The sequence below is a fragment of the Haliotis rubra genome, unplaced genomic scaffold, assembly GCF_003918875.1.
Source record: "Haliotis rubra isolate DU_JTF1 unplaced genomic scaffold, ASM391887v1 Scf612, whole genome shotgun sequence".
Classification (NCBI taxonomy): domain Eukaryota; kingdom Metazoa; phylum Mollusca; class Gastropoda; order Lepetellida; family Haliotidae; genus Haliotis; species Haliotis rubra.
This window is the reverse complement of record NW_025767316.1, coordinates 1,252-73,340: the sequence shown is the minus strand read 5'-3', so window position 1 is coordinate 73,340 and position 72,089 is coordinate 1,252. Positions and strand designations below refer to the sequence as shown.

Sequence of the window (72,089 nt, the reverse complement as noted above, 5' to 3'; positions counted from 1 at the left end):
ACCTTCTCTTGTTCCGCCTCTTGGGCACCGAATTAAGCCATTCCTGTTTGCTGCCGGCATTAAGCTGGAAAATATAGCTCCTTCCCGTCTTCTTTCTTCTCCTCCTTGGCAACTGGTTAGGCCTGAAGTTGACCTAACTCTGACAAAGTTTAAAAAATCGGAAACTAATGAATTACAATATAAACAAGAATATAATCAACTAAAAACTAAATATAATACACACAAATCCTTATTTACAGATGGGTCCAAGGACGGTGGCGCGGTGTCATGTGCCACTGTCATTGGATCCAGAACAATATCTTCTAGAATACCAGATAACAGCTCCATTTTTACAGCAGAAGCAAACGCCATATTAACGGCTCTTAAATATGTTCAACGACATCCTAAACATAAACAGTACATAATCTTTTCCGATTCTCTTTCGTGTCTTCAGGCTATTAAAAGTATTTCTTGTAAACATCCACTTTGAGTAGAAATTATTGAATTGTATAATGAGCTTGCTACTGGCCAATGCGACATCGTCTTTTGTTGGTTACCCAGCCACGTTGGCATTTCTGGGAACACAATGGCCGATCTTGCTGCCAAGGCAGCCCTTAACAAATCTGTGACAGCAATTCTTATCCCATACTCTGATTATAAAGCAAGCATTAGAACATACATCCGCGATCTAATGCAGAAGAAGTGGGACACCAAGTAGGTATTAATAAATTACATGAAATAAAACCCTACATTGGTTACACCTACTTGGGTTGTCAGTCCAGATATGAAGAGGTCATTATGCGACGATGTCGCATTCGCCACACTAGATATACTCACGAATATTTACTGAAAGGCGAAGATCCTCCGTTTTGCATCCCTTGTGAAGAACGAATCACAGTCAAGCATGTCCTGCTTGACTGTGTTGAATATTCCATCACAAGGGATAAGTTTTTTAATGTCAAAACATTGAAGGATCTTTTTTATAATGTTAGTTATCATTTGATAGTTGACTTTTTAAAAGAATTAGACTTGTTGACTGATTTGTAAATAGCTAAATATTTTTTGATTGGAAGTTTGAATTAGTAACTGAGATTGTTAGTGGCTGTATCCTCGAGGGGAGTTGAAGTACTGTAACATTATTGTCCTCCTGAGAGGGTACGTAAGTCCCAAAACATTCAAGGTAAATTTCAACTTTCCGTTTTTTAATCGTAGAATATGTGTAATTTTAATGTATGGCTAGGAATATCTCAATTGCTAACGGCTGAGGGGATGATGTAAATCCAGCTGGGGTCTATGCAGGAAGCAAATGTACTGTAAGTCCCCATGGTCCTTAGTATGGTGATCTACCTTCAGTTGTTAGCGATCTATAGCCCATTTTTATATTGTGTTGTCCCCTATAGTTGAAATGTTTTAGATTCAGTTACTAGTTTTACATATATATCGGTGATATTCTGGTTGTTTTGCTGTCCTTCGTCGGCAGTGTTTTTTATAATATACATGTATTTCATTTCAATATCAAATGTTCTCGTCACGATATGTCTGAAATATTGCTGATGTGACGTTAAATATTAACTCACTCACTCACTCACTCACTGTAAGGTATACAGTGGAAGCTGACACCTTAATTGTTATGGGTAGACCAAAGAAATCATTTATTTAGTTTCACCGCTCAAAATACAACAACGAAATCAACGGGTGGCATTAACCTCAAAGAGTGAGTGAGTGAGTTAAGATTTTAAGTCACATCGGCAATATTTCAGCCATATCGTGACTAAAGCAAGTTACAAATATATCAACAAGTTAAGTGAAATTATAAAATTCTGCCAACGAAGGACAGTAAAATAACTAGATTATCACAGATATAGATATAAAACTAGTAACAAAATCTAAAACATTTTAACTATACAAGACGATACAATATAAAAAACAGGCTATTAATCCCCATCAACTGAAGGTAGATCACCATACTAGGGACCATGGGGACTTACAGTACTTTTGCTTCCTGCATGGACCCGAGCTGGATTTTTACCATCCCTTCAGCCATTGGCGTTTATACCGAGAATTAGCCATACATTAAAATGACAAAAATACTACGATTAAAACACCTGGTATACTTAAATGTACTTGAAATGTTTTGGGACTTACGTACCCTCTCGGGAGGACAATAATTTTACAATACTTCAACCCCCTTTGAGGGTACAGCCACTAACAATCTCAGTGACTAATTTAAATTCTACCATGGCTACGTGAAATGCTCGATTTTGATTGGTCAATCAATAAAATTAGACGCTATCAATTTTGGATTGAAAATTCGTCTGATTTCATGACCGCTTCACTGCGCACGTATACAACACTGCCGTATACAACACTGCCGCATCGGCTTGACCACCAACATGGCTAATATCTACACAACAGACGTGATGGAAATGTTGATAAAACATTTATTAAAACTCGAAAAATACAATTATTATATGATTTTTCCTCCACAATTCTTAGGGAACCTCACTATCATATAACCTTCTATAATAAAAACATTCAAACTCAATTACAATACACAGTCCCAAACATAAACAAACAATATCTAACATATAAATCAGAAAGCCTTGTAAATTTCATCCCTATCTATACAAAATGTGCAGCAAATCCTTACTAAACATTTACCTACCTGGTAAATGGAATATTTGTTTCCGTTTAGAATCATAAGAATGGGAAATTCGCAAGATAACGGTCAGGCGAAACACAAAATCTATGCCACTCACACTCCTTCATGTCCAGTTGCATCGTTCAAAAAATACATTTAAAAAATTGAACCACCAGAAGTCTGCTCTGCCAGCTTCGCCACAAGGCTGTCACTGCTGGTGATCTATGTTCGTACACTTTGAAAACAGTTTGGCCACAATCCAGTCCCAAATGATGAAAACAATGTTCCAAGGAATCCCAAGTTAGTCGCATGTACGCAAAGCAGGACTGTCACTTTTTTCGTCGCATGCCGGGGTGGAGGCACCTACAGCCTATGTAAGTAAAATCATGATCCACACTCGCTGGTCATACAAATCTTTGAATAGTTACAGGTCGTAGGTCGATCAGAAAAGGATCTATTCTTCGATTTTGCAAGGGTTCAGATTCGACAGTCAGTCAAGTATTTTCCACTGTCACTCAAAATGTAAACACTGGCTGGCCGCCATTTCAAACTGTTGCGTAACTGTCAACAACTCTACTGACTGCACTTCCAAGAAAAATAAGTAGGTCAGACGATTCTATTCTAGTGTGGCCAGGGGGTTAGAGTAACACAGCACGCAAAACAATAGGCTGCTTTCGGTCGTGTGGAGTTGGGATTATATAAACCAAGCTCTTAGGTATTACATTCTCGCATTGAATAAACAGCAGTTAGTTTTCTTTGGACAGAATATTATATATGTTGCAATGTTTAAAAAAATACGAACGGCACCTTCCACTCCCTTCACAGACGAGTTCAATTCGCCTCTCGCACCATGCCGGATTTCGCATGGTCTTCCGCGGAAGGAAGGAGTTCGATTTGAAATCGGTTATGGTAGAATGGAGATAAACGTATTGTGTTGGAAAATTAGATGAATGTTAGGCAGAATTGATAGTCTCTAAATTAATCTAGAGACTATCAATTCTGCCTAACATTCATCTAATTTCCCAACACAGTACGTTTATCTCCTAATTACCAATAATAAAATATTTATCTATGTACAAATCAGTTAACAAATCTAATTCTTTTAAAAATTCAACTATTAAATGATAATTAACATTATAAAAGAGATCCTTCAATGTTTTGACATTAAAATACTTATCCCTTGTGATGGAATATTCAACACAGTCAAGCAGGACATGCTTGACCGTGATTCTTTCATCACAAGGGATACAAAACGGAGGATCCTCACATTTCAATAGGTATTCATGAGTGTATCTTGTGTGGCCAATACGACATCGTCGTATGATGACCTCTTCAAATCTGGACTGACAACCCAAGTAAGTGTAACCGATAGTTCGTTTGATTGCATGTAATTTATTAATACCTACTTGGGCATCCCACTTCTTTTGCATCAGATCGCAGATGTATGTTCTAATGCTGGCTTTATAATCAGAGTATGGAATTAAAAGTGGTGTCACAGATTTGTTGAGTGCTGCCTTGGCAGCAAAATCGGCCATTGTATTCCCAGAAATGCCAACGTGGCTGGGAAATCAACAGAGGACGATGTCGTATTGGCCAGTTGCAAGATCAGTATATAATTCTATAATTTCTATTAAAAGTGGATGTTTACAAGAAATATTTTTAATCGCCTGAAGGCAAGAAAGAGAGTCAGAAAATATGATATATTGTTTATATTTAGGGTGTCTATGGATATATTTAAGAGCTGTTAGGATTGCGTTTGCTTCTGCTGTGAAAATTGAACTGTCATTGGGTAATCTGGAAGAGATTGTTCTGGACCCAATGACAGTGGCACAAGCAACCGCGCCACCATCTTTGGACCCATCTGTAAATAAGGATTTATATGTATTATATGTACTTTTTAATTGATTATATTCTTGTTTATATAATAAGTCATTAGTTTCTGATTTTTTAAATTTAGTGAGTGTTAGGTCGACTTGTGGCTTAACCAATTGCCAAGGAGGAGAAGAAAGAAGACGGGAAGAAGCTATATTTTCCAGCTCAATGCCGGCAGCAGCAATAAATGGCTTAATTCTGAGCCCAAGAGGCGGAACAAGAGAAGATTTTTTGTTATACAAATCCTCATAGAGAGGATTAGACTCATTAGAATATAATTTTGTAATATATTGTAATGATAATTTTATACGGCGTTGGGTAAGAGAAGGTTCGTCTGCCTCGACATAAAGACTGTCAACAGGAGAAGTTCTGAAGGACCAAAGACAAAGTCTCAGACCTTGATGGTGGACTGAATCTAAGAGTTTCAGGTTGCTTTTACAGGCTCCACCATATACTATGGAGCCATAATCAAGCTTCGAGCGGACAAGTGATCTGTATAGGTGCAGGAGCGTAGCTTGATCCCCTCTCCACCTTGAATTAGACACGACTTTCAATAAATCGAGTGCCTTCAGGCATTTAGTTTTTAGGGATTTGATATGTGGAAGGAAAGTCAAATGGGAGTCGAAAATTAGACCCAAGAACTTGGCCTCCTTGACAACTTTAATGGGAATACCATTTAAAAATAGTTATGGGTCCTTATGAGGCTTATATTTCCTACAAAAGTGTATACAATTAGTTTTTGACTTAGAAAATTTAAAGGCATTTTCAAGACATCATTAATTTATTTTATTTAAACACAACTGCAGTTGTCGTTCAATAGTGTGCATATTTTTACCGCGACAAGAGATATTAAAATCATCCACAAATAATGATCCATCAATTGAATCATTTAAAACTTTTGATAAACTATTTATCTTTATACTAAACAATGTGACAGACAAAATACTGCCTTACGGCACACCCTGATCCTGATTATAATGGCCAGACAGGGTTGAACCCACTCGGACTTGAAATTGCTTGTCTTTTAAAAACTGTGATATAAAAAGAGCCAAACGGCCTCTTAAACCAAAATCATGTAAATCCCTCAAAATGCCATGCTTCCAGGTTGTATCATAAGCTTTCTCAAGATCAAAGAAAATTGATACAGCATGTTGTTTATTTACTATAGCAGTTTTGACAAAGGATTCTAAACGTACCAAATGATCAATGGTACTACGATTTTTTCTGAAACCACATTGGATATTTGATATCAGGTTATTGGTTTCAAGATACCAAGTTAATCTATTATTCACCATTCTTTCCATGGTTTTACAGACGCAACTCGTTAAAGAGATTGGTCTATAATTAAACGGATCAGTATGATCCTTGCCAGGTTTGGGAATAGGGACTACAATGGCATCACGCCAGGAAGTTGGGAAATTCCCTGAAGTCCATATTGTGTCAAAAGTATTTAAAAGTGTTTCCAAACATGATTCCGGTAAATGCTTCAAGAGCTGATAGTGTATGTTATCAGCTCCTGTTGCTGTATCATGAGCTTGCGCAAGGGCAGTGTGTAGCTCATGTAATGGAAATAATTCATTATAGTCTTCGCCATTGTCTGAGTTAAAATTTATTCTTTTCTTCTCCTGTTGTTTCTGATAGTGTTGAAATTCAGGGACGTAATTCGACGAAGAAGAGTGTTTGGCGAGAGTGTCACCAAGCTTATTGGCAATGTCAGACTTAGCAGTTAATATATTGTCACCATCCTTGAGATGATGAACAGTAGATTTGGAACCTTTGCCCTTAATTCTTTGGATCATGTTCCACACCTTTGATATTGGTGTGCGTGAATTAATTTTAGATACATAATGTCTCCAGGACTGACGTTTACTCTGTTTAAATGTACGTCTAGCCTTTGCGTTGTTTATTTTTACAGTATTAAAATTATGAACTGTAGGGTGTCACCGGAAATACTTTTCTGCCTTTTTCCTACATTTTCTAGCTCGTTTGCAATCATCTGTAAACCATGGTTTACGTATGTGTGGGGTTCATAGAGGACTTAGGAATAGTTTCATCAGCTATACTTTTCAATTTCTCTGAGAATAACTGAATTGGGTCTGAAATATTTCTGAAAGTTTCAGGCTGCAGTGTTCTGGAGCAAAGAGTTTGAAATAATGGCCAGTTTGCTTTGGCAAAATTCCATCTGGTCACAGGTGGTTCATCAGTAGGGTTTATAGCTTTAAGTAGTGTAGGGAAATGATCACTTCCACATCGGTCATCATGGACAGACCAGTCAAAGTCATTTAGTAAATTGGCATCTGTCAGAGTCAAATCCAATGCAGAAAAAGTTCTATTGAGTGGAATTGGTGACTGGTTTTCAACAAATGTTTTTGCTTCATAAAACGAGATGTTTTTTTTCATGTTTGACCTTAAGTATTTTATACTGGTTTTGCCACACAGGACATAACCGTGATGAAGCAAGATGTTGTCCTTTGCAATTTGCACATTTGATCTCTGCTGAGCAATCTGCGTTCTCATGTCCCTCTCCACAGCATTGACAAACAGCAGATCGATTGCATGATTTGGAGCCATGTCCAAATTTTTGGCACTTGAAACATCGGAGTGGATTGGGGACATACACCTCCACTCCGATGTTGACATAACCAGCTTTTATTGATTTGGGTAAGGCAGACAATGAAAAGGTAAACAGATAAGTATTTGAGGGAATGATATCACCGTCCCGGGTCTTCACTGTAAAACGTTTGACTGTTGTCACTCCTTGATTTTGTAATTCGTTTGAAATATCTTCTTTAGACATGTCGGACAGGCAACGTGCTCTGTCACGAACAATGCTGCGACAAGTATTTAACGTTTTGTGAGCAAACGCAACAACCTCAGTGTTTACAAATGTTTTCAATGATAACAGGTTAAGAGATTGTTGCTTCCGCAAACACTCAATAAGCAACGATCCACTACGAAGACGTGTCACGTTCTTTACTTCTCCGCAAATTCCTGAAATGGCTTTAGAAATTGCAAACGGGTTGAGCTTAAGTGGCTGCTTGTCTGCTGCTTCAATGATAATAAATCGAGGCCATGAATCAAGTACAGAAGATACATTGTGATCAGTTTCATCTGAATCAACATGTCGGCGTTTAGATCTGTTTGAACCAGGGTTTTGTTGAGCCATAGTGGAAATAATGGGATTCAGCATCCCTGCTCCCCACCCACCATGGAGTGCAAAAAAGAGCGGTGTTTAATTGCATCGGATCTCCATCATGCAAACACCAGGGATACAGGGATGGTATACTTCAGCAAATATGACGCGAAAAGCTGCGTAAGTTTACCAAATTAGATGTCTGGCTGGTTCGCCCATAACAAGAAACAGGAAACATACAGATTTCGGAGGTCAACATCACCGAAGTGGCCCATGAGCCACCGCCTTCTGGCATGAGACTCTAGGCAGATTTAATTTTGATAACGTAAAACGTTAGCCAAGACCAATCAAAACATAATATATATTCAAAAAAATGTATATGCACATAAATCAAGCGCAGGGCTTGGCATGACCAGCCGATTGGTTGAACCGGGCCCATTCAACCACCCGTCTAGGTGAAGTAAGGGCCGAAGTGGTGTGTTGGGCAATAGGAACACGGTTCCAGGCCCCTACTGCCCTCAACCACCAGGCTACCGTCCTCCACCGACACAGGGGCGCAACCCACGGCCAACAGGTTGGTGGACCAAATATTCCCCCGGGTCCACAACGGGGGGTTGAAGGGCGCGCTTAGCGTTACCCAGCACCCACCACGAGGAGGTGGCCCTTCATGGGTGCCTAACCTCAAAGAATGATAATAACAATGCTTATAACATACGAGGGCAAATTTATCGGGGTTAATTTGTTTTTCATGCGATATGCACCGGGTAAAATATCACTTTGTCATGCTGACATGACATCATGAACAATATTATGACGTCACGTTGTTCTAAGAAGCCGCCTTCTAAATACAACGATGACGGGGAGCCTGCCTTTGTTGGAAAGTAGATTATCGCGTAATTTCCGCAATTAAAGACCTTGTCATAAATAGAAAATTATATTCGTGACCATAATATGCTAGGTTAACGAGCTAAATATCGGCATATCCCTTCTCTGATTTCGAAAATACCAAGATTTAGGCAGTTGTGTTGTAAACTGATATTTATCTTCTATAAAGTCGGCTATATTTAAACCATGAGAAATGTCGTCAAATAATGTCTGATGACAGTTACCAACGTCGCAATAGTGTCCATATATTTTAGAAATCTATAACAATAAAGCACAACCTCACTACTTTTTTTTAATATATGACAAAGGATTAATCATCCATATTAAAAGGTTTCCAGGGTTGAAGGACGAAGTTCATCAAAATCTATTGCCAGCTCCCTTTTAGAGACTGATAAAAGGTTCGAAAATGTGGATCATAAATGCATGAAAGTTTTTATTGTTGTTCATACCCGTTAGGCCTACCGCCTCTACATGTATTTGAGATATAACCGTTAGAACCACCACCACCCCCTCTATGTCTTAAAGTATGCTAGATATACCGTTAGAACACACCACACCACTTTCCTGCCCATTTATTCAATTGGGCTAATAGTTGAGAGTTGCTTCTATGGATTTTACGTATTTTCCCGCAACACCGATTGATGCGTCATCGGCCAACAGTATTGTGATATTTTGTCAATTTCCAGGTAAATCATTGATATATACAAGGAACACAAATTAACCAAGGGCAGATCCTTGAGGAACCCCTGCAGTAACATTTAGTTTTTCATAATGTTCCATTAACAGAGACACACTGTCGTCTATCAGGGCCCGGTTGTTCAAAACTCGGTTATCTTTTAACCAGCGGTTAAGTACATTTAACCGACTGTTACCTAATAACAGAGGGTTATCTTGTTGTTCAAAACTCTGTTAACTTTAAACAGGCTGTTAACGTGACGTTAAGTTAACACACTTAAGGACCGCCGCTAACTTTTTAACAGTGTGGTTAACTCGCAAATGGCGTTCATTGCTAACACTGCTTTCATGATGCCAGTTCAGCAAAGAAAGGATAGGGTGTATCGTGGACTGGACTTCGATATTGGAAATTATTCTGACGAAGAGTTACATACGAAACTGTATCTATGCACATCATAGGAACTAAAATACATGTTGTACAAGTACATGATGCCTACGTTTCATCTTTTAACACTTGTGGAAAGGTTTATATATGCTTTACTACACTAAATGTGTGAATTTCTTCTGTAAATATTATTCAAACAAACACTTTCAAAGAATATAACACGTACACCCTATACCCACGTATGATATGATATTGAACAAGGCTACATGTAGATAATTAAATTAGTTTCATGAAAAAATATCCGAACGATTACATTATGATACTGAAAGTGTAATCGGCGGGATATGGTGATTGTATATACTCTTGTTCTACCGACCTTCACCTCAGAGAAATTGCCAAATACACTCCATTTTAAGATAGAGAAGAAGCCAGAAATGCCGATTATTACCGTTGTCGTTCTGCGTGATTTTGCGTCAGTCATGGCGTCACGCAGCACAGAAACTTAACAGTTTCGTGTAAACACATCACGTTCCTGTATTTTATCTATTTTTAATTTCCTATTTCTTGCTACTATTCTCTTTCCTTGCAAATGGGTGTCTGAAAATTTGAGAAAATGCTACATAGTGTAAAGTCTGAAATTTTCTTTGTTTACATTTCAACCAGGTGTTGTCTTTCGAGCACAGCAGTTGTTTCAACCCCCAATATCTTTCGTTTCACTTTATCTAGACACTTGGTCTTGGTGCCAAAAAGACCAGTTGTAATTAGATTCTAAATGTATGAGGAATTCAGTAGGGCTGGGACGAGTAGGAAACCAAGGAATCGAGTACCCGCATGTACGTACCCGAATCGGAATCGAGTACCCGGAAATGTAAGAAATACATTCGGGTCAACTTTCTGAATATTCAATCACGATTTGACAGAGATTATTGTAGAAAACTTGAACAATTGGCAATAAGACATTAAAACTGGCCCCAAGCTATTTAATTTACGTCTGTTTAACCAGGGATACTCTACTCTTATAAAGTCTCCCTGGTTTAACCAATATAGAGAGTAACACCATTACTTACACTCCTCGTTATAACAACGAACGTTTTGTTCCTGCTGCTACAGTAACTTAACTACTCACTGGTCATGCACAGATAAATTACAGTCATTAAAACTATGCTCCATTAATTGGACAATACCAATGATGTACAAACCCGTGAATTTCCAGGTTAGAATATGGATCGTCAGTAACCAATGCTTGTCGTATGAGGGGACTAAAGGGATCGGGCGGTCAGGCTCGCTGACTTGGTTGACATATGTCATCGGTTCCCAATTGCGCACATCGATGCTCATGTTGTTGATCACTGGATTGTCTGGTCCAGACTCGATTATTTACAGACCGCCGCCATATAGCTGGAATATTGCTGAGTGCGGCGTAAAACTAAACTCACTCACTCACTCAAAGATGTAAATGTGTGTTACGTCAAAAATGAAAAAGACAAGCTATTGTCTGCCCTTGTCATTACAGAGCTCTCTCCCTTTCCGGATACTCGATTCCTAGAAATAGGACTCGATTCCAGCTGTACCCGACCCGGATTCGAGTACCCGAGTACCCGTCCCAGCCTTAGAATGCAGTGATTCGTGAATATGAAATACAAGTGATGAAATTGGCGTTTCAATACCGGCCTTCGCGAAACGTGATTTTGTAAACACTATCCAATAGGGCGCAAAGTGCACGTGGGCGTTCGTGTGAGTGTATTTATGAAAACATCTGAACACGATTCCAGGCTTATCGGCAACGTTTCAGAATTATTAGTGATTTTATTAAAAACTGATATCATTGTTAATTAATATGCTATTTTTGAAAGTCTATACTCCAAGTAATTAACCGATTTTGTTTTAGTATGTCCGTCTGGCATCCCTTCCCATAAATGAATTTTAATTATTTTTTTACTAATCATTTCAGCAAAAGGCCTAATTTCTTTTTCATTCTTCGAATGTTTTAATTGAAGCAAATTATCTTTTAAAAATGCTGTATTAATTGATGAAAACTTAGTTAGCATAAACATTGCTCTCGCAACTGATGTGTAGGAAAATAAACATAACATTATTATGTATCTATTTCTGTTGTGAGAGATATGCAGGCCTACTTCGTAGTCACTTTGATAAAATGTTATATTTGAATATCGAAACCTTTTTGTCACAGCGAACACAACACTATCTCTTGTCATATTACAGGATAACATTTGGAATTTTTAACTTATTTTCGAACAATATCTGAATGCTAATGTTATACACTGATAGGTTCATATAAGGAATACTATGGCACAATAGTATTTCTGTGCCGAATCGTTGCAGCGTTCTATAATACACTTATGAAAAATAATATATGTTTTCCGACCGTGAAGTCATTAACAAGAATTATACATTTTCTGCAGTCACTTGTGAATTGAACTAAATGAAGGTTCATCTGATTAATGAGTATCGAGGAAATTATGTTCATCTATAAATTAGACGCAGCTTCATGTTTTTCAAGACATCTTTCCGGAATATGCGTCTGTGAAGGCGTTCAGATAATGACGATTTTGCACAGTATTATTCATGAGATTCTTGTCGAAAGTAAGGTCGGATAACAGATCGATTTTATTCAGCAGTGTTGGCCCTGGGGCCTATAGTACGATTACAGTTTGATTAATTGTACGTGGTGCTAGTAACATATTATGTTTCTATTGGTATTGAATGCATATTTCAGATAAAAGCCATGGTATTAATTACACAACATGTATATTGTTTGATGTTACAAGATTCTGCAATGTGCGTTCATACCTTACAATTTTTTGACAGACTTGGCAAATAATTAATAAATTATATTGATAGCATCTTCACGACTTGGCCATACAGTCATGACAATTTAAGGAGTGAAAAGTGAGCGATAGGTCTTGTAGGAATTCAAAGATTCATTAAGATTGTAGCCGTCTAAGCGTAACTCTGTGTGTAATATTTATACATTTTCTATCCACTGACAACATGGATTTAACCGGCCGTTAGGAGTTAACCGCGGTTAAGATAACCGAGTATTGAACAACCGGGACCAGATAGATAGTTAGTGTAACCAACTAAGTACGTTTCCACGAACACCATCATTTTCTAATTTGTGCAATAAACCTTTATGCCATGCCCTGTAAAAAGCTTTTGAAATATCACAAAACAGCATACAGTAAAGGTGGTGATTATCTAGGACTGAACATATATTATGATAAATGTCTATGTTGAGATGTAGTAGAATGACTAGCAGTAAAACCTGACTGGAATTTACTTAAAATGTTATGATCATGGAAATGGTCGTGCACATGCTTTACCATTATTCTTTCAAGGATTTTCCAAAGGATAGGTAATATTAAACTAATAGGTCTGTAATTAGTTGGGAGGGATGCATTTCCTTCTTTCAAAATAGGAGTAACATTACCCGTTTTTTACAATGTAGGAAATACAGTCACTCAGTGATATATTATACAACAAACAAAGAGGTTCAGCTATAGATGTACAAATTCGTTTTAACACTCTCATGTTAATGCCATCAGGTCCACTAGATTTGTTTGCTGGTAAGGTCGTATCAGATACCTCCTTTTTGGTTACAATGACATTTGTTATACATTATATATACAAAACATTCATTGAATGTTTGAGCTTTATCCAAATATGTAAAACCTGAAGGTATCCCAGAATCATCAGTGACAAGAAGGGGAATGGGTCCCGATGAAGTAGTAACAACCTGATTGAGTTAACTGAAGTGATAAATAGTTATCAAAATAGATTAAAAGTTTCCCTTGGCTATTCTTTTCAGATTATTTACTTTATTCGTTTGCTTTTTGTATTTAAATAGCTCAGAAGTATTCAGAGATCGAAATGCTTTTTTCCTTAGACGTTCTCATTTCTTTTAAGTATGTTACGAGGGGCGTTGAAAGAGTAGTCAAACTAATTATATTCTCGATGTCCAATATTTGAAAAACAGCTTCCATTTTATTTTGGAGGAATCATTAGCAAAGTCATATCCAAAATTTCATGTGGGTAATGTGGTTAACGAGATATTAGTCATCACAACATTGGCGTATTATGTTTCTTGCAAATTTGCAGAAAATGGAAAACGATCTCCCATTTGGTATCTAGTAATAGTAATAGTCCGCTTGTATGGCGCTCACATCCAGGCACATTGCCTGCTCACAGCGCTACGTACATTACTATCCCTGATCATAGGACATTATCGTAGTTTCCGATACTTTTTCAACTCCCTGGGGACTGTACAGCCATGCTGCCCGTTAGGCCCAATGAACTAAACACTCACATTGCCAGCACATACTCACGGGTACCCATTTTACAGCTGGGTGAACTGAGTTAGTGTAGATCTAAGTATCTTTGTCCAAGGATACTACGCAAATGTGCCCCATCTCGGGACCAAAACCTAGGTTTCCCCTGAAACAGGCCCTTCAGCGTGATAGGCAGACGCCTTACAACTGCACTATTGCGCTATCTCTTGGATAATGGTATACCCTCAGATAGTATCATATAAAATATGTTCAGCATAATATTGGATGACTTCCTGTCATCATCAACATTCAAAGATTTGGATTGCTTGATTTACATTTAGACGGGGACTGAGGACACCCTCATTCTAAATTTTCAAAAACATTGTGTCCAGATATACAACATATTGAGAGCTGACACTTGTGTGACCATTCAGTATTTAGTTTGAACCCTAGACACCATGTATGAATAAGTGAAAACTTTAGGATGAGTTAAATCCTTATGATGACGTCAACTGAAAGGGGGTGGGTAGTGTCTCCAAAACAAGCCCTTTCAGTAAACATGAAGGGGGAGTCACTTGAACAAGCGATTATAGTTTAAAATTGCTTTTTTGTGCAGTTTAATATCTAAGCTTGACTTTTACCAACATACAACATGTTTTTTGCATATTTTGTTTCAATTGGTGTAGGGGGATTCCCGCCAATATACCTTCATATAAAATTGGATCAAAATCTATTAATTCTTTCCTGAGTTTGCGGCTACCAAGCTTGGCATGTGCAAAACTGTTACACCTTCGCTGTGACCTTTAAAATGATCTCAAGGTCACAAAATTCAAGTGGTGTCGGTAAATCTCGTCAATAAAGCTTGGTACCAAATTTGAACAAAATCCATCATTTCTTTCTCGAGTTCTTTCAGTAAACCGAAGGGGGAGTCATTTGAAAAAGCGATTGTAGTTTCAAATTGCCTTTTTGTGCAGTTTAATATCTAAGTTTGATTCTAGCCGACCTCTACCAATCTCAAACATACAAAAATGTTTCTTGCATATTTTGTCTCCTGTAAGTTCAATTTGTGATGCATTTCATTGCTAGTCAGCTAGGCTATTCCATTTGTCCGAACTACAACATACGGAGACATATCATTTAGCAGACGGGGTGCTGTACTCTGGAATTGATTACCTGATAATGTCAGAAAAACGGAAAATATCAACAGTTTCCGATCGTGTCTCAAAACCATCCTCTTCAAACGAGCATTCGACTAAGCGCACGAGCAGGACTCTGGATATGTAGCACTATACAAATGTCTAATTTGATTTGATTTAATTTGATATACCCGTTAGAAACCCATCCCCACCCCACACTAATTTATATTTATACATATCAAAACCTCAAAAGATATTTGCGAAAAGACATGATACAGAGGACAGTTTATATCAATTATATATCAGGACGAATATTATTTTCGTCATTTGTTTAAGATTTGTCAATTCATTCTTGGGTTATCACGCTAACAATCTTTATATTGGCAAAACCCTCAGATTTTTGCTGTGACCTTGAAACTCATCTCAAGGTCACTCCATTTCACTTGTGTGGGTGAATCTCGCCAACATACCTTGGTACCAAATTTGAACAAAATCCATCATTTCTTTCTTGAGTTATCACCCTAACAAGCTTATTTGATGTATGGAACGTATTTACGCGTATTTACGAGTGATAAAAACTGTTATTACAATTTACGTAAATATTTATTACATTTTACCGCAACGAAAATTATTACAATTTACGTCAAGTTTTATTACAATTTGCTGCAAGTATTACAATTTGCGTTTTTATTACAATTTACGTCGTAACAACCTGTTTTCTAATTCAACAACTCATATCTACAATATCATAGCACCGTATCGACTCCTGTCTTGGTCACCCTGGCAGGTGGTGAAACCACAGGTCGATCTTACCCTTACAAAAGCGTAGTAGGGCCACGTTGAAAATTTTTAGGGGGCTCAGTATCTCCTAAGTGGGTATCTGCTACGTAGGACTTAGTATCTCCTACGTAGGACTTAATATCTCCTACGTAGGACTTAATATCTCCTACGTAGGACTTAATATCTCCTACGTAGGACTTAATATCTCCTACGTAGGAGATACTATCTCGACCATTTCAGTCGACCATTTCAGATTAATCCATATAAATGTATATCGATCATCTCCTACTGGAAATATTAAGGACTACGTGGGAGATACTAAGCCCTACGTACGAGATACCCGCTTAGGAGATACTAACTCCTGCGGAGGAGATACTAACTCCTACGTAGGATATACTAAGTCCTACGGAGGAGATACTAAGTCCTACGTAGGAGATTCCCACTTAGGAGATACTAACTCCTACGTTGGAGATACTAAGTCCTACGTAGGAGATACTAAGTCATGCGTAGGAGATAGTAAGTCATACGTAGGAAATACTAAGTCCTACGTAGAAGATACTAAGTCCTACGTAGGGGATATTAAGTCCTACGTAGAGGATACTAAGTCTTACGTAGGAGATACTAAGTCCTACGCAGGAGATACCCACTGAGGAGATAGTAACTCCTACGTAGGAGATATTAACTCCTTCGTAGGAGATACTAAGTCGTACGTAGGAGATATTAACCATCCTTAAAAAAGATATATTAAGTCCTAAGTAGGAGATATTAAGTCCTACGTAGGAGATACTAAGTCCTACGTAGGAGATACTAACTCCTACGTAGGATATACTAAGTCCTGCGTAGGAGATACTAACTGCTATGTAGGATATACTAAGTCCTGCGTAGGAGATAGTAAGTCCTACGTAGGAGATACTAAGTCCTACGTAGGAGATACTAAGTCCTACGTAGGGGATATTAAGTCCTACGTAGGAGATATTAAGTCCTACGTAGAAGATACTAAGTCGTACGTAGGAGATACTAAGTCGTACGAAGGAGATATTAAGTCCTAAGTAGGAAATATTAACTCCATGTAGTAGATATTAAGTCCTACGTAGGAGACACCCACTTAGGAGATACTAACTCCTACGTAAGAGACACTAAGTCCCACGTAGGAGATACTAAGTCCCACGTAGGAGATACTATGTCCTACGTAGAAGATACCAAGTCCTGCGTAGGAGATATTAAGTACTACGTAGGAGATACTGGTACCCACTTAGGAGATACTAAGTCCCACGTAGGAGATACTAAGTCCCACGTAGGGATATTAAGTCCCACGTGTAGGAGATATTAACCATCCTTAAAAGATATATTAAGTCCTAAGTAGGAGATATTAAGTCCTACGTAGGAGATACTAAGTCCTACATAGGAGATACTAAGTCCTACGTAGGAGATACTACGTCCTACGTAGGACTTAGTTTCTCCTACGTAGGACTTAATATCTCCTACTTAGGACTTAATATATCTTTTTTAAGGATGGTTATTAAGTTGAGAAATGTTTGGCTATGCAGGACGTTAGATAGTCGAAATGTGAGTCAGTGAATATTCATTACACTCACGCAGTGTTACTGTACAATGTTATTGTGTGTGTATTACGTTAGGATGACGTGGACCCTGTTCTAATTGCAGTTATGGAGGTCTGGGCATGGTTATGTTTAATCCGATGATACATACATCTATTCACACACACAAACACACACACACACACACACACACACACAGAGGTGGGTGGGATGGTTGGGGTGAGGTTGTGATATGAAACTCGGGTTATAACACGACCTCCGCAAGTTGTTGCTTGTCTTTATAGGGCTAGGTTGGATCGGACGCAACGCTCGTTTGCGGTTTTATTCGTAATTGGTTACAGGTTGACTTGACTAGGTTGGACAAGTATTGAGTGCGGCGTAAAACAATACGAAATTCAAAAAAAGCAAAGAGTTGTCATTATAGTTATTTGTATAAATATAAATGGATATGTGCACATAGATTGTCACCTATAGTCTAAGACACGTCTGTACACGCAGATTATGATTCATGTGCAACGACCTCTGAAATATCCAATGCATAATAGTAAAGTGTAACAAAGTGCCACATATAACAGTGAACTAACTACAACGCGTAATAGTAGAGCAAACTGAACGCAAGGCAGTAAAGTATAACAGTCGGTCCAACACAGTAATGTGCAACAATTAGATGAACACTTGACTCCAATAGTGAAGGAAACAGTAGACTCTAATAGTGAATGAAACGAATGACTGTAGACTCTTACAGTGACTGAAACAGTGAAACAGGAGATTGTGTGCGTTTAAGTCGACCATTTCAGATTAATCCATATAAATGTATATCGATCATCTCCTACTGGAAATATTAAGGACTACGTGGGAGATACTAAGCCCTACGTACGAGATACCCGCTTAGGAGATACTAACTTCTACGTAGGAGATACTAAGTCCTACGTAGGGGATATTAAGTCCTACGTAGGAGATATTAAGTCCTACGTAGAGGATACTAAGTCTTACGTAGGAGATACTAAGTCCTACGTAGGAGATACCCACTGAGGAGATACTAACTCCTACGTAAGAGATACTATGTCCTACGTAGAAGATTCTAAGACGTACGTAGGAGGTACTAAGTCGTACGAAGGAGATATTAAGTCCTAAGTAGGAAATATTAACGCCATGTAGTAGATATTAAGTACTACGTAGGAGATACTGATACCCACTTAGGAGATACTAACTCCTTCGTAGGAGCTACTGAGTCCTAGGTAGGAGATATTAAGTCCTACATAGGAGATACTAAGTCCTACGTAGGAGATACTAAGTCCTACGTAGGGGATATTAAGTCCTACGTAGGAGATATTAAGTCCTACGTTGGAAATAGGAAGTCCTACGTAGAAAATACATACATGTTCTAAGTCCTACGTAGCAGATACCCACTTAGGAGATACTAACTCCTACGTAAGAGATACTAAGTCGTACGTAGGAGATACTAAGTCGTACGTAGGAGATACTATGTCCTACGTAGAAGATACTAAGTCCTACGTAGGAGATATTAAGTCATACGCAGGAGATACCCACTGAGGAGATAGTAACTCCTACGTAGGAGATATTAACTCCTTCGTAGGAGATACTAAGTCGTACGTAGGAGATATTAACCATCCTTAAAAAAGATATATTAAGTCCTAAGTAGGAGATATTAAGTCCTACGTAGGAGATACTAAGTCCTACGTAGGAGATACTAACTCCTACGTAGGATATACTAAGTCCTGCGTAGGAGATACTAACTGCTATGTAGGATATACTAAGTCCTGCGTAGGAGATAGTAAGTCCTACGTAGGAGATACTAAGTCCTACGTAGGAGATACTAAGTCCTACGTAGGAGATACTAAGTCCTACGTAGGGGATATTAAGTCCTACGTAGGAGATATTAAGTCCTACGTAGAAGATACTAACTCCTACGTTGGAGATACTAAGTCCTACGTAGGAGATACTAAGTCATGCGTAGGAGATAGTAAGTCATACGTAGGAAATACTAAGTCCTACGTAGAAGATACTAAGTCCTACGTAGGGGATATTAAGTCCTACGTAGAGGATACTAAGTCTTACGTAGGAGATACTAAGTCCTACGCAGGAGATACCCACTGAGGAGATAGTAACTCCTACGTAGGAGATATTAACTCCTTCGTAGGAGATACTAAGTCGTACGTAGGAGATATTAACCATCCTTAAAAAAGATATATTAAGTCCTAAGTAGGAGATATTAAGTCCTACGTAGGAGATACTAAGTCCTACGTAGGAGATACTAACTCCTACGTAGGATATACTAAGTCCTGCGTAGGAGATACTAACTGCTATGTAGGATATACTAAGTCCTGCGTAGGAGATAGTAAGTCCTACGTAGGAGATACTAAGTCCTACGTAGGAGATACTAAGTCCTACGTAGGAGATACTAAGTCCTACGTAGGGGATATTAAGTCCTACGTAGGAGATATTAAGTCCTACGTAGAAGATACTAAGTCGTACGTAGGAGATACTAAGTCGTACGAAGGAGATATTAAGTCCTAAGTAGGAAATATTAACTCCATGTAGTAGATATTAAGTCCCACGTAGGAGACACCCACTTAGGAGATACTAACTCCTACGTAAGAGACACTAAGTCCTACGTAGGAGATACTAAAGTCCCACGTAGGAGATACTATGTCCTACGTAGAAGAAGATACCAAGTCCTGCGTAGGAGATATTAAGTACTACGTAGGAGATACTGGTACCCACTTAGGAGATACTAAGTCCCACGTAGGAGATACTAAGTCCTACGTAGGGGATATTAAGTCCTACGTAGGAGATATTAACCATCCTTAAAAGATATATTAAGTCCTAAGTAGGAGATATTAAGTCCCACGTAGGAGATACTAAGTCCTACATAGGAGATACTAAGTCCTACGTAGGAGATACTACGTCCTACGTAGGACTTAGTTTCTCCTACGTAGGACTTAATATCTCCTACTTAGGACTTAATATATCTTTTTTATTAAGGATGGTTATTAAGTTGAGAAATGTTTGGCTATGCAGGACGTTAGATAGTCGAAATGTGAGTCAGTGAATATTCATTACACTCACGCAGTGTTACTGTACAATGTTATTGTGTGTGTATTACGTTAGGATGACGTGGACCCTGTTCTAATTGCAGTTATGGAGGTCTGGGCATGGTTATGTTTAATCCGATGATACATACATCTATTCACACACACAAACACACACACACACACACACACACACACAGAGGTGGGTGGGATGGTTGGGGTGAGGTTGTGATATGAAACTCGGGTTATAACACGACCTCCGCAAGTTGTTGCTTGTCTTTATAGGGCTAGGTTGGATCGGACGCAACGCTCGTTTGCGGTTTTATTCGTAATTGGTTACAGGTTGACTTGACTAGGTTGGACAAGTATTGAGTGCGGCGTAAAACAATACGAAATTCAAAAAAAGCAAAGAGTTGTCATTATAGTTATTTGTATAAATATAAATGGATATGTGCACATAGATTGTCACCTATAGTCTAAGACACGTCTGTACACGCAGATTATGATTCATGTGCAACGACCTCTGAAATATCCAATGCATAATAGTAAAGTGTAACAAAGTGCCACATATAACAGTGAACTAACTACAACGCGTAATAGTAGAGCAAACTGAACGCAAGGCAGTAAAGTATAACAGTCGGTCCAACACAGTAATGTGCAACAATTAGATGAACACTTGACTCCAATAGTGAAGGAAACAGTAGACTCTAATAGTGAATGAAACGAATGACTGTAGACTCTTACAGTGACTGAAACAGTGAAACAGGAGATTGTGTGCGTTTAAGTCGACCATTTCAGATTAATCCATATAAATGTATATCGATCATCTCCTACTGGAAATATTAAGGACTACGTGGGAGATACTAAGCCCTACGTACAGAGATACCCGCTTAGGAGATACTAACTTCTACGTAGGAGATACTAAGTCCCACATTAGGGGATATTAAGTCCTACGTAGGAGATATTAAGTCCTACGTAGAGGATACTAAGTCTTACGTAGGAGATACTAAGTCCCACGTAGGAGATACCCACTGAGGAGATACTAACTCCTACGTAAGAGATACTATGTCCCACGTAGAAGATTCTAAGACGTACGTAGGAGGTACTAAGTCGTACAGAAGGAGATATTAAGTCCTAAGTAGGAAATATTAACGCCATGTAGTAGATATTAAGTACTGCGTAGGAGATACTGATACCCACTTAGGAGATACTAACTCCTTCGTAGGAGCTACTGAGTCCTAGGTAGGAGATATTAAGTCCTACATAGGAGATACTAAGTCCTACGTAGGAGATACTAAGTCCTACGTAGGGGATATTAAGTCCTACGTAGGAGATATTAAGTCCCACGTTGGAAATAGGAAGTCCCACGTGAAAATACATACATGTTCTAAGTCCTACGTAGCAGATACCCACTTAGGAGATACTAACTCCTACGTAAGAGATACTAAGTCGTGCGTAGGAGATACTAAGTCGTACGTAGGAGATACTATGTCCTACGTAGAAGATACTAAGTCCCACGTAGGAGATATTAAGTCCTACGCAGGAGATACCACTGAGGAGATAGTAACTCCTACGTAGGAGATATTAACTCCTTCGTAGGAGATACTAAGTCGTACACGTAGGAGATATTAACCATCCTTAAAAAGATATATTAAGTCCTAAGTAGGAGATATTAAGTCCTACGTAGGAGATACTAAGTCCTACGTAGGAGATACTAACTCCTACGTAGGATATACTAAGTCCTGCGTAGGAGATACTAACTGCTATGTAGGATATACTAAGTCCTGCGTAGGAGATAGTAAGTCCTACGTAGGAGATACTAAGTCCTACGTAGGAGATACTAAGTCCTACGTAGGAGATACTAAGTCCTACGTAGGGGATATTAAGTCCTACGTAGGAGATATTAAGTCCTACGTAGAAGATACTAAGTCGTACGTAGGAGATACTAAGTCGTACGAAGGAGATATTAAGTCCTAAGTAGGAAATATTAACTCCATGTAGTAGATATTAAGTCCTACGTAGGAGACACCCACTTAGGAGATACTAACTCCTACGTAAGAGACACTAAGTCCTACGTAGGAGATACTAAGTCCTACGTAGGAGATACTATGTCCTACGTAGAAGATACCAAGTCCTGCGTAGGAGATATTAAGTACTACGTAGGAGATACTGGTACCCACTTAGGAGATACTAAGTCCTACGTAGGAGATACTAAGTCCTACGTAGGGGATATTAAGTCCTACGTAGGAGATATTAACCATCCTTAAAAAGATATATTAAGTCCTAAGTAGGAGATATTAAGTCCTACGTAGGAGATACTAAGTCCTACATAGGAGATACTAAGTCCTACGTAGGAGATACTACGTCCTACGTAGGACTTAGTTTCTCCTACGTAGGACTTAATATCTCCTACTTAGGACTTAATATATCTTTTTTAAGGATGGTTATTAAGTTGAGAAATGTTTGGCTATGCAGGACGTTAGATAGTCGAAATGTGAGTCAGTGAATATTCATTACACTCACGCAGTGTTACTGTACAATGTTATTGTGTGTGTATTACGTTAGGATGACGTGGACCCTGTTCTAATTGCAGTTATGGAGGTCTGGGCATGGTTATGTTTAATCCGATGATACATACATCTATTCACACACACAAACACACACACACACACACACACAGAGGTGGGTGGGATGGTTGGGGTGAGGTTGTGATATGAAACTCGGGTTATAACACGACCTCCGCAAGTTGTTGCTTGTCTTTATAGGGCTAGGTTGGATCGGACGCAACGCTCGTTTGCGGTTTTATTCGTAATTGGTTACAGGTTGACTTGACTAGGTTGGACAAGTATTGAGTGCGGCGTAAAACAATACGAAATTCAAAAAAGCAAAGAGTTGTCATTATAGTTATTTGTATAAATATAAATGGATATGTGCACATAGATTGTCACCTATAGTCTAAGACACGTCTGTACACGCAGATTATGATTCATGTGCAACGACCTCTGAAATATCCAATGCATAATAGTAAAGTGTAACAAAGTGCCACATATAACAGTGAACTAACTACAACGCGTAATAGTAGAGCAAACTGAACGCAAGGCAGTAAAGTATAACAGTCGGTCCAACACAGTAATGTGCAACAATTAGATGAACACTTGACTCCAATAGTGAAGGAAACAGTAGACTCTAATAGTGAATGAAACGAATGACTGTAGACTCTTACAGTGACTGAAACAGTGAAACAGGAGATTGTGTGCGTTTAAGTCGACCATTTCAGATTAATCCATATAAATGTATATCGATCATCTCCTACTGGAAATATTAAGGACTACGTGGGAGATACTAAGCCCTACGTACGAGATACCCGCTTAGGAGATACTAACTTCTACGTAGGAGATACTAAGTCCTACGTAGGGGATATTAAGTCCTACGTAGGAGATATTAAGTCCTACGTAGAGGATACTAAGTCCTACGTAGGAGATACTAAGTCCTACGTAGGAGATACCCACTGAGGAGATACTAACTCCTACGTAAGAGATACTATGTCCTACGTAGAAGATTCTAAGACGTACGTAGGAGGTACTAAGTCGTACGAAGGAGATATTAAGTCCTAAGTAGGAAATATTAACGCCATGTAGTAGATATTAAGTCCTACGTAGGAGACACCCACTTAGGAGATACTAACTCCTACGTAAGAGACACTAAGTCCTACGTAGGAGATCCTGAGTCCTACGTAGGAGATACTATGTCCTACGTAGAAGATGCCAAGTCCTGCGTAGGAGATATTAAGTACTACGTAGGAGATACTGATACCCACTTAGGAGATACTAACTCCTTCGTAGGAGCTACTGAGTCCTAGGTAGGAGATATTAAGTCCTACATAGGAGATACTAAGTCCTACGTAGGAGATACTAAGTCCTACGTAGGGGATATTAAGTCCTACGTAGGAGATATTAAGTCCTACGTTGGAAATAGGAAGTCCTACGTAGAAAATACTAAGTCCTACGTAGGAGATACTAAGTCCTACGTAGGAGATACTAAGTCCTACGTAGCAGATACCCACTTAGGAGATACTAACTCCTACGTAAGAGATACTAAGTCGTACGTAGGAGATACTAAGTCGTACGTAGGAGATACTATGTCCTACGTAGAAGATACTAAGTCCTACGTAGGAGATATTAAGTACTACGTAGGAGATACTTTCTCCTAAGTGGGTATCTCCTACGTAGGACATAGTAACTCCTACGTAGGAGATACTAACTCCTACGTAAGAGATACTAAGTCCTACGTAGGATATACTAAGTCCTACATAGGAGATACTACATACTTAGGAGATACTAAGTCCTACGTACGAGATATTAAGTCCTACGTAGAGGATACTAAGTCTTACGTAGGAGATACTAAGTCCCACGTAGGAGATACCCACTGAGGAGATACTAACTCCTACGTAAGAGATACTATGTCCTACGTAGAAGATACTAAGTCCTACGTAGGAGATAGAATCTTCTACGTAGTACTTAATATCTCCTACGTAGGACTTAGTATCTTGTACGTAGTACTTAATAAGTCCTACGTAGGAGATACCCACTTAGGAGATACTGAGTCCTAGGTAGGAAATATTAAGTCCTACATAGGAGATACTAAGTCCTACGTAGGAGATACTAAGTCTTAGGTAGGAGATATTAAGTCCTACATAGGAGATACTAACTCCTACGTAAGAGATACTAAGTCCTACGTAGGATATACTAAGTCCTACGTAGGAGATATTAAGTACTACGTAGGAGATACTATGTCCTACGTAGGAGATACCCACTTAGGAGATAGTAACTCCTACGTAGGAGATATTAACTCCTTCGTAGAAGATACTAAGTCGTACGTAGGATATATTAAGTCCTACGTAGGAAATATTAACTCCATGTAGGAGATATTAAGTCCTACGTAGGAGATATTAAGTCCTACGTAGGAGATACTAAGTCCTACGTAGGAGATTCCCACTTAGGAGATACTAACTCCTACGTTGGAGATACTAAGTCCTACGTAGGATATATTAACTCCTACGTAGGAGATATCAAGTCCTACGTAGGAGATACTAATTGTCTCCTCTAGAATTCCCCACAATAGTCCCATTTTCACTGCTGAGGCCAAGGCTATCTTCGTAGATGACCCCCGCACTTGAAACTGTCCGTCGTTAAGAAAACCCTGAGACATTTAAGACGTCTGGAAATAGTTCCATGGGATCAGGTCTAAGTTTTTCAGAGCATAGGGTTTGGAATAATGGCCTTAGTAAACTTCGACCTTGTTAAAGGCGGGTCATAAGAGACACGGATAGGAGTGATAATTGTTGGGAAGTGCTCACTTCCACAAAGATTCGAATCTGTAAATGATAGATGAAGAGCTGAATATGTTCGAATGGAAGGATGGAGATAAGTGTTTGATCCATCTTTGAAAAGGCGTAGATCATTATCTGAGAGAAAGTCTTTAATGACCTTTCCCTTGTTGTTTGTAAATGAACTCCGCCAAAGGTGGTTATGGCCGTTTAAGTCTCCCATGATTATGCAGGGTGTCGGGAGTTGATCATCCAAGATCTGAAGATCTGATAGACGTACAGTTGAGGAAGGAGGAAGATAGAATGAACAGAGTGTAAACCCTAGGTTCAAAGTCGTGCGGACAGCAACATATTGTAGGATTGACTGCTATTTCGGTGGAAGCTGGTCAGAGGAGGAAATATATTTTTAATTAAAACGTAACCTGTTTGAGAAATAGTTTTGGGAACACCTGGTGTTATCACAGATTTTCAGTGATCCATTCATATTATTTTCGCAGATATTTTTCCTTTCACGCCAAATGGAATTGTTTCTGAGGATAGTCAGCACTGGGCATTCTTCCGCACTGATGTTCTCTATTTACAGCTAAAAAGAGCTATATGAACAGAAACATGTGGTAGATGTTAACCATTGCAATAAACATACTGTAAAATATGAAAGAGAAACAAACCTGTGACACCGAACAAAGTAGCTGCCAAAACACACACCACTGCATTAGCCATCGCACGATGAAATGAACAACTTCACTGTGTTTCCGAGGTATTATCAACTCTCCAGCGTTACTAAGGCGAACCTGAACGCAACATCAAACATTAACGAGTGTGAACCACTACAATACAATACTATAATACAACACAACTCATATCCGCTATGCTCCTGTTATCTGAGAAGCTAATTGCAAGTACATATATTACTGTTTATTGATTTGTATGTAGAGTGTTTTTAGAAGCTTCGCCAGAAGGTGAGAGCTGCCGACAATGCTGTGTGAGTGTGAGAGTTAACATCATACATCGACACTTTTTCAGCCATATGTCAACGAGATCAAGGGTGCCATTGTGTTATAAGTGATTTTGCCCAACATGGCTGGGCAACCAACAGAAGACGATGTCATATTGTCCAGAAGCAAGATCATTTTGTGACTCAAGGATTTCAATCATTGCAGATGTTTATTTAACATATTTCAAGAGAAACTGAAGAGCATATGTACTGTTTATATGTAGTCTGTTTACTGATATATTTAAGAGAAGATAAACGGGTGTTTACTTCAGCTGAATAGATGGAGCTGTTGTTTGGCAATCTCGAAGGCAGAGCCATAATCTTATGCCAGAAGGCGGTGTCTCATGTGCCAATTTGTTGATGTTGACCTGTAAATTTAACATGAGTCCTATTTCCTAGTCACTGGCAGACCTAACCTGACATATTATTGTTTACACAAATGTTGCCGTTTGTGTCAAAGGAATATACCAACCGTATCCCAAGTGTTTGCATGAACAATATCAAATGTAAAATAAGGCATTTTTGTCACTCCATGGCGGGTTGGGAGCAGCGTTGCTGAACGCATTTCCTTTCCAGGGCTCATAATCACATTGGTTCAACACGTAGACATCTGGAATCAAGTTCATCTGATGGGGCTACTACACATTTTGATTCCTCTAATCTGTAAGACAAGAGTTTCTGGTTGTTGATTAAAATAATACCCTCAAGTAGATATCAGTACCATGTTTCCTGATTATTACTACAAAGTCAAATGTGCCATAAAAACAATCAGGTTGGTGAATGAATCTTCAGTAGCCCATGCTTGTCGTAACAGGTGACTAACGGGATCGGTTGGTCAGGCTCGCTGGCTTGCTTGACACATGCGGTTCCCAGTTGCGCAGATCGATGTTCATGCTGTTGATCCCTGGATTGTCTGGTCCAGACTCGTTTATTTACAGACTGCCGCCATATAGATGGCATATTGCTGAGTCCGGAGTAAAACTAAACTTCACTCACTCACTCATCGCGGTTTTGCTTTTTGGTTTGATTTTTTTTGGCATCTATTTGAGAAAATCCATTAAACGGAAATTCAAATGTAACACGAGGGCAAACGAAAACATGATACAATTGGAAGAAACTAGTTATTCTGGCTTCCCTAAACCTGGAAATAACCATGGTGATAATGACGTCATTTTTGTGAAAACAAAACAAACACAATTGCAATTTATTCTTCGCGTAAATGTTCTTTGTAATAACAAACATATTGACTTTATAAATTATTCTTGTTTTGCATCTTGCTAGAACTCTACTGCACCCTCCCTATCTCTTCCTGCAGCCTACTACCCCCACTATAGCATTGACAACACAGACAACAGTGACTAAGAAGAACTCAACGAGATAGTGAGTGAGTATATGTACATCAAATTTTGAAATCATCACACTTACATTGATTTTAGTTATACCTAGATAAAGAACACTGACACGTATTACTTAGTAAAGCCTTCATTTATGTCCGATACAGAACATTCTAAACTTTAGTGAGTGATTGAGTTAAAAATTAAAGTCACATCGGCAATATTTCAGCCATATCGTGACTATAACTGGTTCTATATTCATAATACATACACATAACATATAAAACCCCGTGAACGAAGGACAGTAAAGGTACTAGATTATCACAAAATGAGTTAAAAGTAGCTAGCATATATCTTTTTAAAGTAGAAAACTATTTTTGGACAATACAATGTAAAAAAGGGTTATATATGAATTCAGCAAATGAAGGTAGATCACCATACTTGGGACCATGTTTCTTAACATTAATTCTGTTCAAATATAGACGATTAACACTGACAAGGAATTTATGCAATGCAGTGAATTTCAATATGTCAGGCGGTAGGGGATGGTGTGCTGTACAAAGTCTTAGAGCTGCTTATATGTTAGGCAAGTGTTTGCTGGATGTACACAATCTTAAAATATCTGTGATATATTGGTAAGTACAGCTGTAACAGATATTCCACCCTTGTTTAAATTTAAATTCACTTAACTCAAATTTTCAAACTTAATATACAAAATCAACGTGGAATGTCAACATTCATCAATATCCCCCGCAATGGCACAATACTCTTCATGATTATGTCTAAGAGTTATGATTATGTCAAATATTTAGGTGTGTATATAGAAAAGTGGAACTAGAGTATTGATAGTTTTTTATAGTTCTGCTCCAGAAAATAGCACTATCACCAATTTCAGTCAAAGTAAAACTTGTTGCCATGGAAATGCTAAAATATTTTATTCAGAATTCCAAAACTACTAAAAGGCACCAGTACACCACCAGATATATGTATGTGCCAAGTTTGGTGAAGAAACATTGAACGGTTTTAGAGTTCTGCTCCGGAAAAGAACACTACCACTAATTTCAGTTTTAGTCAAACTTGTTGCCATGGAAACGCCAAAAATATTTTATTCAGAATTCCAAAACTACCAAAAGGCACCAGTACACCACCAGATCTATCTATGTGCCTGGTTTGGTGAAGAAATAGTGAACGGTTTTAGAGTTCTGCTCCGGAACAGACAAAAGTGCACGGACGCACGGACGCACGGACGCACGCACGGACGGAGTCCATTTTAATACCTCCCGCAAAACTCGTTACGGGGGATAAAAACACAATGTGAAACTGAATACATATCTACTACAGGCGTATTGCTTAGCTGTGGCAGATTGTGGGAACGGAAAGTTTCAAAAACCTTCACGAACTTCACTGCCAGAGTATAAAAGAGAAAGAGGGGCGGGGTGCGTAAGACAACGATTATATATACTTAATTAACTCTTTCACAATCCCATACAAATTCTTCGCTCTCCCGTCCCATGGTCAACCATCTCTCCGGACCGAAATGTCAAAAAGCACATTTTACGCGCGCATCAAAATGTTGCATCGAAACACTCCGTCGTGTGAATTCTCGAAGTGGCCAAATGTAACTGGAACATCGCTGGGCTATGGTAGAAGATGACAATTGAAAGTTTCAAAAGACTTCACAAACTTCAGTGCCAGAGTATTACTGGAAGAGGGAAAGAGGGACGGGGTGCATCCGACAGCGATCATATATTTGTTGTCATTTCTCTGGCTGGTTGCAATATGTACACACTTCGTGAGTGGTAGGAGCAAAGCTTCTGGTGTCCTGCGGTGTCTCCCAGTGTGTCGTGTCAGTTTCAACCAATGATATGGCTTGGAGTTACAATTTAACGTCGCACTGCCATTGTTTCAGCCATATTGCGACGAGACCAAGTTTACACAAATCTATAATTACACAAAGTTACACATTTTAACATCTCAATATAATGAATTCTACCATGACCACGTGAAATTCCCGAATTTGATTGGCCTATTAATAAAAATTGACACTATCAATTTCGATTGAAAATGTGTCTGATTTTATCACCGCTAATGTAATACAATAGGCTACACTACTTCCGCTTGACCACCAACATGGCGGATGCCAATACAACAGACGCGATGGATTTCGGATTTGTTTTCAATCGGCAGTTTTACCGGACCTGGACGAGTTCAGCGATGATGAGTTTGATCCTGTCCTGACCAACCTAAACAGTTCAGGTGAATTGAGCCCAGAAACTTTAGCATCTTACAGGCAGATCTTGCAAAAGTTAGACATTTTCTTTTAAACGTTAAGTACATATTACTTCAGTCCAGTCCCAAAGTTGAGTTGAGTTGAGTTTGGCTTTACGTCACATCGGCATTATTCCAGCCATATAGTGACGAGAACAAGTTTGCATTAGTAAACATTGTAATTACATACTCGGAATGAGTTTTATTACGAAGACATATATTGATTTCATTGTCATTTAAAAGCAGAGAAAGTCATAGCATCAAATTTAAAGGCAGGCAATTTGTTAGTCACATTTCATAGTTACAATTTATGGTTGTTACATTTCGCAGTTACAATTTATGGTACAGATCAACTTCCCTCAGGTAGTTCACTTTGAGATAAGCGCTCACGCAGGAGAACAGATCTTTTAGGTTTGTTGCATCATAATGTGAGTCCCTTGCAGACGATAAGTCCACGCATTCAAGCAGAATATGCTTGATGGTGAGAACCTCATCGCAAGAGACACACATGGGGGGGTCCATCCCCATCCGTTTTCAGCAGATAGTCATGTGTAAATCGACTGTTGCCAATACGACATCGTCGTAAAATTACCTCATCACGTCTTGACTGATAACCCAAGTAGGTATAACCAATTGTTGGCTTCAATTCATGGAGTTTGTTTCTTCCTACTTGAGTGTCCCACCTTCTTTGCATCAGGTCCCGAGTATAGCTTTTGATAGTGGGTTTGAAATCACTGTACAGTCCCAAAGAAACACCTGACACATGTGGTCTCACCTTACGCAAGCGAGTTTGTTCAAAATTGCCTCTGTTCACCCAGCAGAAAAATGGGTACCCGGTGGGATGTGACTTTTACCTTCTAGTGCATAACAGGCAGCTTGGGTTATCGGGGCTAATAATGTTTGTGCGCGCTTCGAGCATGCCCCTTTGTGGTGTGGAGTATTGGGTGCTTCGAGCATGCCCCTTTGTGGTGTGGAGTATTGGGCGCTTCGAGCATGCCCCTTTGTGGTGTTGAGTATTGGGCGCTTCAAGCATGCCCCTTTGTGGTGTGGAGTATTGAGCGCTTCGAGCATGCCCCTTTGTGGTGTGGAGTATTGCACGCCGAGCATGCCCCTTGTGGTGTGGAGTATTGGGCGCTTCGGCATGCCCCTTGTGGTGTGGAGTATTGGGCTTCGAGCATGCTCCTTTGTGGTGTGGAGTATTGGGCCCGACCATGCCCCTTGTGGTGTGTGGTGTATTGGGCCGACCATGCCCCTTGTGTGGAAGTATTGGGCACTTCGAGCATGCCCCTTGTGGTGTGGAGTATTGGGCTCCGAGCATGCCCCTTTGTGGTGTGGTGTATTGGCGCTTCGACCATGCCCCTTTGTGGTGTTGAGTATTGGGCACTTCGGAGCATGCCCCTTGTGGTGTGGAGTATTGGGCCATCGAGCATGCCCCTTGTGGTGTGGAGTATTGGGCGGTCGAGCATGCCCCTTTGTGGTGTGGAGTATTGGGCCGAGCATGCCCCTTTGGTGTGGAGTATTGGCGTTTGAGCATGCCCCTTTGTGGTGTGGAGAATTGGGCGCTTCGAGCATGCCCCTTTGTGGTGTGGAGTATTGGGCGCTTCGAGCATGCCCCTTTGTGGTGTGGAGTATTGGGCGCTTCGAGCATGCCCCTTTGTGGTGTGGAGTATTGGGCGCGTCGAGCATGCCCCTTTGTGGTGTTGAGTATTGGGCAGTATAAGTACCCTCATTATTCTATGTTTTAAGTAGCTTAATGCTGAAACCCGTGTCTTCATTAAAGTTTCGGTCCAGTGAATTATTTTGTGGGCTAGTAACTTCCAGGCGTAGTTAGCCCGTCTGGCTGGCAAAATTTGGGAACTATTTCTCACACTGGATAGCAGTTTGATATGTTTATTTAGTAACCCACCCAGATATGTTAGTTATCTGATAACAGACCATGAACCTGATGAAATCTAGACTTGCTGTATGTTCGGCTTAAGCATTGCAGTAAGGGTTGAATTGGGAAGTGAAAATAATGTGGTTCAGGCGACTGACACAGACTGCACTCAATCAACTAAATAAAAAACCAACATGTATATGTCGGAATTGTAGGTCTGACATATATTTGATACTTGAAATATTTTATTTCACCTTACCTAAATTATAAGTTCCAAGGTCATTAGAATTTACAAAACCTGGGTACACACAGACGGGTTGCTGGAGTACCGACTGAGTGAGTTAAGATTTCTAGTCACATCAGCAGTATTTCAGCCATATATTGACCAAAACAAGGTATACATGGCAGAGTAAGGGGACATGCGTGAATATACTTTTCATTTCTGAGACTGGTTGTCTTAAAATACACACACAGACTATTCATATTTACCAACGTTTTTCAATCACTCACTGATTTTATTCATATCTAAATTTACAACATTCTTAGTCACGATATGGCTGAAATACTGCCGATGGGACATTAAAGTTTAACTCACTCACTAACTTGAAATACAGACTTCCCGAGTATAAAGAGCTGAACTTCTGCCGTCCTGACGCGAGTCCCGTGTGGCGTGTCAGTTTCAACCACGTGAAGTCCGTGCACTACAGTTCCACCGACACACAGTAGACGAGCAGCCTATTGTGAAGCGGCCCTTAGCCAGGTTATAAAACTTGGACAGACAGTACCTGAACCTGTGTGGCTGTGATGCCGATGTGGCTTTGATATGTTGATGAACAATTCGGCGATTGTATTGCGGGGGTGTTTAATGCCATCACAGCTTTGGTGTACACGGAAATTTCCATCTTTCTGTTGCCACGTCGTGGGAACCGTCAGTTTCAGATCACAACAACTTTGTTCAATAGTTTTCAAATAAACACTAATTTATTTATTGTAGAAAAAAACAAACATGCGTTACGTAGCTAAAACTTCAGTGAGTAAGTGTCGGTAAATACAAGTTGATGACATTTTTCAGGAAATAACACTTTGTGCGATAACCCCCTTAAAAAGTGAGTGAGTGAGTAAATAATGAACGTCGCGTCGGTTTTATTTCAGCCCTTTTGGGACAAAAGTTTGAGGACGTTGTGCAGCTGTAGTATCATGTTATGGTATTTATTGGTGAGTGAGTTAAAATCATTACATCACACTGGCAATATTTCAGCCATAAAGCTAGGAGAACAAGTTAGATTTTACTTAAAACCTGTCAACAAACGGCATGAAAACAAAACGATATATATCATAGTTTTAATCTCGAATCAAACCAAGTCAATATGAAAAAGAAAATTTTAGTTCAAATAAAACTAATCTTTTGACCAGTAGCAACAAAAAACAACAACACCGCCTTAATAGGGATTGCCTGAAATATTGCCGAGGTGATGTTAAATTGTAACTCACTCACTCAAACGGGGCGGTGGGGTAGCCTAGTGGTTCAAGCTTTCGCTCGTCTCGCCGAAGACCGGGGTTCGATTCCCCACACGGGTACAATGTGTGAAGACCATTTCTGGTGTCCCCCGCCGAGATATTGCTGGAATATTGCTAAAAGCGGCGTAAAGCCATACCCACTCACTCACTTAAACTATCATGCAGTCTCCCAAGTTAGTGAGGTAAAGTTTAACGTCACCTTGGCAATATTCCATATAGTGACGAGAAAGGTTTTAATCAATATACACTATAATCCCTCACTGTTAAATATACAGTAGTTCACTGTAATATGTTCACAGTGCTCCGCCGTAATATCTAAATACCGTAAAGTACCGTCATTATGACGTTGGTACCGTAAACAGATGTAATATGGGATCATTTGATGAAAGCCGCCATTGTTTGAGGTTCGGGACAGGCTGACTAGCAATCTGACTACCACATCTGAACTGATTAATCACAGTTTCCTGGTATGGATACGAGTATCACAGGCGTAGTATGTTAGTTTCTGCTGTATTTATTATTAGGGAATATACGTTGTTCGTCTAGAGTTTTCACAGTTGTGTACAAGGGTTATGTTTGGTTGCAGATGTTCTAGTTTTGAAACGTCCACACTTAGGCACTATGTTGACCATTACCAGCTCCACCTAAAACGTTCCAAGTATACAGTTCCCAATGTTTTTTATCACTTGTGAGAGGACCTTTCTTACTTCTGTACCAGTAGTTTCTCTGTGACAAGTAGGCGTGGCAGGGAACCTAGACGAATACTCTGTGCCAGTAGTTTCTCTGTGACAAGTTGGCAGGGCAGGGAATGTAGACGAATACTCTGTGCCAGTAGTTTCTCTGTGACAGGCACCCATGAAGGGCCACCTCCTCGTGGTGGGTGCTGGGTAACGCTAAGCGCCCTTCAACCCCCCGTTGTGGACCCGGGGGCATATTTGGTCCACCAACCTGTTTGCCGTGGGTTGCGCCCCTGTGTCGGTGGAGGACGGGATTCTGGTGGTTGAGGGCAATAGGTTCCTGGAACCGTGCAAACATTTCCATCAGTCAACATGAAGCTAGTGAGATTAATTCAGTGTATAACGCCTTGTAGGCAGTCTATACATTTTAGTAGGCAAATCTCGCTCTCTTATCTAGATGGATGACGGACAAATAAGTTTACTTAAATAAATCAATCAATTAATACTTAATACGGCACTCTTGTAGAGCAACCTCCTCGTGGTGCTTGCTGGTGTGTACCCGGGGCATATAGGTCCACATCACCCCATTACTGGTTGTTTGCCGTGGGTTGCAGGGTTGAGGGCAATAGGAGCCTGGATCCGTGTTCCTTTTGCCCAACACACCACTTTGACCCTTACTTCACCTAGACCGGTGGTAGAACTGGCCCGGTTCTATCAATCGGCTGGTCATGTCATGCCCTGTGTTGGACATTTCCATATTTGGAGTCTAATATCGTATTTTTGTGTGTTTTGGGTTTAACATTTTCGAAATATTTCAACGGTTTTGCCTAGAGTCCTACGTCAGAAGGCGGTGGCTCATGGGCCAATCTAGTTAATGTCAACCTCCGAATTCTATATGTCTCCAAATTTCTGTTATGTGCAGAACCAGCTGGACAGTCACTTTGGTAGATAAATATAGCTATTCGTGTTACATTTGCTGGAGTATGGCAAACTTGTAGCCCTGATGATGCAGACTGGGTTCCTCTGCAACATCGTTCTCTGTTGACACTCGGTGGCGGGTGGGGAGCAAGTTTGCTGAAAAATATTATATCACCATGTCTCTCACTCAACTCTCTGGTTCTTCGAAAAACAAGCGTCGTCATGTCGATTCTGTATCGTCTGATGACGAAAGTGCACCTGAACTGAACGATTACTGGCCGAGATTTCTTGTCATTTCATCTTCTGATGGTACACCGCTCAAGTTGAATCCGTTTGCCATATCCATGGGTATCAAAGGTGCCTGTGGAGAAGTTAAAAACGTTACCGACTTCGCTCTGGCTCACTTCTTGTCGAATGTGTACGAAAACAACAGTCCGTCAATCTGCTTGGATTAAAGCAGTTTGTAAATGTCCCGGTTGTTGTCTCAGTACACAGTACACTAAACTCCTGCCGTGGAATAATTCGAGACCGTGCTCGTTGTCTCTCAGACATGAGCGAGGAAGAACTTCTTTCCGAATTACAAAATCAAGGAGTAATTGCTGTTAAGCGATTCACAAGGAAACAAAATGACACTGTAATAAAAACAAACACTTATCTTTTCACGTTTGACCTGCCAACTATTCCAAAATCTATAAAAGCCGGATATTTTAACATTGGAGTGGATGTTTATGTGCCAAATCCTCTCCGGTGTTACAATTGCCAAAAGTTTGGTCATGGTGCCAAGACTTGTACTCACACTATGATATGCTCTCGCTGTAGTGGTGCCCACGACAGTTCTGATTGCAACAATGCAATGAAGTGTGCAAACTGTGATGGTGAGCATTTGGCATCGTCACGGTCGTGTCCTTTCTTTGTTTATCAGTCGCAAATTTTGAAAGTGAAATGCACAAACAATCTTTCCTATTTTGAAGCAAAAAAGTTGGTTCCAGATCCATTTTCCAAACCCACCACTTTAACCTTTTCTGCTGTAGCATCTTCTCCTGTCCCTGCAAAGAAGATCATTACAGTCTCTACAATGTGCCAGACTGAAATTTCTTGGGTTCATGAAAATCAAATATCCATCAGAGAAAGTGCCCCAACAACTCACAAGACAATTACGTCAGCCTCTCAAACAGAGAGTCCATTCTCAAAGATATCAGAGCCAGAATCTCAAGAACTTTCTGAAACTGAAAAACCTGCTACTCAGCAAACAAGAAAAGAAAAAAAACGGAAGAAAAAAAGACAACGACACTTCAACATTTGGAGGTACCACCTTCTTCGCAACCACCTGTAAACGTTCATAATTCTTTTGAACCACTGGAAATGGAGGTTACTACTCCGTTAACCCCCCATGAGTGCTAGTCACATCATACAATGGAACTGTAGAGGACTTCAGAACAATTTCAATGATCTGCAATTATTAATTCAAGATTACACACCATCAGCATTTTGTTTACAAGAAACTTTTCTTAAAACAACAGATAAATTTGATTTACGCCATTACAGCTCATATCATCATTTTTCTCCTCCGGGAGATAAAGCTACTGGTGGATCCTCAGTACTGGTGAAACAGGGCGTTATTCACAGTCCTGTTCCTCTAACTACGCCACTTCAAGCTGTTGCAGTGCGGGTTACATTACATATAGTTTTTACCCTCTGTTCTTTGTATATACCACCATCCCATTCGCTTCAACACTCTGAACTTCAGGCCCTTTATGACCAGCTTCCTAAGCCCTGTGTCATCATGGGAGATTTGAATGGCCATAACCCAATTTGGGGTTCTAATGCTACAAATACTAAGGGTAAACAACTTGAAGATTTTTTCTTGAATAATGATTTGTGCATTTTTAATGATGGTTCTCACACGTATTTACATCCTGCCACTGGCACATACTCGTGCCTTGATTTATCACTTGTTGATTCTAGTTTACTTACAGAATTCGACTGGTCAGTCCATGAGGACCTCTGTGGAAGTAATCATTTCTGTGACACCATCCGATGTTCCACCGTTGTCACGATGGAATTTTACTAAAGCTAACTGGACATTGTTTGAAACTCTTTGCACTAGCAATCTGAAACCTGCTTATTTTTCAGATGTTCCCGATGCCATAAAACTTTTCTCTGAAGAACTTCACAAAATAGCTGATGAATGTATCCCGAAGTCCTCTGCAGATCCTCACATACGTAAACCATGGTTCAACAATACCTGCAAACAAGCTAGGAAGGCGCGTAAAAAGGCAGAACATCTGTATATAAGGATTTATAGGTATTATATTTATTTCTTAATTGACTAAATTCTTGTTTATACTGTAGATCATTAGTTTCTGATTTTTTAAATGTGGTTAATGTTAAGTCAACTTCTGGCCTCACCAATTGCCAAGGAGGAGAAGAAAGAAGACGAGAAGGAGATATATTCTCCAGCTCAATGCCGGCAGCAGAAAGGAATGGTTTAATTCTGTGCCCAAGAGGCGGAACAAGAGAAGGCTTTTTGTTATACAAATCCTCATAAAGAGGATTGAAGACACAATTAAATGCAGGATTAGATTTGTTTGAATATAGTTTAGTAATATATTGTAAGGATAATTTAATACGGCGTTGGGAAAGCGAAGGCTCATCTGCCTCAACATAGAGACTATCAACTGGAGAGGTTCTAAATGATCCAAGACAAGGTCTTAGACCTTGGTGGTGAACAGAATCAAGTAATGTAAGGTTGCTTTTGCAGGCTCCGCCATATACGATCGAACCATAATCAAGTTTAGATCGTATGAATGCTCGGTATAAGTGAAGGAGCGTAGTTTGATCCCCTCCCCACTTTGAGTTGGAAACAACTTTTAACAAATCGAGTGCCTTCAGGCATTTAGTTTTAAGTGTTTTAATATGTGGTAGAAACGTTAAGTGTGAGTCAAAAATAATACCCAAGAACTTGGCCTCCTTCACAACTTTGATAGGAGTGCCATTTAGAGATAGTTCCGGGTCTTTATGCGGCTTATATTTTCTACAAAAGTGTAGACAATTAGTTTTGGACTTGGAAAATTTAAAACCGTTTTCAAGACACCATTTATGTATTTTATTTAAACACAGCTGCAGTTGCCGTTCAATAGTATGCATATTCTTACCACGACAAGAAATATTAAAATCATCCACAAAAAGTGATCCATCAATTGAATCATTTAAAACCTTGGATAAACTGTTAATTTTGATACTAAAAGTGTGACAGACAAAATACTGCCTTGTGGGACACCCTGATCCTGATTATAATGATCAGACAGGGTAGAACCCACTCGGACTTGAAATTGCCTGTCAGCTAAAAACTTGATATAAATTGAGGCAAACGGCCTCTCAATCCAAAAATCGTGTAAATCTCTTAAAATACCATAAAGTTTCCATGTAGTGTCATATGCTTTTTCTAAATCAAAAAGATTGACACTGCATGTTGTTTATTAATTATGGCATTTTTTACAAAGATTCTAAACGCACTAAATGATCGATGGTACTACGGTTTTTACGGAAACCACATTGTATATCTGTTATTAAGTTATTGGTTTCCAGGTACCAAACAAGTCGATTATTTATCATGCGTTCCATGGTCTTGCAAACACAGCTAGTGAGTGAAATTGGCCTATAATTGGAAGGATCAGTATGATCACGTCCAGGTTTAGGGATGGGCACAATGATAGCATCACGCCACGACGAAGGGAAATTTCCAGTTGTCCAAATATCATCAAAAATATGTAACAGTGTCTGCAAACATGACTCTGGCAAGTGCTTCAGGAGTTGATAATGTATGTTATCAGCTCCAGAAGCAGTATCGTGAGCCTGATCAAGAGCAGTATGAAGCTCATGTATCGAAAAGGTTTCATTTGATCTTCCCCATTATCTGAATTAAAATTAATAGCTTTCTTTTCTTGCTGTTTTTGATATTTTTGGAATTCAGGTACATAATTTGCCGAGGAAGAATGTTTGGCCAACGTCTCACCAAGTTTATTAGCAATATCAGATTTATTAGTAAGTAACTCGTTCCCATCTATGAGATGGTGTATGCTAGACTTAGAGCCCTTACCCTTGATTTTCTGGATCATATTCCACACCTTGGATATAGGTGTGCGAGAATTAATTTTTGATATATAGTTTCGCCAAGATAAGCGTTTACTTTGCTTGAAAGTACGTCGTGCTTTGGCGTTTAACATTTTATATTTGTCCAAATTGTGGACCATAGGATGGCGACGGATATAGTGCTCGGCTTTTGTCCGTGCCTTCCTAGCCTGTTTGCAATCATTGGTAAACCATGGTTTTCGTACATGAGGAATTGCAGAGGACTTTGGGATACACTCGTCAGCTATATTATTTAGTTCATCCGAAAAACATTTTATGGCATCAGGAATATCATTAAAAAGTTCAGGCCTAAGTTTGTCACGACAGAGAGTTTCATATAAAGGCCAGTTAGCCTTGTTAAAATTCCATCTTGATGATGGAGGAACGTCAGATGGATTCACAGGTTTTAGCAATGTTGGGAAATGGTCACTTCCACAGAGGTCGTCGTGGACTGACCATTCAAATTGACACAATAGGTTGGAGTCAGTAACTGACAAATCAAGAGCTGTATATGTTCCTGTGCCAGGATGAAGATACGTATTTGAACCGTAATTATAAATGCATAAATCGTTGTTGGAAATAAAATCCTCCAGTAATTTACCTTTGGTGTTTGTATTAGTGCCACCCCAGAGTGGGTTGTGGCCATTTAAATCACCCATGATTATACAAGGTTTAGGTAGCTGATCATAAAGAGCTTGTAGATCGGTTAGTTGAACAGTTGATGAAGGCGGAAGGTATAAAGAGCACAAAGTGAGTGCAACGTGCAACGTAAGACGCACTGCAACGGCTTGGAGATTGGTTGTGAGTGTAACTGGGCTATGGATAACATTTTGCCTCACCAGGATTGATGATCCACCAGAAGCTCTATCACCCGGAGGTGAAAAATAGTGATATGCATTGAACTGACGTAAGTCAAAGTTATCTGTCTGTTTCAGATACGTTTCTTGGATGCAGAACGCTGACGGTGTAAAATCTTGGTTTAATAGCTGTAAATCGTTTAAATTATTGCGAAGTCCTCTACAATTCCATTGTATTATAGGTGAAGGTATCATTTCTTCGGAGGATGAACGGGAGATCTACCCCTCATCTTCCTTGAGGGTGACAAGCTATGTGTCCTACCATGGCTATGGTCGGACACATCCATGTCCTCAAGAGATCCAAACTTGTTAAACAGTTGGACCTGATTGTTCGACCCCTTAGAGGTTCTGTCACTTAGATTCTTTTTGGAAGTGTCATTTTTAGGTTTTGATTTATTTTTCACATTTTGTTTCGCATTCGATGTTTGTTTCTGAGAAGCAGATGTAACTTTCTCAGAGTGAGTGAGTGAGTGAGTTTGGTTTTACGCCGCTTTTAGCAATATTCCAGCAATATCACGGCGGGGGACACCAGAAATGGGCTTAACACAACTTTCTCAGAAGATGCCTGGGATTGAATAACACTCATGGATGAAGGCAAGGTTTGTGAACAGGATGTGACTTGCGAGGGTTTGGACTGAAGCTCTGCAGACAATAAGGTAGGAGCAGAAGTCCTAGCCCACGTGTAATCTGTCTGGCAACCTACTGAAGAACAGGAAACATGTTTTGGTTTGGAGGCCGGAATAGAAGCTGATACGGTGGCGGCATAGGTCGGGCCTGACTGTTCTTGAGCAAGAACAATCTTTTTTGCTTCTAAAAATGAAATATTTCTTTCATGTTTCACTTTTGAAATTGTTGATTGCAATTTCCATGTAGGACATTCCTTAGATGAGGAAGGGTGACTGCCAGAGCAGTTGACGCAGACGGGAGGTTTGTCACAGAGACTGCTATCTGCACACGTTCCAGCACATCGCTGACAAGCAGCGGGGTTGCGGCAGGACTTTGATCCATGTCCATACCTTTGACAGGTATAGCATCTCAAAGGATTAGGAATAAATCTTTCAACCCTCAAGCTGCAGTAACCTGCTTTCAACGAATCTGGATGGACTGGTAAACAAAATGTGAATAAATATGTATTTGTTTTGAGGGTTTCTTTTATTCTTTTTAACAGTGAATCTTTTGACATCAGTAACTCCCTGGGAGCGTAGTTCTGTCACGATGTCAATTTCATCCATATCAGAGAGGCACCGTCCAATATCACGGACGATGACTTTGCTGCTATTTAATGTCCTGTGAGGGGACACCTCCACAGGAACATTCGCTAATGATTTGGTTTTGAGAAGAATCTGGGACTGTACCTGTTTTTTACAGTCAATGAGTAAAGAACCAGATCGCAGCTTTTTTATTTCTGTTACTGTACCAGCCAAACCTTCAATGCCTTTTGCGACAGCAAAAGGATTCAACTTGACAGTTCCACCATCAGGTGCACACATGACAAGGAAACGAGGCCAATTGTCAGGGCTGGTCAGAGTTGCAAGACCCTCATCCTCTGAGGAAAACGAATCGTCAGATTCGTGGGAACGTTTTTAAGTGGGGTGCCATGATAGTAATAAATATGATTCACCCTCCTAGCTCCCCACCCACCATGAAGTGTCAACAAGGACGATGCCTCATGTCTGTGGATCTCCAGCAGACGACACCAAGGATACTAGGAGGGTATACTCAAGCAGAAAAAATCTTGAAAAGATCAATCCCACCAGATTGGCCCATGAGCCATCGCCTTCTGGGCATTTAGACTCTAGGCAAATTGAACAAGACATATTTCGAAATCAAGTGATCTTATATAAACTAATAGAGCCGAGACCTAAAGTCCACCATATAGTTTAAAAATATAATTTGTGCAAATACAAGTAATGCACAGGGCTCGACATGACCAGCCGATTGGTTGAACCGGGCCCATTCAACCACCCGTCTAGGTGAAGTAAGGGCCGAAGTGGTGTGTTGGGCAAAGGAACACTGTTCCTGGAACCAGTGCCCTCAACCACCAGACTCCCGTCCTCCACCGACACAGGGGCGCAACCCACGGCAAACGGGTTGGTGGACCAAATATACCCCCGGGTCCACAACGGGGGGTTGAAAGGCGCTTAGCGTGACCCAGCACCCACCACGAGGAGGTGGCCTTTCATGGGTGCCTCTGTGACAAGTAGGCGGGGCAGGGAATGTAGACGAATACTCTGTACCAGTAGTTTCTCTGTGACAAGTAGGCGGGTCAGGGAATCTAGACAAATACTCTGTACCAGTAGTTTCTCTGTGACAAGTAGGTTGGGCAGGGAATGTAGACGAATACTCTGTGCCAGTAGTTTCTCTGTGACAAGTAGGCGGGGCAGGGAATCTAGACAATACACTTGGTTGCTACAGGTAGACTGGCGATTAAGCACGTGCAATACATGCTGACCGTGGCGTGAACTCAATACCGCTTCTATTTAACACGTGTCTCGTAGAGCGATTTAGTTCAGCAAGACACCATCTCGACACGAGTCAAAGTTTGAATGTCTGCAGATTTTAATGAATTTAACATGTCCAAGTTAGCGAAGCATGGGCAAATTGTTCATTCTCAGGCTAGGGAGTTAGCTTTCAATGTTATTATTTATATGGGAAAGACGTGTGCAACCAAAGTAGACGCTATGTTAAAAGTAGCCTTGCTACTTGTCTTCCCAAGGCATCTTTAAAAAGTGGAAGGTGATAGGGGTGCGAGTGGGCCTACTTTTATAAGTCCAACCAAGTTGCGCAAACCCAAAATTTCCAAGCACAAACTTGATTATTTTGACCGGTGTGCAGTCCGTGAATTTGTATAAATAAAGTTTATATGGTCAGGTTGTGATAAATGAGCCTCCATGTTGTACCGGACCTCGGCTTATTGTTGTTCATGAAGGGTCCGAAAATGGTTTAGTACCAAATGCTTTACTTGTATTTGACTCAAAGCTCAAATCAGCAGATTATCATGACGAGATGAATTTTGATAATTTTTCCAAACGGCTGGAGAAAAAAATGATCACACAACATTCCACCCACTCCGTAATTGTTATGGATAATGCGCCATACCCCAGCAAGTATTGGTTATTATTTCCACAATTTTACTCGTGGCTAAATTTGCCTACAATCGCCAGCAGCTGAAGTGATGGTGTAAATCCAGCTAGGGTCCATGCAGGTGAGGTGAGGCGGTCTTCATGCAGGTAGCACAAAACGAACGTTACACTCTTTAATGCATACGTGTGCATGAGGTCACATCACCAGTTGCACTGATCAATGAATATATGGTGATTTATCAGTTGGAAGTAGGAATGTTGATCGGAATCTCACTCACTCACCCCAAAACTGCTTGACTTGTCAGTTCACTTCACAATAACCGTTTAAGAGGACAGCTGTTGTGTGTTTATTTCTTGTCCTGTACTGCTTGCCGAACAATCCAATCCAGATCGGTGTCACCAGCAACCAAACCTGTGTACAGTCTGTCCAAGTTTTATAACATGGCCATGGCCGCTTCACCATCAGCTTGTCGTCCGCCGTAAGTCGGAGCGACGGTACTACACGGATTTCACGTGGTTGAAGCTGACATGACACTGGAAGACACAAAAAGGCAACAGAAGCTTTGATCTTGACACGCATGCAGTCCGTACATCATACACCCTGCCACAGAAACAAATCGTCCGCCGTAAGTCGGAGCGACGGTACTACACGGATTTCACGTGGTTGAAACTGACATGACACTGGAAGACACAACACGGCGACAGAAGCTTTGATCTTGACACTCATGCAGTCCGTACATCATACACCCTGCCACAGAAACAAATAAGACTCTCATGCATATCCCTTTACTCTGCCATGTTCTACTCTCACACTTACACTTCATCTACCATACCCTAGCAATGCGCCTGCCCAGCGGGCACATCAACGTCATTTCAACGTTGAGAATAGGTTGGTCCTCAACGTCGAAATTAGGTTGAACATAGGTTGTATATGAAAGTTTTTTAGACGTAGATATCCGACGTGGAATCAACGTTGAAGTTTGACATATTATTAACGTTGAACATGGGTTCACTGGAAAAAAAATCCATCTTTCCAAGCTTGGAAATGTCTTGGAAAGATGATGTTTCCAAGACATTTCCAATTTTGGAAAGATGATGTTTCCAAGACTTTCCAATTTTGGAAAGATGATGTTTCCAAAAATTTCCAATCTTGGAAATATCCGCAAGGGGAGATAACTGGTGGGTGATGGTAAATTATTGTTCTGCATGGGCTAATTGCAATAGTGGCATGGGGCGGCATGAGTCTTTCATGGGGTCGTTAAGGCGACTGGCGGTAGTCTTTGATGTTTGGTGTTGTTTTAGTAATGATTGTTTAAGGGGTTAACGAAAGGATAATCGACTTGACTAGTCGAAATTGCAGTGGTGAACACATTTTAAACGTTCAATGTTTTGGGTGAAAAGTGAATTTTGTCACGTTTAGTTTAAGTATGTGTCATCGTAAGCTTATATCTAGTGAGTGAGAGTTAATTTCGTACAAGGGCCACCGACCCGTTATACAATTATGAAGATAACAATACAATCCAGCGCCATATATAATATTAAGCTGTATGCTTACATGTACAATGTCTTATTTAACCTTATACTCTATATTCGACAACTTCGCTCTTTTTGTCAATGCAAAAAATATAAACTTAGCAAGATTGTTAACAGTTGTAGAATTGGAAGACAATAATAAGTTCATAAATTTAGTTTCACATGGATTATTTATGTAGTATTGTTGTAGCAGGCTGTTTCTCAGATCACAGTAAAATGAACATTTAATAAAGAATTGGTACTCTGATTCAATGGTAAGTACAATACACAGAGGGCAGAATCGCTCATGTTGTTTTATATTTACTTTTCGCCCATATTCCAACATTAAAGGATGGTCTGAACAACGAAACCTACTCGAGGCAAAACGAATCATTGCGTTGCCATCAATCGTTGCGTTGCCATCAATCGTTGCGTTGCCCTCCTAGGGGGTCGAGTGATGGTGTCACCATGCACTAACTTCCACCGGACCCCGTAGTTCGTGCTAGATGGGTTATGTTTGTGAGTGCGAAGCGAGCGTTGTGGAAGCTTGGAATGATATCTTAAATATGTTCAGATCGCTTCGCGGAAGTTAAAGAATCAAAACAACCTACTAGTTGTAGTACAATAAATATATGATTGATGACCAAAAAAGATTTCCCATGACACAACTTGAAGCATAACGATTTCTTTCTCGGAAGCGAGGAAGTGACAATACTGCCCAATAAATTTCTTGCTACATTCACGTGGTAAACGTCCACTCACCAGTATGTAGATACTAGTCAACGTGCGTCTTTATATTTGGTCTTATTATCCTAATTAGTTTATTATCATACTTGTATGCATTTTGAAACTAAATAAAAATCAGGCGATCTGCCTATACTTATAACTGGAATATCTAGACATTTTATAGTTTGCCAATGTAAATCATAATTCGCACACGCCCTAGTGTATGTTGTCATTACTTCACGACGAAAACAATGATTCTGTGGAATGCTACGAAAAATGAAAAACAAAATGCAATTATTAAAATTAAAACAGATTAGAGTTATAAGAACAATGTCAGGCGATTACTTTGTTCAAGGAATGTATCCATCAATATCCACAAAAATGAGTGATATACTATTCACCTGCAGCAGTTCCAAATGATGTGTCTTTTAACAGTCTAATACATGTTTACGAAAAGTGATATATCGTTTCAGGTATCTCACATTGGTATATAGTCTCATTGGTCACCAAAGATAGCATACCTGGGAACTAATTGCATAATGTCCGCCATTCTTTACAAAAATTAATTTAGTTAGCCAATAATGAGAATCAATGTCTTGGCGGTTAATCCTTTGAAAAAGGAAGTTGTTTTACGCAGACACAGACACGACAGAGTGTATTCAGTATAGATTAGTAAATCTACATACACAAACACTACCTTTTGACAAATCCGCTGTGTAAGATAAAAGTATGGGTTAATCGTTTGATCGATGTTTATAATGTTGAGTATTTACTCCAGACACAAGAAATGCAAAATGGGAACATTTGTCGGGTTATCTAAGTGGTGTTACCACCAATTATACCTGTTATAAATTCATTAACTGACCATCAAGTGAATGATGACAAATGACATGTGTAGGTTTATACCACCTAACACGGGTTACAACAAGGGAGTATTAATTGCTGTATTGCATGTGAAAACCTATGGGCCGACACTATTTTGAGAATACGGACAGAACTTCATTGTTGCATAAGAAATACATATAAGCATTTGCTGTGTGCTAAAACTGTATTTACCTATTTACCTAAGTAAATTTTCAGAGTCTTCTAGCAATAGCAAAGTGCAAGGATGTGTTAAAAAGTAGAAACGCAGTCAAACAGTTACTGTTCGAATTGCATGAAATATGCAAGAAGCATGACATATTCAAGAACAATGTTTCCAATTTTAGAAATATGAGATTCCCCAAAATGTACAATTTTGGAATATATCTACAAAGGGAGATAACTGGTGGGTGATGGTAAATTATTGTTCTTTGCACGCCCCAGGACCTAATCCCTTGTTGATTGATGAGTGAATCAAGGCAGTTAATAGTCACCAATTAACAAGGCCTACTGCCTTGTTAATTAACACGTTTTTATGCCTCTTAAAGAAGCCTCTGGAAGTAAGTTAAATCTTTGATGGGCTTTAAGAAGTGGAATGCATTACTGTGACCTGATTTTCACCTGATGAAGGAGCAAGCATATGCTCCGAAACTTCGTGTTATTCTCAATAAAGAAGTAGACATCCATAACTCTTATTTTTCTGATTAAAAGGTAAGTTATTAAAATCTGCTGAGCTGTAGGTTTGTTAATCATGTAGCGATGTGATTATTGCTCTAACACACCTGAGAGATTCGTCAACAGTGCGGTATGCACAGGCGGGGAAAATTGTATTGTATTACATTGGGTTGGTTGCATATTGTTTTGTTTTATGCTGTCAGTTTGTATGTATGTGTGAATGAGGAACCTCACATATTATGACATTGAAAACAGACTAAACTTAACATTATTCCATGGTCAATATCGCAATGTTTGTGAAATGGTAGTATACGGAAGTTTGTTTCACATTTTTGATAATACCTTCTTTTATGCAGATAAATTTATTAAAAATGAATGAATAATGCCATGCTTCTCTCAGAGTAAGGGAAGATAATTTATTGAGTGATTCTCATCAAATTAGATATGTCTTTATCGTCCGAACAGAATTCACAAATTACGGATGTTTTTGTGGGTGTGTGTGCATGCACGCGTGTATAACATCTAACTTGATATGTATTAATTAAAATCAGGCCGATTGTAACCATAATGACTTTATTGGTTGGAACACTCCAAAACAAAAATAATTTCATTCTTCAAAAGGAACTGGAACAGTAACATTTTTCATGTTTTCATATGAGCTTCAAAACATTGAATGAAATAAATGCTGTATGATGAAATGGATCAGAGAACATTAGAATGGCATACATGACGTGTGAATGACACATGTAATGGTCAAAAATATATAATCACTATGTTAGTTAACTCATGACCAGACACGTCAAACTGGTACCGATAGATTTATGTCTAATATGTAAAAATGCAGTATTTCTTAGAACCTGAAATAGAAAACACGACTTTGGAATGAGATGTTTTAATCTGAGATGAATCTGTTAGGTAGCAATTTACTTAAGTAGAACTTAAATCAACTTCAAAAGATTGGTCATTCGCAAAGTGAAGCAGTTTCCACTTATACTGCAGTAAACAGTATGGGGATACACAACGAAACATACCACTTATGTGATAACAACTCCATGTTTATTGCATAGAGCGGCATTCCGATGTACAACGTTCAGGATAGACAAGCTGATTGAATGTTCATTGATTCCATCACTTGGACAAAGGAGTGGATTTAGACTTGTTGATCTTACTCTCCTGTTGGCCCCAACGATGTGCTAGTTGCTGAATTACCTGGTGTTAATTTGCTGCTAGTCACTATGCATATATACTTCTGTTCACCTGGTTGTAGTAACTGTTATCTTGATAACGGCGTGAGAATATACATGGAAACTCCCCTCTATCGACCTTTGGTCCAAACAGATGAGTTAAGAGAAATGTTGATGTCCCGTCCGTTAGCAAATTAACATTGGATTATAGAGACAATGACAGGCCTACGTGTTGATAGAAGAGGATATTCCGGATTATGCGAATGACAGCACACCAAATGAGAAAACGAGCCAAATATATGTATAAAGATAGTGTTTCATTTCAGTCTCAGCATATAAACATTGAAATATAAAACACATAAAAAAAACATAGAAGGCGTAAGCCACGAGTGGTAACGGGAGACTATATGGACAGATTTTATTTAATCGAAATCGAATGTACACTTTCATGCTTCTTCTCATTACATGTATATATCCCCATGTAATAAGAGGGGAACTGATCCAGAGCGATTAATGTTTCTCGCCAACAGTCTAATTACCAAACCAAACTGCACGCTTGTCGGTATCTGCTCCCTCAACCATGACGGACACAGGGACTGGGCTTCTGGCCACCTTGACAAAATGTCTTCAACCCAAACAGCGGGACATTAGGAAGGGTGGATGCTCATCAGATGTTGTTACATGTATTTGAGAATACCCCCAGTAGTTCCTGTCTGATTGCAATAAAGTATACAAGCAGTGTACATGTATATGCTTTTCGGATTTTTTAATGCATAGATGGCATAGTGACTGATCCAATTTTCCAATTTGATCTTATTTCTGTGTTTTTTTACCTCGATATTTAATCATGCCATGTGAACATATGATGTCTATTACATATTGTATTTATGACAAATGAAACTGTACTCAGGTATATACAATTTTAACTTCAGTACACATCCAGTGCTTATATGTATTTCTTATGCGTTCCGTTAAGTTCCGTTCGTATCCTCCAAACAGTGTCGGCCCATAACTTTTTTTCAGGCAATTAACATTGCATGCAATTCAGCGATTACTACCCCCTTTGCTGTAACCAGCTGAGTGTTTGGTGGTATAAACTTACACATGTTATTTGTCATCATTCACTTGATGGTCAGTTAATGAATTTATAACAGGTATGATGGTAATACCAATCAAGTTACCCGCCAAAGGTTCCCATTTCGCATTTCTTGTGTCTGGAGTAAATACATCTACTCAGCATTATGAATTAAGGTCTGATGTGACAAATGTATTACATGTTATGCAATATGCTCATGGAACTGCAGCAAGACGAATTATCAGCTGAGATACAAAACAAACATTGATCAAAGGGTTAACCGATAACACGCTGATTGATTAATTACTTTTTCTTTCACAGCGGATTTGTCAAAAGGTAGTGTTTATGTATGTAGATTTACTAATCTATACTGATTACACCCTGTCCTTTACCCTGTACCTGTGTAAAACAACATCTTTCCTTCAATGTATTAACCGCCAGTAAGTTGATGGGGTGTTCCTCTTTACCAGTCGGGCAAGTTGTTTATTTAAGGCGTAAGAGGATCACCAGACCATGTTAATTAGCAAGACAATGGTACGGGTGGGTGGGGAGGGTGGGGAGGAGATGACCAAGCCAAGAAAAACACAAGTGGATTAAATGCTCATTATTGGCTAATTAAATTACCTTTACCAATGAGATTATACACCAATGTGAAAACTGAATCGATGTATCCCTTTTTCGGGTATTAGACTGTTAAAGGTCACATAAACCCTAGGGGGTACAAATACATAAATCACTAACTGGCATCGTTATAAATGAAACCCCGTCATTAAAACTACTCATTTCGACCTTTAATTGACTTAAATCGACCTTTTTGACAACAGTGCACAATTCTCACCCGCGAACGAAATTTCAACCAATCAGAGCGGCGCGCCTCTGTGACGTCATATGAGGAATAGCTTTGAGAGCCGATGCAGAATTCATCTACATTTTAGGGGGTAAATTATCGTGTTTACAGGCTTGTGTAAACCTGAAATCGTGACAATTGTTGTGGAAAATGAAAGCTATATGTTCTCACAATCTACTGTCATTTAATTTTGTCTCCTGCTTTGCCTAGTTTCCGAGTTACAACTTGTTTTCATAGACGATTCTGTCAAAATCGATTGGTGTCGTTAGGCCCTATTTGTATAATGACTGATCCAAATTGATCCCATTTCTGTGTCGTTTTACCTCGATATTTAATCATGTCATGTAAAAATATGTTTGTATTCTCAAAACAGTGTCGGCCCATAAGTTTTCACATGCAATACAGCAATTAATACTCCCTCGTTGTAACCCGTGTTAGGTGGTATAAACCTACACATGTTATTTGTCATCATTCACTTGATGGTCAGTTAATGAATTTATAACAGGTATAATTAGTGGTAACACACTTAGATTACCCGACAAAGGTTCCCATTTGGCATTTCTTGTGTCTGGAGTAAATATTCAACATTATAAACATCGATCAAAGGATTAACCGATAACACGCTGATTGATTAATTACTTTTATCTTACACAGCGGAATTGTCAAAAGGTAGTGTTTATGTATGTAGATTTACTAATCTATACTGAATACACTCTGTCGTGTCGGTGTCTGCGTAAAACAACGTCCTTCTTTCAAAGGATTAACCGGCAATACATTGATTGATTGCCCATTATTGGCTAACTAAATTACTGTTTTAAAAGAAAGGCGGACATTATGCAATTAGTTGCCAGGTGTGCTATCTTGGGTGACCAATGAGACTATACACCAATACCTGAAAAGATTTATCACTTTTCGTATATTAAACTGTTAAAAAAAACATCATTTGGAACAGTTTTGTGGATATTGATGGATACATTCCTCGAACAAGGTAATGGCCTGATATTGTTCCTATAACTTTAATCTGTTTTAATTTTAATATTTGCATTTTGTTTTTATTCAGTTGTCGTAGCATTCAACAGAATCATTGTTTTCGCCGTGAAGTGTAATGAGACAGACAACATGCACTAGGGTGTGTGTGCGAATTATGATTCACATTGGCAAACTATAAAATGTCTAGATATTACAGTTCTGTTATAAATTCACTATAAGTATCAGCAGATCGTCTGCTTTTATTTAGTTTCAAAATGCATACAAGTGTGATAATAAACTAATTAGGATTATAAGACCAAATATAAAGACGCACATTGACTAGTATCTACATACTGGTGAGTGGACATTAACCATGGAATGTAGCAAGAAATTTATCGCGCAGTATTGTGACTTCGACCCCACCTCGCTTCCGTGGAAGAAATCGTTATGTTATAAGTTGTGTCATGCAAAATCCGTTTGGTTATGATTCCAATACATATTTAACAAAGAGTAGAAAGTAGTCTTGATTTTCTAACTTGATGAAAACAAACTATAATCTCCTTAATTCTAACAGATTTTTTTATTTTTAAAATGGCGGCGCCCTGTCGGGAACATCCGCCAGTCTGAGGATAAATGGTATTTAGGTTTGTTTTCACCGAGTTATGGTAAAATCAAAACTACTTTCTACTGGTAGTAAAATATGTATTTTATTGATGGCCAATAGGATTTTGCATGACATAGCGTATATCATAACAATTTCTCTTGTGGCAGCGAGGTGGGTGTCAATATAATACTACTTACAATATTATTGTTACTTCGACCACAACCTCACTTCCGAGGAAGAAATCGTTATGTTACAAGTTGTGTCATAGAAAATCTTTATGGTCATCAATCATATGCATATTTTACTACAACTAGTAAGTAGTTTTGATTCTTTAACTTCCGTGAAGCGATCTGAACACAAGTAAGATATCGTTTCAGGCTTCCACAACGCTCGCTTCGCACTCACAAACATAACCCATTTAGCACGAACTGCGGGGTCCTGTGGAAATCTGTGCATGGGGACACCATCGCCCGACCCCTAGGAGCAATTGACGACAAAGCAACGATTCGGCATGTCGTCGTTGATGTCGAGAAATCATCAAAATGATGAGCGTGCTACACATTTTCTATACAACTAACTGAAAATCGTTCCTCATATGACGTCACTGCAGTGCTCTGGCGACAGAGTTACGTAACCTGTCTGTGGTTTCGTTGGCGGGCGAGAGGGAAGCAGGCGACTTTTTGGCCACTTTTAATCGCTCGGTATTAATTAACCACAAGTTTTTAAAGAATAAATTTGGTGTTCCGCATAAGACTAACCACAAATCTTTCATATGTAATGGTTAAAAGAGTAACAAAAAACAAAGTTTAGTGGTTCTTTAAAAGACACTTGACATGGAACAGGATTCTTTGTCAGCTGCAGATCAATGGCATATTGTTCCTTTATGTGGAGGTAGTGTCCCATTTTTGACAGCGTCTTGGTCACTGATTCGCGAAGTTTCGCTCTCAAACATGGGATAACTAGCTGCACCAATTAAGGGTAGTTATGTTAATGCAATCACCTGAGAGAAGTACAGAACAAGTAAAATTCTTCAACACTAATACGAACTAATACGAGACGAACTGCCAGCAGGAATGGTAGAGACTCCGATCGCAATCTCTACTGGTAGGATCGGAGATTCTACCAGATCGCAGTCTCTACCCTGACACATACATTGACTTCGTTATTTTTCAGTCATGGCAGATGATTAAACTTCAAACTGTTTTCATTTGTTATAATCAAAATGATGGAAATATTATCGAGTAAAACAAGATTTTATTTTTGTTGATCAATCTACACCTATACGATCAATTGCGCATGCGGGTTGCGCAGCAAAGGTCACGAACCAATCGAAAATACTGGGATATCATCCGGGTGTTCAGGGGAGAAAAGCAATAACAAAAGCAACAACCAGTGCGCGGAAATTGCTCTGGATCAGTGCCCTTTTAAATGTGTTTACCATATGATTGTTTTGATCATGTTTTTACACGATCGGCTTCAGTGTGCGATGTGTTCACTTCCATCAACCACCAGCTTGTAATAACACGTCACATGAGATTAGCCATGTGCTAAAATAACACCCAAACTTTAAAGCCTACCCCTTGTCAATGTCCTGAGCCTTATAAGAATCGAAAGGTCGGCTTCCTGAGTCGACATCTCAAACTATGGTATGTAAGTGGTAAAAAATTCCTGAGCATTAGAGAATTGTTTGGAATTTAATGCTTTTCATAAACTAGAATCTGATAAACTATTTGTCTCTGGAATCACCTGTGATATGAACTTGTGTAGTGATTTCTCTAGAAATTATTTAACGTTATCTAAAATAGCGACATTTAGTCACCTTTTATTGTATATGACCAAATTAATTAGTTACAGTATGAAGTTTTTAAGAAGGAATTCATTTGGGTTCTTTTTGCCCCAGTCCGCCTGTGTGTGAACAATATAACCAATTATCTATTATTAAGTTCATGATATTTCGTGAATACACCAACTGCATAACACCGTCTCTGACCACAAACCCAAACGGGTTGCTCTCTATTCGCCTACAGTCTTAAAACAACACCCAAACGGTCCAGCCCTTGTGTCAGGTGTTAATTAGAGGGTACCATTAAAGAATGAATTCTACTACAATAAGCCTATTATTCCCTGGCAAGGGTTCACTTTTATGACATGTAATAAACCCTGGCCAGTCAGTCAGTGGGTCCGGTAAACTTTTATTTAATCAATGATGTAACGTAGGTCTATGTAATTTGTGTTTATGCAAACCGTGACAGGTCAAAAACTATTTGCGCTTTTGTGGATAATAAGTAAACCATACACTTAAAACTGTATTTTGGAAAATGCTAGCCATATCAGGGCAAATATGACAGTTAATGTCAATTTTTGACACATAGAACAACAAGGATGCAGACGAGAGAAGTTATACCAGGAATAATCTACAACGTCTTATAGTCTCCCTGGTTATAGTTGCTCGCATAGGAGGACGAATACACTCCTAGGAGGACGAATACACAGTCTATACACTCACGGGGATCCTTGGGAAAAGGATAAACTGAAAGAAGTAGTGGTAAAATCCTTCCTAAATTTCCAAAAATTTCCAAACCTTGGAAATATCATCTTTCCAATTTTGGAAATTTTTGGAAAGATGATATTTCCAAATTGGAAATTTTTGGAAATCTCCATTTTTTTTCTTGTGGTTGTTCCGTGGCTGAGTATAGGCATACGCAAGAATTGTGACCATTTCAAGGGCGGTAATTTGTGGTAATTAATGAAGCATGGATACAATAATTAAAACATTTTCAAGGGAGGTAAATCCTATGGTCTATTAAAGAAATTGGGTCAGGTCACCCATGCATGTGATTAACCACAATAACTAAGAAGAACATCTGCACCTCTGTTCTTACAGTATGTATGTGTATATATCAGTGTGCGTGTACCTGTGTATATTACATAGATAACAAAGAACAAAACTGGCACTTTACATTTTAATATTCCTGTAACATAGGTAAATTGGTGTTTTGGGATGTAACAAAAATATCTTTCAACCAGAGCTGAGATTCAACAAACACGTACATACACATAAACGTCCAATGCCTTTTCTAAACATGAAAATACAATGTAAGACAAAAAGCGCATATGTGTGCACCACATTAAACTTATCTAATAAAAATCTACAATACGTTTTTGACTTTTTCCAACAAAACCTTTCTATTCTTTGATTTGGAATGAATTCCATGCGACTTTAACATGTCCCGTAACTCAGCTAGAGGCATTAGCTCAGGATCAACCTGTGTTGACGTTTGATCGTGTATCTCTCTCACGATCTTAGCCCTTTTGGCCTGTCTTGCCTCTGCAAGTTCCTCCTCCGTCCAATACTCAAGGCGCCTATTGCAGTAAGGCCGCTTTTCTCTAGCTAAATGGCTGCTGTCTTCCATTCTCTTCCGAATGGTTAGGGCGTCAACTGTGGCATCCCATTTCTGAGATTTTCTCTGGTGAATCTTTTATTTCATCATTAGTTTTCTCACAACTTGGCAGCTGAATGGCCTAAAGGGATCCAAATCTGTCAATCATGTTGGGGAACGTGGTAGGCCATACAGTGTATGTAGGGAGTAATATTCCTCCTCTGATAGCCGCCAGATTGAGGGAGCCAAGGAGAAAAGTCTCGATCCAAGACTTGGCAGTTTCAAACACTACATGGCCAGATATGGATGTATCGTCACAAGTGATGAGGTCATGGTACTCTCGCTAAACAGTGTCCACAGAGTACATACTGTAGATTCAGTCATGGGGCTAAGGATCCCATCAAGTTGTTCTGGTAGTTTAACGAGAAGTGTTTTCTTGTCACGACCTGATAGGGTTGTCCATTTTAGCAGCTTGGACTCTTTGTCCTCCCACGCCTTGGATGGTACCCCACAGCTACAGATACAACGTATTAGGTCGTCTAGGTGTCTCTTGGGTTTCTTTTGAAAGGACAGACACTCGTCCAGCCTGATTGCCTCATTGATGAGATTTCTCTCAATGACATCTGTTACCTCTGAAGAAGATGGAGCTCATCAATGACATAATTCTCGACTGGAATGTCCAACAGTGGGTAATGGTGGGCGCCATACATCATTTTGTCGGCATGTTCCTGGATCGTTTGAAGAGTCCTTTTCATTTCTTCTTCTGAGAATAATATTCCATCGCGAAAAGATGTGTCGCCTGTTATCCTTGTGCACGAGACATAAAGGACATGCATAATTCCCTGTTGCTCTTCCTAAGCCCAATATGGTCAGTATCATTTTCATATCCGAACAGGCACCCCTTGAAGAGCAACCTCCCGTGGTGGGTGCTGGGTAACGCCAATGGCTTTTCGCCCCCGATGTGGACCAGGGTCGAATAGGTCCACAACACCCATTGCTGGTCGTAAGAGGCGATCAAATTGGGCAAACCGTTTGCCGTGGGTTTGCATCCTGTGTCGGCAGGAGGAAGGGAGTCTGGTGGTTGAGGATTGCGGAACCGGCAATAGTGTTCACTAATCCAACACACCACTTCAGCCCTAACTTTGCCTAGACGGGTGGTAGAATAGGCCCGATTCTACCAATCGGCTGGTCACGCCTTAACCCTGTGCATGGAATGTCTATACAAAACGTGGTATTACATAACACTTTTGACCATGTTCAAAATGTTAACAAATATTCTACGAAACAAATTAGCCTCGCAGACCCATGCACAGAAGGCGAGGCTCATGGGCCAATCTGGTGATGCTGACCTCCGATTTCTGTCGTCGCGTCTCCAATTGATTGTCATGGACAGAACCATCCTGACCTTTAATCTGGCAGGCAGCTACAGCATTTCATGTCAAATTCGCTGGAGTATAACATCCCTTTTCCCTGGTCTTTGCAGCTTGGAGATCGGCTACAATATAAGATCGTCCTTGTTGACACTCCACGGTGGGTGGGGAGAGGGGATGCCGAACCATTACCCACGACATGGCTTCCCAATACCCCTCGGTTCAAAAGCGAGAGACACATGGATACCGACAATTCCTCGTCTGACGAGAGTACGCCCGACCCCTGACTACTGGCCACGCTTCCTGATTATTGAGGCTTGTGACAAGCAACCTTTGTAATTGAACCCTTTTGCATGATCTCCAAAGGTTGGGTATCTGCGGAGGGCTTGCCAATGTCACAAAGCTCCGATCTGGCTCTCTCCTAATAGAATGTGCCGGAAAAGCACCAATCCTTGAATCTCCTCAAAATACAAGAATTTGTAAATGTCAAGGTCGCTGTCTCAGCACACAAAACCCTTAATTCGTGTAGAAGCATTGTACGGGACAGAGCTCGATGCCTGTCTGACATGACTGAAGAACAAATTGTCAAGGAACTCTCTCAGCAATCCGTCAAATGATTTACCTTCAAAAAGGATGGTGTTGTTCAACCAACGAACACCTATCTCTTCACGTTCGCGCGAGCAAACATTCCTGACTCGATTAGAGCTGGTTATTGTAGCATTGGTGTGGAGGTGTATGTCCCCAATCCACTCCGGTGCTACAACTGCCAAAAGTTTGGACATGGATCCAAGTCCTGTCGTTCCTCTGCTGTCTGTTACCGCTGTGGTGACAAGCATGAGGGCAACGACTGTACTAAGGAAGTGAAGTGCACAAACTGCGGTGGTAACCATATGGCCTCTTCCAAGTTCTGCCCAGTATGGAAACGCGAATCCGAGATACTGAAGATTTAACACAAAGAAAATATCTCCTTTCCCAAAGCAAAGAAGGGTTGCAAGTCTAACTGCAGCCCCTTCAACCATCACCTACTCTGCTGCTGTCTCCCCAGTCCTACCATCACTACTGCAGCCATCTCATGTCAGACCGACCCTGACATGGGTCACGTCTTCTCAGCCAACTGAACTCGACACAACTCAGCCTATCTCAGCCACTCCATCTCCAACGCCAAAGTCAAAACTTCTGGAATCACAAACACCAGAACAAATGCCAAAACCAGAAACAGAAACTGCGCAGATAAAGGGAAAGAAAGAGGCTAGAGACTAAAACAAGCTTGAACTGCCAAACACAAAACCAAAGGCCACTTCTCCTTCAGAGGTCCCCATCGAGGTCCATAACTCCTTTGGCCCTCTGGATATGGAGGTAACTCCAACTCCACCTGACACCAATAAGAGTTCATCAAACGCTTTCTCACGTTCACGTGACATGTCACCAGTGGAAGCACCATGACTCCACAAACATGATCCAATGGAATTGCAGAGGGACTTAAGAATAATTACAATGAATTACAGTTATTGATTCAAGACTTCAAACCATCTGCGTTTTGTCTCCAAGAAACCTACCTAAAAAGGACCGATAAATTTGACATTCGTCGGTACAGTTCCTACCACTCCTTTTCTCCTCCCGGCGTAAAGGCTACAGGAGGCACTTCTATCCTGGTGAGGCAGGGCATCCTTCATAGCCCTGTTCCACTTTAAACCAACCTACAAACTGTTGCTGTCCGCATGACTCTGAACATAGGGTTTACACTATATTTCCTCTATCTCCCTCCCACCTCAACTGTTCGCCTATCAGATCGTAAGAACTTATATGATCAACTCCCGAAGCCCTGCATAATCATGGGCGACTTCAACGGCCATAACCCCCTATGGGGGAGTACTGATACAAATAGTAAGGGAAAGATACTTGAAGAGTTTCTCTCAAATAATGATGTATGCATCTTCAACGATGGATCAAACACCTACCTCCATCCTGCCACTGGAACATACTCTGCTCTCGATCTATCACTTACAGATTCTAATCTTTTAAATCAGTTCGAGATGGTCGGTCCATGACGACCTTTGTGGAAACGACCACTTCCCAACAATTCTTACTCCTATCAACCCCACGGATGAACCACCATCAACAAGATGGAATTTTACTAATTGGCCAATTGGCCTTTATTCCAAACCCTATGTTCAGAAAAACTTAAGCCGGACAACTTCAGGAATGTCCCTGACCCCATGGAACTATTTTCAGACGTCCTAAATGCCATCGGAGACAAAAGTATTCCTAAGTCCTCTGCAAACCCGCACATACGCAAACCATTGTTTGATACAAACTGCAAATAAGCTAGGAAAAATAGGAAGAAGGCGGAAACATATTTCCGACAACATCCTACAGTGCATAACCTGAATGCTGTTAAAATGACAAATGCCAGGGCAAAACGTACCTTCAAACAAACTAAACGCCGGTCATGGAGGAAATATGTGTCCAAAATCAACTCCCGCACACCCATGTCCAAGGTGTGGAACATGATTCAAAAAGATCGAGGGCAAGGGTCAAAATCAGGAGTTCACCACCTGAAAGATGGTGACTCCTTCTAACAAATAAATCTGAAATTGCAAAACAAACTCGGCGAAACTTTGGCAAACCACTCCTCCTCATCAAATTATAACCCTCAGTTCCAGAAATATCAAACCCAACAAGAAAAAGAAACCAGTGAATTTTAACTCTGATAATGGGGAGGATTACAGCGAAACGTTTTCCCCTCAACGAATTACGTACTGCCCTAGGATACTGCGACGGGAGCTGATGAAATCCATTATCAGCTACTGAAACACCTCCCTGACACAGGCCTGCAAACACTCCTAAATATATTTGATGACATTTTGGACATCCGGACACTTTCCCCTTCGTGGCACAATGCCATTATCATCCCTATACCAAAACTCCAGCCGCGACTCATACTGATCCCTCAAACTACCGTCCTATATCACTAACTAGCTGCGTTTGCAAAACCATGGAGCGCATGGTCAACAATCGATTAATCTGGTACCTGAAGAACAATAACCTCCTCAGTGACCTCCAATGTGGTTTCCGAAAAACGAAGTACCATTGACCATCTGGTGCGTCTCCTTGAATCATTCATCAAAACTCCATTGTCAAACAAACAACATGCAGTATCTATCTTTTTCGACTTAGAAAAAGCATATGATACAACATGGAAACATGGTATCCTAAAAAGATTTACACGAGTTTGGATTGAGGGGTTTATTACCTCAATTCATATCTTGGTTTTAAATAACAAACAATTTCAAGTTCGGGTGGGTTCCACACTGTCTGACTATTTCCACCAAGATCAGGGCGTCCCCAAGGCAGCATCCTGTCTGTCACACTTTTAGCATCAAAATTAACAGCCTCACTAACGTTCTGAACAGTTGCGTTGATGGGTCCTTTTCGTGGATGAGGCTTCAATATTTCATGTCGTGGGTAAGAACATGCATCGCAATAGAAAGGCAGGCTACAACTCTGGCCTAACAAAATCCAAAAATGGGCCAATGAAATGGTTCTAAGTTTTCAAAATCAAAACAAATTGTATTCACTTTTGTCGTAAATACAAAACCACACAAGGATCCAGACCTAACTTTAGATGGTAAATCCCATCAAGGTAGTAGAAGAGGCCAAATTCCTTGGACTCATATTCGACCGCCACCTGACATTCTTACCACACATAAAAATATTTAAAAACAAAGTGCTTGAAGGCTCTAGACTTGCTAAAAGTAGTTTCAAATACAGAGTGGGGAGGGGATCAGACCTCGCGCTCATCTGATACTGAACTAACTGAGGGAAGTTGATCTATATCATAAAATGTAACTGTGTAATGTCACTAACGAATTTACCTGCTTTTCAATTTAATGCTATGACATTCTCTGTTCTAAAATGACAACGTAATGAATGTATGTCTTTGAAACGAAACCACTTTGTACTTACAATGTATATTAATGTAGACTTGTTCTCGTCACTATATGGCTGGAATAATGCCGATGTGACGTAAAGCCCAACTCAACTCAACTCACTTGTACAGATCACCTTTCATGGTTCGCAGTAAACTAGATTATGGCTCCATTGTTCACGGGTGGAACCCTGCAAAAGCAATTTAGAAAAATTAGACTCTATCAACCACCAAGGGGCTGAGGGCTCTGCCTGGGAGCTTTAAGGACCTTTCCGGTAGACAGTCTATATGCAGAGGCCATTGAACCTTCCCTTGAACAACGCCGCATTAAACTCACTGCAGTATATCACTAAATTACGTTCAAATGAGCCCAATCCAGCATACACCATTGTGTTTTCAACCCGCTCTATGAAAACTTATTTCCTAAACTGCCAAGCCTGGTTCCACCACTGGGAATCAGGATCAAAACCACACATAACTTTGCAGCTAAAATTGATCTAGACATCATTTGCACCATACCGACTTCTGTCCTCACCACCATGGCAAACGGTGAAACCACAGGTCGATCTTACCCTCTCTCTACCTAAACTCAAAAAGTCTGAAACAAATCCCTTGGTGTTCCAACAGGAATACAACCAGTTACGTTCTAAGTATAACACTCACAGATCCATTTTCACAGACGGAACCAAGGACGATGCTTCTGCCAAGTTGCCAGCGCTGCAGTCATTGGAGCCAAGACTGTCTCCTCTAGGATCCCCAACAACAGTTCCATTTACACTGCTGGAAGCCAAAGCTATCTTCTCAGCTTTGACCTACATTCAACAGCAAAATCAGTCCAAAACTTCATCGTTTTACAGATTCATTATCCTGCCTTCAAGCACTTCTAAACGTGACTTCAAGTCGCCCAATCATCCTGGACATATTAGAACTGTAAAATCGACCTTTCTGCTGGCCAATATGACATCGTCCTCTGCTGGTTGCCGGGTCACGTCGGCATAGCAGGTACACCACTAAGGCCGATGCTGCAGCAAAGCAGCTCTCGAAAAGCCCCTGTCTCCCACTGCTAATCCCATTACAGTGACTTCCCCACTATCAAAGCTATACTCAAGACCCTGATGCAAAACAGGTGGGGCACTCAAAGTAGGAAGGAAACAAACTCCATAAATTGGAAGCCAACAATCGGTTATACCTTTCTTGGGTTGTCAGTCAAGACAACGCGATGAGGTGGTTTTACGACGATGTCGTATTGGCCACAGTCGATTTACACATGACTATCTGCTGAAAACGGATGGGGATGGACCCCCATGTGTGTCTCTTTGCGATGAGGGTGTTCACCGTCAAGCATATATTCTGCTTGAATGCGTGGACTTATCGCCTGCAAGGGACTCACATTATGATGCAACAAACCTAAAAGATCTGTTCTCACGCGTGAGCGCCATCTGATACTGAACCACCTGAGGGAAGTTGATCTGTATCATAAATTGTAACTGTGAAAATGTAAACAACCATAAATTGTAACTATGAAATGTAACAAACCGCCTGCCTTTAAATTTCATGCTATGACTTTTTTCTGCTTTTGAATGACAATGTAATCAATAAATGTCTTTGAAATAAAACTCATTCCGAGTATGTACTTACAATATTTACTAATGCAAACTTGTTCTCGTCACTATATGGCTGGAAAAATGCCGATGTGACGTAAAAACTCAACTCAACTCAACTCAACTCATATCCGAACAAAAACACAACATCTGTTGCGCAATGGAATGTTCACCAATAGAAATATATCTGTAGCAGCATAATGGTAAATAGTATATTGTTAGATTTTAATCATCATCATAGTAAACTTATATGAAGTAAATTCATAACCTAAACCTAAATATTTAATAACCCTAGCCTAGATATTTAAACTTTACTTTCCTTAATACTTGTGTTAACTTCAGCACTTGCAATAAATCTAATAACTCATAGGTAAGCTGGGATAGTTCAGCCTGTTCATTGTATATAGGTTCATGGGTATTGTCACTCAGGCAGTCACATGCTTGGCCTGTGATTAGGGTTTTATTGTTCTCTGGGGTCACATGATTGTTTTAGTCATGTGGGTGACGACTTCAAACTTTTGCTGGTCAGTCAGCATATTTCTCCTTTCTGCATAGTGAGCACATTCTTTGCACAATGATGATATAGGGTAAGTTCATTTATTAATGTATCTGGCATCTTAGGTTTGGTTATTATGTATTTTAAGCATTGTTATATATATATGTAGTATTTTAGCTAGTAGTGTATTATATTGTAAAGGTAGGGTTAATTCAACATACTTGTGTATTCAACAGAGGTATATGCCAAGTGTATTTCATTGATATATATATGTACATTTTGTATGTGTAAACGGGTTAGAATTATTCTATGTATCATGTATGTATGTATATTATTTTGGGAATGTATAATGTATTCTGTACATGCTAATGAAAGTGTACCATATCTGTTATCCCATATTTATATAGTATATTTATTTGTGCAGGGCTTATCACTGTACATCAATCACGCATTCCAGCCTGCATCCCTGAGACAGAGGTAATATATTTTGTTCAATTGCATGTGCATGATCTGCATATAGAAGCGTAATATGTTTTATCTTAAGGGATTTGTAAATTATACAGAAATGAACTGTAAAATCTTAAAAGTAATATCGTTATCTTGTGCTCCTATGTATTTCGCCATGATATTTATGGTTGAATTGTGTATGTGTTGCAGATCTGGGCGTCCATTTGTCCGAATAAATCCCTTTGAACCACTACAAGTACTCCCCTTTGTTTCTAGACATGACATGGGTACCGCTGTTACACATCCAGCGTTAATTACATCGTTTATCTCTTCCATCAGTGGCTAAAGACTTGCTTTCAAGAGCACCATAATCCTCTTTACAGTTCACAATCGCTAATGTGCTTAGAGTTAACGAGGCTATTGTTCTCTTCACTGCCCACCAGCTGAAACGACACAACAACAAAGTTTGTTACCTGCTCACTTGGTGCCGTCGCCTGTCAGCTGACCGTGACGCGCTTCAGATCAGGATCGCCTTTTAGCTTCTGTGCCACTTTCTTCTGCAGCTCATGCTTGAAGCTTAGCATGGCCCCCTGCACAGTCCCTGGAACTCGCTTCACTTCTGTCGTTGATGTCATGTCATTCTTCATGTTAATGACTGAATGAGATCGTGGAAGTGTTGGAAACAGTTGGGCAATTTCGTGATAGGCTGATGAACTCACTCCAAACCTGTCCAGCACAACAACTAAGGAGCAGCTCTCTTTGGTAGCTTGAGAGCTTACTTGCTATATGAAATGTTGATGTCCGCAGCATTTACCATTCGACAATGTTAGCCGTTTGGGTGTTAACCCATATTCTTTTAAAAATTCAGTGTTTTCTCAGACTTATCTCGAATATGCATGAGTCGTCTAGACTGTCGCTGGGTGAGATCATCACTATCCACTGCGATGTTTACGGCGTCTTCAGCTAAAGAACACCATATTCCCTCACACTGAACTTCCACTTCCACTCTCTTTGAGTCAGATTGTGACACACGTTCATCATTATTCATTTCCGAGGATTTCACCAACTCCTTTTCAAACACGGCCATAGTGTATATGTCTTTCACATTTGATTTTCTGTTTTCCTCCTTTCATTTTCTTCAATTTGCGACACACGTGCCTATCGCTGTGCCATTGTAGCTAGCCTGTTTTCGATTCTATCATTCTGGTGAATCTTGATTGTATGCAGTTGAGAGTTGAGGATGTCAACCATTGTCAAATCTGCTATACTCTTCTCTTTTAGCTTTGTTTAGGCTTTTAAGGAAGAGATTTGTCATTTCCAGCAAAAGACATTTTAAATTTATCATCTTTCCTTAGGTATTTTCAGTTGATATGCATGGGCTTGGTTCCCCTTCAGAGAAACAGTGTCCTTGAACTACTCCAGTTGTAAGTTACTCAGGTTGTCTGACATTGTGTATGTTTCAAGAGCTTCAAAGTAGTATTGAAATGACAAAGAAACAAACAACTCAACAAGGTGAATGTCCAAAACGCTGTACATATATCAGAATGATTATTGTTTAACCATGGATCATGTCCAAGGTGCAAGCTCGTGTGCGAGCCTGAAACACAACTGTCTCCACAGGGATGCTTATCTTGGCGACTCGGCCGTCATGCACGGTGTACTTGGTCCTTTGTCTCAGGCAGGGCTTTGGCCCTGACCGGAAACTCAACACATGTGCCTTCGCCGTGTTTGTCAATGTTATACTCACCAGTAGGGGTGGGCAGACACAGATGTTCTCAGCCTCTCTACCAAGAAGAGTTTCTCTCTGTCAGTCCTTAATAAGGCCCTAAACACGTTTAAATGACAGGGGACTGGAAAAAACTTAGGCCCCCGAGTCTTCAGTCTTGACTGAAACGACTGCCTAGCGTCACGGGAAAGGGTCTCTCGTTGACAATCTGAGATCTCGGGTTGGTCATACGGAGCGTCGGATGCTGGCTGGAATGTGCTGATCCGGTTCCAGGTCGACTGCTCAATAGGATACCCCTGCCACTTGACAAAGATATTCTGTAACCCTAAACAGAGGAGGAAAACAAGTAATAACACAGGCCTTTATACATTTTACTTACATGACGTTTTCAAATCGACGAGTGGATTCGCTTGTTCAACGTGAAACAACACTACACGTGCTAATTGATTCCAAATTATATCCCGATAGAGCTGTAATTGTTATTCTATCCATTTGATAATTAACCACCTGACACACAATGTGAACTAAAACGAACCTCAATCAACGATGTTAAAGACAAATACCGGAGTTAATCCTGCTTTTGTAAGGAAACCGTATTAAGCGTAATTAAGTATTATTAACTGTTTTGTTTGGGTGTAATGAAACAGTTGCTACAATGACCGTATGTTCTGTCTTCATCTCCGCCCATTTCTCGATGTATTGTTCACTCCACATTCTGGACTATATCACACTTGACTGACCAAAACACAAGGGACAGAATTAACATGTTCTCAATGCGTGGGAACATGCAAATGCCGGTCAGCCGAATAGACATTGATTTCACTCGAATTCATTTTGTTCTTGGGTCTTAATTCTTGTGTTGATGTGTTCTTCAGGTCATCATTCGTTGATGTAGACGAACTTAATTATGGTGAACAAAACAAGAGGAGTGGTGTTAAGGTAGCTTAAGAAAACCACATATGTTTTATTTAAAACATTAAGAAAAAAAAAAACAACACATGCTTTACTTAAACATTTTCTGTGTTTTCCTAGCATCAACTTTTATTCCTAGTTTACCAAGAACAATCTATCGGTATATGGTCTCTAAGCTTTAAATGAGATGTAATGTAATCCATTTGATTACTTGAAGGTTGTGATGATGCACGATGTCTCAGATGTGTTAATCCGGGTACAAGTTGACCATAAAGTAATTGTAAAGGCACGTTACAGTAATTAAGGGATAAATAACTTGTATCGTATAAATCAAAGATATCACAACACAAAAATCAAAAAAATGTTATTGGAAAATGTAATGACTGGACATGACTGAATCATTCCAAAGTGTTCTTTTTTCCCATTCTATCAACATTTCTAAACAAAATTAGCTGATGGTCTTATCAATTTACACACAGTTAAACATGATACGCATACAAATGTAACATTTGCATGCCATGCTACTGCTATGACATTAATGTATATCCTCAAAGTAGCACAAGAACAAATTGATACTTTTAAATAAATTTATAAAGTGTGTGTTAATTACGATCAATTTCATGAGGACAGAATACTACTTTGTAAACTCCAGTTTGCCTTCATTCAACAATAACACTCATTTGTTGTTGTAACAATATCTTTAAACCATTTTTTCATTTATGTATACAGAAAAAGTTACTGTACCCGATACACTTTCCTTTGTCCCTTAGATTATTATTATTATTTGTTATCTCGATTACGCGAATACCAACCTTAAAGTATCATTTGCGTATGAGTATCGCAATCAAGGTTCCGTTATGAATATATGATTCTGTGCATGCAAAATGTTTGATATCTCCGGTATAATAATATGGATGACAATGACTGATTAATTTAATACAGCCTTTGATTCAAATAAAAACAACAACGCCTTACTAACGAACTGTTGGTGTTAAGTTGGAAGATACTACTTCTAATAATCTAATAATCACATAGAATGACTTCTACCTTTTGAGTCTACGACGAGTGATCAAACGTTCAACTTAGAAACAGTCCAGGTAGAGCTGATCTTGATCGCAATCGGGGAGAAGATTGTATTGGTGATCCTTCGTGTATGCGCTTTCCAATTTGTGTGCCCTCGTCAAAATGAAGATTCATCGTCTTATACAATCAGTTATGCAATGACAAAATCACAAACACAGATGTCTTCTGAACGGTCCCTTCTGAGCAAGGAAAGCGTATATCCCACGCTGGGATGTGCTTCAGTTATATACATGTCGTAGTTGGCATTATATGTAACTTGGACAGAGTTGATTCACGACAGAGAGTAGATGGTAGGACATAGAGCAGAGTGAGGTGTCTTTATTCTTGAGAAGAATGTCTCGTCCTCTTTGTGCCTGTTGGCAGATTTCTACATTGCTATCGCTGCTCAAGTAAATATTTCATTTGTTTACCCTAGGTATAGAGCGAGATTAGGTTTTCTTTATTCAAAAACAATTTTTGAAAAGCATTTGAGTTTCCAAAACTCTGGTTTATAGCATTGCTTCCAACTGAACCAAGCGAAGACGTGTGAATACTCACAGATGAATCTATGTGTGATTCAAGTGGTGCGTTAAACCCATGGGATACAACTCTCATCATACCAGTAATTAGGACAGTTCGGTCTTGGGTGACCTTGAATTTTCAGGCAATGTTACAGTATTGGGGGCCATCTTACAGTGTGTGTGACTTTTACACAGGACTGCGATATAACTGCTGTGCCGAAATGATGGGTTTACCACCACATACAGATTGTGTAGCAGCCCAAGCATTGTGCGTGCATTTACATGATTTAACTGCACTGCAAGGTCAGCACAACCAAAGGAACAGGATTTTCAGGTATGCCCAAAATTTTATGTAAAACATAATCACGAAACAACAGATAAAATGTGAATACGACATGAAGCAGGGGTAAAATTGAAATATAACAATGTTAGAGTTTTAGAGAGGTTTTCCGAACCTCTTGCGATGTATACGAGGATACGCTGAACGCAACCCTATTGAGTGCCATGGTCATGATTCTCCTGCAATATTAATATATATATTTTTTTATACTTCATATTTCTATGTAAATGTCTTCTAAACTTCTAGAAACGTGTAATATGCAAGTTTATTTTAGACAGTGCAAAATTTATCATCCACGTAGTTAACTTGTATTTACGACATTACATGGATTTTCGCTACTCGTGATTTGTCATCCTGTGAAGATGCTACCCTAGCTGGCAATAAAATCTCTATGCAAACATTTACATTTTTTAAACAGCGCACCACTAAATTTTTACCCGTGAATTCAATTAATGCTCGGAAGCATATTGGTCGCTTCGCTTCCATCTTGGCCTTTTCCGTTTTTTCAACATACCGAGATCACCCACCTGCAACTGCAAGGAAAATAAAACTTACTGAAAGAGTAATATTAAACTATTGCTTAGTTTTACGCCACACTCAGCATTATCTGCTATTATGGCGCGGCCTGTAACAAACGAGTCTGGACCAGACAATCCAGTGATCGCGCATGAGCACTGATCTGCGCAATTGGGAACCGATGACATATATGTCAACTAAGTCAAACGAGCCTGACCACCTGATCCCGTTAGCTTCCTTTACGACAAAGCATAGATTACTGAAGATCAACCTAACCCAGATATTCAGGCAGCCAGGCGGCACATTCATATGTAACTTCGACACCATTCTTTCCCAGAGGCACCTGTGGGAAGGGCCACCTCCTGGTAGGTGCTGCAACGCTTAAGCGCCCTTCGAACCCCAAGTTGCACCCGGGGGATATTTGGTCCACTCCAAACCCTCGCCGGGCTGCGCCCCAGTCGGTGGAGGACGGGAGGCTGGTGGTTGAGGGCACTGGGAGCCTGGAACCGTGTTCCTTTGCCCAATACCACTTCTGACCTTACTTCATTCTAATTATGCTGAATCAGCCCGTCTGTCCAATCGGCTGGTCAGTCATGCCTCCCATGGAAATATTCTATTTCGGAAACAGCCATTTCAATTTATTGCATTCCACAAAAACACTGCCATCAATAAATGTCATTGAAATTGGCCCAGAGTCCCATGCCGTAGCGCGTGCCTGCGGGCCAATTCAAAACAGGAGACCCCTGAATTTCGCAAGCCCGGAAAGGTGCCGCATGGAACCCAGCCCCATTTATTCTAAGTTAGATCTGACAGCTATTCAAGTATTTATTTGCTGGAGCAACATCCCTGCAAACCCTGGTATATGCTGGTTTCCGCTGTACCACCGTCCTGCTGACACTCACGTGTGTGGCTGCGGATGCTGAACACTCTTCCTACAATATGGCTCTTTCTTCCATCTGGTTCATCTAAACATGTATGCCCATGAAACTCACGCTCTGGATGAAGGATTCTCTGACACCGTTGAATCGTGGCCGAGGTTTACGTTATCTCCTCTGTAGACGATACGCTGTTAGCAAAACCGAACCCTCGCAATCTCCAAGGTACCCATGCGTCTGTGGGGACGTGAAGGACGTTACACGGCTTCGAAATGGCTCACTTAGCGAAAATAAAAATTCGTAAACAACAACCGTCAAATCATGAAACCAACAATTTGTGAAATATACCTGCTGCTGCGCTCAAAAGCACAGAACGTTGAATTTGCAGAGGCATAGTCAGAGATGTGCCCCGTGCCTTTCTGATATGGAATGAGGGGATGACACGTCACAACCAAAAAACAGGCAAAAAACTGCAGTTAAGCGTTTTTCGAAAAAGAACACATGGCACAATTGTCAGTTGAATGGCATACTGCTTACTTTCTCTACCTACCAAAAGTATAAAAAGCTGGGTACTTTTAACATCGGATATGCGTTCCAACTCCGGTCCATGTTTCAAATGCTCTGGTCATCGGGCCAGGTTCTGCCGCAAACACCACTGTATGTTCCTGTTGTGGTGGTACATGAACTCTCTGGATGCACCGCGAATAGCACTGGTGCTAACTGCAGCGGCACCACTGGCCTCTATCACAATCATGCCCTTCTATGAACGTGAGTCAATTATTCAAAGGATAAACATACCAACAATATTTCTATGCCGAAGCTAAAAAGCAGGTAACTGTTTCAACAAATTCAATAACATATTCAATTGCAGTTTCTTCTCGTGTCAATACTTTCAGACCTCCCATGACATCAACGTCGTGTCAAACGTCATTAATATCCTGGGTTCATGAACAATCAACAATAGATGAGGCAAGTCAGACCTCTCAAATGGGCACCTCTAGTGTTTCGTTGGACATCGGCATCCCAGACGGAGATCATCACATCGTTGCTCTTTCAGCAGATCCTGCAAGCCCGTCCACAGAATGTGCCACAAATTCATCACAGCACAACAAATCATCAAAAAATGGTGAAAAAGGAAAAGAAAAAATCGAGAGGCACCAGGCCTCCAACATCGGAGATGCCTTCCTCTCAGTCGCCCCTGTACAGGTTCAATATCAATTTGAACCTTGGAGATGGAGGCTCAACTCTCTTTCCCAGTCCCTGGGGTAGACTCCTCACTCAATCCACGTTCTCCCATTGATCCTCCATGATTGGCTCAAATAACATTGTTCAGTGGAATTGTAGAGACTACGAAATAATTTTTAATGATTTACAACTACTAATACAAGATTTCACCATCGGCATTTTGTTTACAGGAAACTTCTATCTTAAAACCACAGATCAATTTGATATACTTGGCAACATATCACTTCATATAATTTTTCTCTCCCGACCTGAGCTACTGGAGTTTCACCTTAGTGCGACAGGGCGTTATACACAGCCCTTTCCCCTAAATACAACACTTCCAGGTTGTTGCAGCCAGGTTGAAGTTACACGTTGCCTTTACATTATGTCTTTTCCCTTTTATGTGCCATCTTCCACTCTTCACCAAACTGATCTTTCAGGCTCTTATGACCAGCTCCCCCAAGCCATGTATCATTATGGGTGACTTGAACGGTCATAATCCCTTTGGGGGTAGTTCTGATACTAACAGAAATGGGACATTACTAGAAGATTTTATTTCAAACAACGATCTGTGTATATTTAATGATATTTCGAAACATACCTACATCCTGGCACAGGCACATATTCTTCAAGCTTGATTTATCACTCACACACTCTGGGTTAAATGAGTTTGAATGGTCAGTCCATGAGGACCTGTGTGGTAGCGACCATTTTCCAACAATTCTAAAACAATAACCTGCTGATAAGTTAAGCTCCATCATCAAGATGTAGAATTTCAACAAAGAAACTAGCCTCATTTGTTCATCTTCATTGACAAACTAAATCCTGCCTGTTTTCTTTGATGCTCTTGATTCCAGTGCAATTATTCTCTGATGAACTAAACAAAATAGCCGATGAGTGTATTCCAGATCCTCTACAAATCCATATACATAAACCATGGTTTAATAATGACTGCAAAACAAAGCTTAAAGGCATGGAAAAAAGCTGAACACTATTTCCGTCGCCACCTAATGGTGCATAATTTAGGATAAATTTAAAATTTTTAAACGCTAAAGGACGTCGAACATTTGCTAAAAATACAGCCTTGGCAAAATTATGCTTCGGCAATAAATTCACGGACGCCGATGTCCAAGGTATGGAACATAACTGAGAATTAAAGGTAAGGGTACCAAATCAAGTATACTAATCATCTCAAAATTGTGGACCACTATAATAGATAAATCTGACATCGCAAATAAACTCGGTGAAACACTTGGTAAAACATTCTTTTCCTCGTCAAACTATAGTCCTTGAAATTCAAAAATTCCGCAATTCAGGTGGAATGAACAGCCACTTTTCATCTTGGCTACTGGGAATACTATAATGAAATCTTTCTATCCAATGAGAGCCTATAATTGCTCTTGAAATTAAGTCAGTTAAGAGGCAACAGGAGCTGATAAATATCTATTTGTCAACTCTGAAACATCTTCTACTGAATCCATAAGTTTAGAAACACTATTAAATATTGTTGATGACATTTGACATCTCTCAGTTCTAATTTCTTCATCTTGGCGTGAGCGCCATTGTTGTCTTATGCCTAAACTCTGACGTGACTTGTGATCCCTTCAAATTATAGGCCCATTTCCTTGTGTTTGCAAAACCTGAACGTATGGTCAATAACAGATTAACTTCAAAAATTTAGAGTCCAGTCAATTTAATTGCCAAATATTCAATGTGTTTTGTAAAAATCGTGCACCATTGACCATTTAGTCTGATTTGAGTGATTTAAGAATGCCATATTTAATAAGCAGCATGCAGTCAATATTTTTCGATTTAGGAGAAAGCTTCAGTGACATGACATAAGTGTTTTGCATTTTAAAGATTTGCATG

At 39.8% G+C, this 72,089-nt stretch overlaps 1 long non-coding RNA gene across 1 annotated transcript; it reads right to left on the bottom strand.

Annotated features, from left to right (window-relative positions):
• Positions 1–29,281: 29,281 nt before the first annotated feature.
• Positions 29,282–52,405, bottom strand: LOC124255928. The gene is made up of 3 exons (XR_006892795.1): positions 52,394–52,405; positions 50,182–50,191; positions 29,282–29,361 (listed from the first exon to the last, which is right to left on the bottom strand). It is a non-coding gene; the product is annotated as an uncharacterized LOC124255928 (long non-coding RNA).
• Positions 52,406–72,089: the final 19,684 nt, after the last annotated feature.